The sequence below is a fragment of the Pan troglodytes genome, chromosome 1, assembly GCF_028858775.2.
Source record: "Pan troglodytes isolate AG18354 chromosome 1, NHGRI_mPanTro3-v2.0_pri, whole genome shotgun sequence".
NCBI lineage: Eukaryota > Metazoa > Chordata > Mammalia > Primates > Hominidae > Pan > Pan troglodytes.
The window spans coordinates 194,541,456-194,603,210 of NC_072398.2; the positions used below are offsets into that span (position 1 = coordinate 194,541,456).

General features: G+C 47.0%; 2 protein-coding genes, 1 long non-coding RNA gene and 2 other non-coding genes across 9 annotated transcripts; all 5 read left to right on the plus strand.

Moving 5' to 3' along the window:
• The first annotated feature begins 1,884 nt into the window (after positions 1-1,884).
• OSCP1 (organic solute carrier partner 1) lies at positions 1,885-36,194 on the plus strand. Of its 4 annotated transcripts, XM_024357907.2 has the most exons (12): positions 2,593-2,786; positions 5,145-5,219; positions 9,003-9,032; positions 15,120-15,274; positions 21,458-21,625; positions 22,165-22,245; positions 30,624-30,727; positions 31,203-31,331; positions 31,880-31,949; positions 33,481-33,620; positions 35,047-35,110; positions 35,845-36,194. In XM_024357907.2, the coding sequence occupies exons 2-12, from the start codon at positions 5,192-5,194 to the stop codon at positions 35,959-35,961; spliced, it is 1,086 nt and encodes a 361-aa protein (XP_024213675.1). In that variant the 5' UTR covers positions 2,593-2,786; positions 5,145-5,191; the 3' UTR covers positions 35,962-36,194. The 4 variants fall into 4 exon arrangements, with proteins under 4 accessions (XP_024213674.1, XP_024213680.1, XP_024213673.1 ...); XM_024357912.2 differs by lacking the exon at positions 9,003-9,032 and having other exon boundaries at positions 1,904-2,786; XM_024357905.3 differs by lacking the exon at positions 5,145-5,219 and having other exon boundaries at positions 2,575-2,786.
• LOC112207260 (small nucleolar RNA SNORA63) lies at positions 35,522-35,650 on the plus strand. Its single transcript, XR_002941706.1, has one exon. It is a non-coding gene; the product is annotated as a small nucleolar RNA SNORA63 (small nucleolar RNA).
• Positions 36,195-47,561: 11,367 nt separating the features above from the next.
• Positions 47,562-47,700, plus strand: LOC129138480 (U4 spliceosomal RNA). The gene has a single exon (XR_008541770.1). It is a non-coding gene; the product is annotated as a U4 spliceosomal RNA (small nuclear RNA).
• Positions 47,701-52,488: 4,788 nt separating this feature from the next.
• LSM10 (LSM10, U7 small nuclear RNA associated) lies at positions 52,489-57,027 on the plus strand. 2 transcript variants are annotated; one of them, XM_054665851.2, is made up of 3 exons: positions 52,559-52,684; positions 54,703-54,800; positions 56,294-57,027. In XM_054665851.2, exon 3 carries the CDS (start codon positions 56,318-56,320, stop codon positions 56,687-56,689), a length of 372 nt encoding a protein of 123 aa, XP_054521826.1. In that variant the 5' UTR covers positions 52,559-52,684; positions 54,703-54,800; positions 56,294-56,317; the 3' UTR covers positions 56,690-57,027. The 2 variants fall into 2 exon arrangements, with proteins under 2 accessions (XP_513319.2, XP_054521826.1); XM_513319.7 differs by lacking the exon at positions 54,703-54,800 and having other exon boundaries at positions 52,489-52,684.
• Positions 57,028-57,043: 16 nt separating this feature from the next.
• LOC134807227 (uncharacterized) lies at positions 57,044-60,327 on the plus strand. Its single transcript, XR_010147114.1, has 3 exons — positions 57,044-57,212; positions 57,961-58,090; positions 58,842-60,327. It is a non-coding gene; the product is annotated as an uncharacterized LOC134807227 (long non-coding RNA).
• Positions 60,328-61,755: the final 1,428 nt, after the last annotated feature.

Here is a 61,755-nt window from a genome sequence, read left to right on the forward strand (position 1 = left end):
CACACCCAGCGAAGTAGAGACGGGGTTTCACCATGTTGGCCAGGCTGGTGTTGAACTCCTGTCTTGAACTCCTGACCTCAAGTGATCTGCTGGCCTTGGCCTCCCAAAGTGCAGGGATCACAGGTGTGAGCCACTGCGCCTGGCCTGTATTCCCTTTTAAAACAGAGCACAGAGCAGGAAAAATAACCAAATTAAACAAAGCCTTGGGCTGCCAGCAATGGGATTCTGTATAGTCCTGATGCTGAGATATCAGTTAAGGGAAGGACCAAAAAGTATTCATGGTGAAGCAGTTTCAGTGGGGTTCAGGGAACATAACACCAGTTGCAGTGAGGTGGGGAGTGAGGATGTTAAGGAAGTTCCAGTTGTGAGTGTTGTCGACTCGTTCAAAACACTTCACTGGGAAGGAAAACAGACTAGCAGGGATGGAAGGAGAATGTTAATATGGGAAGGACTTGGGCTCAGTTATGGCAGGACAAGACTTTTCACTGGTGTGGTTATGAGGAAGAGGCAGCCTGCTGACGAGTTCAACTGGACTGGGGGAGAGGAGGTGGCCAGGTGCAGGAGATGGCTTTAAAAAGGTAGTTGGCCAGGTATGGTGGCTCTCACCTGAAATCCCAACAACTAAGGAGTCTGAGGTGGGAGAATCACTTGAGGCTAGGAGTTCTAGGCTGCAGTGAGCCACCAGGGTGCCACTGCATTCCAACCTTGGGCAACAAAGTAAGACCCCCATCTCTTTAAAAAAAAAAAAAAAAAAGAAGGTAGCTGGAGCCTGTGGAGAGCCTGGAATGCCATGCCAAGGCATCTAGACTGAGATCTGGCAAAGAGTAGGAAACCACTGAAGAGATGTGTCATGTTGAAAGTGATGCTGTCCGGGCGCAGTGGCTCATGCCTGTAATCCCAACACTTTGGGAGGCCGAGGCGGGCAGATCACCTGGGGTCAAGAGTTCGAGACCAGCCTGGCCAACATGGTGAAACCCCATCTCTACTAAAAATACAAAATTAGCCGGGCATGGTGCCCTGGTCCATGCCTGTAATCCCAGCTTACTCAGGAGGCTGAGGCGGAAGAATCGCTTGAAACCAGGAGGTGGAGGTTACAGTAAGCCGAGATCGTGCCATTGCACACCAGCCTGGGCGACAAGAGTGAAACTCCATCTCAAAAAAAAAAGTGATGTCTTCTGACATTTAGCTTAGCAGCCAGTGCAAGGTAGAAGAGAGAAAAGAACAGTGATACAGAGGAACATAGCAATGCAGACAGAAAAACAAATGAAGGAATGAATGTAAGAAACGTGTTGGAGGAAAAAGCATAATATGATGACTGATAAAGACCCTGGGAAACAGATTTGGAAGCCAAGGCCCAAGTTTCAAGTTTGAGTAGCTGGAGGGAAAGATAATTAGTAGGTTTTGGAAGTACTGAAATTTACAGAAATGGTTGTTCATCAGAGTAAAAATACGCAGCAGATGGCAAAAAGTAATCCTGGAGCTTAAGATGGAGGTGAAGAAGGGAGTCGCTGCCCTCAAAGAAAAATGGTTGGGGCCGGGCGTGATAGCTCACGCCTGTAATCTCAGCACTTTGGGAGGCCCAGGCGGGCAGATCACCTGAGGTCAGGAGTTCCAGACCAGCCTGGCCAACATGGTGAAACCCCGTCTCTACTAAAAATACAAAAATCAGCCGGGCATGGTGGCGGGCGCCTGTAATCCCAGCTACTCGGGAGGCTGAGGCAGGAGAATCGCTTGAACCCTGAAGGCGGAAGTTGCAATGAGCCGAGATCGCGCCACTGCACTCCAGCCTGGGCGACAAGGGCAAAATCCGTCTCAAAAAAAAAAAAAAAGAAAAAAAGAAATGGTTGGGAGGCCTTCGGAACAGCGTCGAGGAGGGAACTTCCCAGAGCCCCCAGCGCGCATCCTCTGGGAACTGGACACACGGGGACGGACGGGACTGGTTTGCTTCATGGAGTATGAAACCAGGAGGGGCTTCACTTCAAGTAAACTTTTGGGAGGCGATGCAAACGACTCAGGACTTCTGATCCTTCCCTCGTCTAAAAGAAAAGTCAGTTACCATTTTTATTGAGTGCTTTCGGGGCCTTTCCATGATCTGACTGATTCCTCTCAGCCGCCCTGTGATGTGAGTGCCAGCTCCATGTTACCTAAGAGGAAGCCAAGGCTCAAACCCTGCCCGAAGTCACACAGCAAGAAATCACAAGCCGTGATTCCAACCCAGGTCCGTCTGACCCGAGCCTGCTCTAATGCCGTTCTGCCTGGGCTTTCCTCTGTTATAGCAACCTGAGGCCCCGCGCCAGCGGCCGGGGTCCCAAGCGCCGGGCTGGCTGTGTCGAGACCACCCCCAGCCCTGGCCCGGCTGTGTCGAGACCACCCCCAGCCCTGGCCCGGCCCTCGCCCTTTGGAGGGAAACCTAGTCTCAAAAGCACAGCTCCCCAGCCGGGGCCAACGCCGCGCCGGCCTCTGGCTCGGACCAATCCCCTCGGGACGGTCCACCACCAGACCAATTAGCTCCCGTCCTCTGGGCACCTCTCACCAAACCGCCTTCTGATTGGCTCGCTCTTCCCGTCACGGTGTTGCCCCAGCAACCAGACTATTGGGACGCTGCGGCCTGGCCTTCAGGCCACTGGCTACCGAACTCCGGGGCTCTTCACCAGTCCAGCTCGTTTCCAGCACCATGTCGGTGCGGACGCTACCGCTGCTCTTCTTGAACTTGGGCGGGGAGATGCTTTACATCCTCGACCAACGGCTGCGGGCCCAGAACATCCCGGGAGACAAGGCCCGCAAAGGTGAGAGGCCCCCGGCCCGCTCAGCCAGACCCGCAGCCAGCAGCCCGGCCCTCTCATCATCGCCCTAACACCCACAGCCAGACCCGCACCCCTACACACTTCACTCTTATAACCAGGGACCTTTCTTACAAGCCACATCCATTTGGAGCCCCTCGGGAATCAAATCCCCCAAAAGCTTTTTTCACAGCAGAGGAACTTAATACTCCCAGTGGACACTAGGGTGCCTGACCTCCCTAATTTCCCCATCTCTTCAAATGGGAGAGGTGATTTCCCAGTGTCTCTTGTCAATCAGTGCCTTCCAAATGTAGGAGTCCCAGCTGCCCACCATCTAGTATCATACCCCTTGCTAGTCCAAGCATCCTCTTTACCCCCAAGGAACAGGTTCCGATTTTTTTTTTTTTTTTTTTTTTTTTTTGAGACAGAGTCTCGCTCTGTCGCCCAGGCTGGAGTGTGTGGCACGATCTCGGCTCACTGCAACCTCTGCCACCTGGGTTCCAGCGATTCTCGTGCCTCAGCCTCCCAAGTAGCTGGGATTACAGGCATGCACCACCACGCCCAGCTAATTTTTGTATTTTTAGTAGAGATGGGATTTCACCATGTTTCCCAGGCTGGTCTTCAATTCCTGGACTCAAACGATCTGCCCCCCTCGGCCTCCCAAAGTGCTGGGATTACAGGCGTGAGCCACCGCATCCAGCCCAGGTTCTGATTCTTAATTCCTTTATGGTAGTATCTTACCACATAAGCTGGAGATTGGTCTTACTCATCTCAGAAGTATTTCTAGAAATTTGGTGTTCTAAAATAATATAGATAAATATGAAAAAATAAAGTTATAAATCTCCTCATAAGTGTTGGAGGGGAATACAATTGTGAAAATAATTATATGAGAGCTTCGAAAATGCAAAATCTGGCTCCCATGGACACCACACTAATCCCCAGAAAAATGACGACTCAGAACACTCTCCACTCTGTTCCTTTTCCTCTTTTCCTCCCTTCTCGGCAAACAACTTGCTTATACCAAATTTCCTAGGATTAAGTATGAAGGAAATATTATATTTCAAAGTAGAGGAGGAAAAGTGGAAAAGGCAATTGACATGGCCACCAATTAAAACATTCTCTCCATTAATCTTTGTATGCTCAATTGATGTTCAACATACATATTCAGATGCTAAGCATACATATTCAGATATTAACTATTGTGTGTGTGTGACTGAGTGCAAGTCCATGCATAAAGAGCTAAAAATAACTCCCTATAACATACCCCCTCCATTCATTCTGCACATTGCCGCCAATGAGCTTTCTAAAATGTGTATCTGTCCATACTTGCCCCTGCCTAAAACCCTTTGTCAGCTTTCCACTGCCATCTGGGTTAAGACCAAGTCCTTGCACAGGCCATTTCAGGGCCCTTCCTGATCTGATCTCTGTCTTCCTCTGCAGTCCCTTCTTCCACCACTGCCTGCCTCCTGTTTCCCAATAATACCAAACTGCTCATAGATCTCCGCTTAAACCATGTTTGTTCGTATTTCTGTGCTAGTAATTCCCATCCCTACATTCATCCCCTTCAATCCTGCATTATTCGGCTTAAGAATCATCTCCTTCAGGAATCCTCCCCATATGCAGAAAGGGCCTGTGCATGCTCTCATAGCAGCCTGTGCTCCCATAGCACCCCATGCCTGCTCCTCACTACCTTATCACTGGCCATGCTATACTGAAATGATCTGTGTATATGTCTGTCTCCCGCTTGATTGTCTTATTCATCTTTGTACTCCAGCACCTACCATAATTCCTAGACCAGAATAAATTAGTGATCACAAAATGTTTTTTGAACTGATTATCTAAATTGGCAGTTTTATATAGCATTGTCATTTTTCCTTTGAGAGGGTTCTGTTTTCCTTGGTGCCTGTGTGATCTGATTTCATTCAGGCTAGTGGCACCAATGAGGTGACATGCTGGAGTCCTCAGACTGGTAGGTAGTCTGCATCTTGGAAGATAATGTAAATTAGCAATTAAGAACATACTCTCTAGAGTCTTACAGACCTGGGTCCCAATTCCAGCTTTACCGTTTAACTAATTGCATGACCTTTGGGTGTAACCTCTATAAACCTGTTTCTCCATAAAATGGTAATAATACATATATGTTAAAGCAAAGTTGTAAGGATTGAATGAAATAATGTATTTATTATGTTTAACACAATGAGTAAGAGGTATCTTTCAAGAGGAGGTCTGGACAAGGCCCTTGGAATACTAGGGGACAGCTTTACCTTTAGGAGTTATAGCCTTTTTTCTGCTTTTGCTAAATATGGTTTTGGGAGTTTCGGCCATCTTTAGTAATTTACATTCGCACACTCATTCATTCCACAGATTTTGACTGAGTGTCAAACACTATGTGAGATACTGTATGGAGCCTGATGCAGCCCTTCTGGACATTCACTGGAGGTAGGGCTATTGATCAGTCCACTCCAGTAACTGATTCTAGTGACAGCAATCAACAATAAAACAATGAAAAATCAAGCACTTACTTTGTACCAAGGGCTCCTCTTAAACACCTTAATCCTCCCAACTATTGTAACACATAGGTAATATTACTATCCCCATTTTACAGATGGAGAAACTAAGACTAATTTGCCCAGAGCTACATGGCTGGTAAGAGGAAAAGTAAAGGATTTGAGCCCAAGGCATCAGGCTCCAAAGCTCATACTCAGCCAATGTCCCCTTACTATAACCAATGTCCCCTCATATAACCAATGTCCTCATACTCAGCCAATGTCCCCTTACTATAACCACTTAGTCCCCTTACTATAACCACTATACTCTGCTGCCATACCTTGGGGACTATATCAGAATCTTAGTGGGGGTTGGTAGGTCAGGATGAGAGGGAGGAGTTTGAAAAATATATATCCAATATACCCACTGATTTTATCAAATAAATGACAAAATAGTTGGCTGTTGGAGATCTGTAGAAGATAGAGTGAGAAAACAGGGTAGAGAGCATAGGATTCAACGGGCTGAGAAACACTCATGTCTTCCACCTATTCCACCATTTAAAGTTGTTGTGGCCGCAGGAGCGAGAGCCCCTGTAACAGATCCCTGTACACAGGAACCTATAAAACACTAGACTTGGTAAACTAGTCCTCTTCGAAGCTTTGAGTGGAAATCATATTTCTTCTAGATGTTTTCATTATCTTATACGACTAACTGGTCTCCTGGAGGCCATCCCTGTTCCCACAAGGCCAAGGCAGATGTTGCAGCTTCCCCCACAACGCAGCCTCTAGTTTAGCATTCAACAGAAAGGAAGTGCTCTCTCTATGAGGCAACTATCGAGTGTTGCATATTGAATGTCGTCTCCTGTTTTAAGCAATGGCGAGAATAATAAAAGCTACCTTTGCCTCTTAAAAATATTTATAAATAAGACCTTATTATTTTTTGCTTACATTCCTCATTTTACAGGAGAGGAAACTGAGGCATGTGGCCACAAAGTGATTTTTCCAAGACATGCCAAGCACAGTGTAGCACGAGCAACCAAAGGGCAGTGAGACTTTGGTTTTATTTTTCTAGTTCCAGTTTAACGACTAGCTCTGAATAGCCTTGGGCCTGCCCCCACTCAAAACAGAACTAAAGTGGAGTTGTCACAAATAAGTCATCTGGAGAAATAATAGAAAAACAGGGTGTTTCTCTTCCCTGTATTCTCAGGAGGAAAGGAGTAGGGGAGCACACAGCACTACAGAGACCCCTGCTGGCGTTCAGCCTGCCTGCCTTCGGGAGCATCTGCCAGTTCCATTTTATCAGCAAGAGTCACTGTCCTTCAGAGATGACCCCCTTGCAGCACCACTATTCCCCAAACACATCTGCAAGGGGATTAAAACTCCACCTCCTTGAATTCCCACAAGTCTATCACACTATACCACCAGTTAAATAAATGCTGCAGGGGCCGGGCGCGGTGGCTCACGCCTATATTCCCAGCATTTTGGGACGCCAAGGTGGGTGGATCACCTGAGGTCAGGAGTTCGAGACCAGCCTGGCCAACATGGTGAAAACCCATCTCTACAAAAAATACAAAAATTACCCTGTTGTGGTGGCAGGCGCCTGTAATCCCAGCGACTCAGGAGGCTGAGGCAGGAGAATCGCTTGAACCCGGGAGGCAGAGGTTGCAGTGAGCTGAGATCGCGCCACTGCACTCTAGCCTGGGCGACAAAGCAAGTCTCCCTCTCAGAATAAACAAATAAAAAATAAATGCCAGGCCGGGTGTGGTGGCTCACACCTGTAATCCCAGCACTTTGGGAGGCCAAGGTGGGCGGATCACCTGAGGTCAGGAGTTCAAGACCAGCCTGGCCAACATGGAGAAACCCCATCTCTACTAAAAATAAAAAATTAGCCGGCATGATGGCAGGTGCCTGTAATCCCAGCCACTCGGGAGGCTGAGGCGGAAGAATCGCTTGAACCCGGGAGGTGGAGGTTGCAGTGAGCCGAGATCGCGCCATTGCACTCCAGTCTGGGCGACACAGTAAGACCCTGTCTCAAAAATAAATAAATAAATAAATAAATGCCACAGAAAGATAGATGTGGACATTGTGCCAAAGAAAACAGTATCTGCCAAACTTTTGGTGCTGCTCTCCCAGTATTTTCTTTTCAAGAGCCCATGACTCTTGGTGGGGGAAGATGGTGAATTTTCCCAGAGGAGTGTGATCTTGCAATGGAAACCCTTTGCAGCCGGTTAGGACATGGCACTGGGCATGCTTTCAGACTGCTCTCTTGGGAGCTTTTGGTATTATGTATTGAAGCCATGTGTATACTTTGATTATAACTTCAGAAATCACCCCTAATACCACAATCTAGTGGCAAATGTTTCCAAAAGAAACTATTAATTACAAAATGGTTTTGGGGTTTTTGTTTGTTTGTTTTTGTTTTTTGAGACGGAGTGTTGCTCTGTCGCCCAGGCTGGAGTACAGTGGCATAGTCTCCACTCACTGCAACCTTCACCTCCTGGGTTCAAGCAATCCTCCTGCTTCAGCCTCCCAAGTAGCTGGGACTATAGGTGTGCACCACCACACCCAGCTAATTTTTGTATTTTTTGTAGAGATGAGGTTTCACCATGTTGGCCAGGCTGGTCTCGAACTCCTGACCTCAGGTGATCCGCCCACCTTGGCCTCCCAAAGTTCTGGGATTACAGGCATGAGCCACTGTGCCTCGCCAAAATGTTTTTGAAATACAGATGTGTATAGAACTTTTTTATCTAGGGGTGGTTCTTCTAGATTGAAATCTCCATCAAAAATTAAGGAAAGGAAAAAAGTCATCTTCCATCCTTTATGGGTGGTGTCTAATACCCCTCAGTAGAGGAAACAGAACTCAAAGGGAAGCCAGCTAAGTATTTGATGTGTGTTATGCTTTATCCCCACAATAGGCCTGTGAGATAGGTGCTATTATGATCCCTATTTTACGAATGAAACTGAGGTTAAACAAGTTGCTTGAAGTTTATATAGCCAGTAAGTAGAGCCAGGTTTCAACCCATAGAGTCTTGATTCTCACCGATTTCTCTAGCCAGCTGCATTTTTCCTTATTTGGTCTCCTCTTGGGATCTCCCCAACTGCCTTTGCCTCAGAAGCTTTCTTCATAGTGGTCCCATCATTATTCGCTTCTTTTTACATGGAAATCATGCATCTATATATATATAAAGTAAAACAGAAACAAATGCTGACATTTTCCTTTTAATTCACATTTCAAGTTTTCTAATTTGAGCAGTTCCATCTGTCCTCTAGAAAGGGAAATCTTACATTAATAAAAAAAGAAAAGAAAAGAAAACTCAGATTGTATACAAAGAAACTCTTTCCTCTGCCTGTTCTTGGAATTATTCTTCCTCATGGAGGCTAGCGTCTTTAAAAGCCTACTACTGAATGATATGTATTCTTGTAGCATTAGAGAGCGGGGCTTCTTGGGCCTTTCAAGATGAACCACAGGATAGCTAATCCTCCTCAGTTTACTCTCTTCTTAGGCCAGTCTCTGTAAGACATAGCCTTTCTTGAGCTTTTTTGAAATATGTTGTTTATCCATCATCCTTTTAAAGGTTTCAAATAGAAGGCAGTGTGCTCACATTAGACATTAAATGCCAACGTGAAAAGTAAAGTTTCATAGATAAGATCATTGGAATTGGTATGTTTAAAGCCTCCTTGAAAATAATGTTCTTGCTTCATGAACTGGTGTTTTCTTTTTGTATGCTTCATGTAGATGAATGGACAGAGGTGGACAGAAAACGAGGTATGCTATCTCCGGGCTGCATGTGTTCAGTGTGCATCCACAGGTTCACTCAGGCCTTTATCAGCAGGGCTTAAAATGGGACCGCTCGAAACATTTCAAAGTCAAAGTAAGAAAATAGGCATGAGTTTGTCTTTAGCTGAGATATTGGTTATACATTTGAATCTTTTACTTAAGAGGAAGAAATACAGCATGTTAAGATGAAAACTAAGCAAACTCTGACCAAAAAGCCACACTGTACTTGAGGGATATGTCTCCTTTTCTCAGTTCCAAGCTTTGCTGGGACAGCTGGGGCAATAGCCATACTTTGGGGTGTGTCATCCTATTTGGTAGTCCTTAAAACAACTTTGTTTTGTCATGTAACCAAAGAATTGTGCTTCAACATGAGTGACCCTCCCTGAGCCATTCTCCTGAGCTCACAGAGCAACCGAGAAAAATCGAAGCATGTAACTGCATGGCTGCCAGGACTGTGGGCAGAAGGCATGACATCATGCATGCAGTGTGGCCTCATCATGCAAAAGCTTCAGTTTCCCCTTACCTACTGCAAGCAGGAAACCTGAAAAAGTTGTCGACTCCTCAGAATAAAGCCTTAGACTTTCTCAGCCTTTAAATAAATCTCAGGTACCTTCTGTCATTTGACATTTGGGTGTGGTGTGTGCCTATCATCAGCCATCCTCCTCAATATTTTAAATGCTCTCACCACACCAAGTATGCTGGGAAGACAACCTGTATAATATTTAAGAGGCCAGGTGCAGTGGCTCACACCTGTAATCCCAGCACTTTGGGAATCTGAGGCAGGAGGATCACTTGAGGTCAGGAGTTTGAGGCCAGCCTGGCCAACATGGTGAAACCCTGTCTCTACTAAAAATACAAAAATTAGCTGGGCATGGTGGTGGGCGCTTATAATCCCAGCTACTTGGGAGACTGAGGCAGGAGAATCACTTGAACCTGGGAGGCAGAGGTTGCAGTGAGCCGAGATCATGCCACTGCACTCCAGCCTGGGCGACAGAGCGAGACTCCACTTCAAAAATAATAATAATAATAATATTTAAAAGCACAGGCATTAAATCAAACAGACCTAATTCTAATTTCAGCTCCATCACCAGCTGTGTGACCTTGGACTTTAAACTCTCTGATTCAGTTTTCCTCCTTAATAGAATGAGGATAATATAAAACGATAAGTGGTCCGGCAGGAAAAAAAAAATGAGGATAATAATTCAGAGTTGTCTTGGAGTTTAAATGAGATAATGCATATAAAGTTCTAAGCCCAGTGCCTGGGACATAGAGAGGATTGAAACATGGTAACTATTCAGGAGGGTTTCCTAGCCTCTCTCTAAATTCTTGGCTCCAAATTTCATATTCCCATAAACAAGTCAATTTAGAGCAGAGGTAATTGGTAAAAACTTGATTGCTTTCATCAAGATAATTATTTCATCAGACCAGGCTCGAAGAAAAGCCCAATTGAAGTACTTGGTACACTTTATTACATTTCACAACCATCCTTTGACACTTCTTGAGCAATTTTTGACCCGTCCCTCCCTTGATGCATAGCAGAATTTCAGGTATGAAGTGTGGATTTTGAGAGCTTTTCATATACATAATTGAATCATTGAAATTTATTTTAACATAAATGTTCAAAAGTAATGAACAGAAACTGGCTTCATAATCTGAACCCAAGACTAGAAGCTTGCTATGTTGAGAACCCAATTACCAACTTTCTGAGGCTCCTGTGAAAAATCCCTTCCCTCCCCTGCCTTAGCCTCCTTTTTTTTTTTTTTTTTTCTTTTTTGTGACGGAGTTTCGCTCTTGTTGCCCAGGCTGGAGTGCAATGGAGCGATCCCAGCTCACTACAACCTCCGCTCCCAGGTTCAAGCAAGTCTCCTGCCTCAGCCTCCTGAGTAGCTGAGATTACAGGCATTTACAGGCATGAGCCACCATGCCTGGCTCATTTTGTATTTTTAGTAGAGATGAGGTTTCTCCATGTTGGTCATGGCTGGTCTTGAACTCCCAGCCTCAGGTGATCCACCCACCTCGGCCTCCCAAAGTGCTGGGATTACAGGAGTGAGCCAAGGCGCCCGGCCCCCCTTAGCCTCTTCCTATTGAAATCCGGCTCCTAGTATATTCCGGCCTCGTGAAAAGTATGCAGAACTCATTTGCATGCCAAAAACCAACACTTAGACTAATGGGCGGGTCTGATTAAAACTATTTCTTCAGGGATGTTAGGATGAAGGGAAAAAAATAAAAAACAAATTACTTTTTTGTTGTTGTTGTTTTTTTTTTTTTTGAGCTGGAGTCTCGCTCTGTCACCCAGGCTGGAGTTCAGTGGCGCGATCTCGGTTCACTGCAAGCTCCGCCTCCCGGGTTCATGCCATTCTCCTGCCTCAGCCTCCCGGTAGCTGGGACTGCAGGCGCCCACCATCACGCCCGGCTAATTTTTTGTATTTTTTTTTAGTGGAGACGGGGTTTCACAGCGTTAGCCAGGATGGTCTCGATCTCCTGACTTCGTGATCCGCCCGCCTCGGCCTCCCAAAGTGCTGGGATTACAGGGGTGAGCCACCGCGCCCGTACACTAATTAATTTTTTTTTTCTTTTTTCTTTTTTTTTTTTTTTTATTGATCATTCTTGGGTGTTTCTTGCAGAGGGGGATCTGGCAGGGTCACAGGACAATAGTGGAGGGAAGGTCAGCAGATAAACAAGTGAACAAAGGTCTCTGGTTTTCCTAGGCAGAGGACCCTGCGGCCCTCCGCAGTGTTTGTGTTCCTGGGTACTTGAGATTAGGGAGTGGTGATGACTCTTAACGAGCATGCTGCCTTCAAGCATCTGTTTAACAAAGCACATCTTGCACCACCCTTAATCCATTCAACCCTGAGTGGACACAGCACATGTTTCAGAGAGCACAGGGTTGGGGGCAAGGTCACAGATCAACATGATCCCAAGGCAGAAGAATTTTTCTTAGCACAGAACAAAATGAAAAGTCTCCCATGTCTACCTCTTTCTACACAGACACGGCAACCATCAGATTTCTCAATCTTTTCGCCACCTTTCCCCCTTCTTTCTATTCCACAAAACCGCCATTGTCATCATGGCCCGTTCTCAATGAGCTGTTGGGTACACCTCCCAGACGGGGTGGTGGCCGGGCAGAGGGGCTCCTCACTTCCCAGTAGGGGCGGCCGGGCAGAGGCGCCCCTCACCTCCCGGACAAGGCGGCTGGCCGGGTGGGGGGCTGACCCCCCCACCTCCCTCCCGGACGGGGCGGCTGGCCGGGCGGGGGGCTGACCCCCCCACCTCCCTCCCGGATGGGGCGGCTGGCTGGGCGGGGGGCTGACCCCCCCACCTCCCTCCCGGACGGGGCGGCTGGCCGGGCAGAGGGGCTCCTCACTTCCCAGTAGGGGCGGCCAGGCAGAGGCGCCCCTCACCACCCGGACGGGGTTTCACAGCGTTAGCCAGGATGGTCTCAATCTCCTGACTTCGTGATCCGCCCGCCTCGGCCTCCCAAAGTGCTGGGATTACAGGCGTGAGCCACCGCGCCCGTACACTAATTAAATTTTTTAAAAAAACTATTTCTCAGGTTTAACCTAAAGATGATGTGCTGCTTCTCTAGGGCCAGGATAACATCTCCTTCCTCTTTGTGCCTGTGGTGTTTATTTCACTGTCTGGTACCTAATAGGTCTGCCTCAACCAAGGGCTGGGTGAAGCAAATTGTAAGACAAAAACATGTTAACGTGTGCCTCCATCTTATTTCCAAAGAGTGAAACGAGAAGAGGGAGCCCTAGGTGTCGTGGCCCAACCATTAAACTGCCATTTCCTCTTTGGGGGCATTTGTACTCACTGCTCTGCCCACAAGGACAGACCCTGCCATCCTCTTCCCAGCAGGTGAATTGTCTGGATGCTGGCGCCAGGAGCCGTGGTGCTCCAGAGCTTCTTCACTTCCCACAGGGAAAGACTTCATTTTGCTTTTCACTTTGCCCGAGTAGCTAACAATCACCTTGGGGTATTCTTTCGTCCAGAACTGATTTATCTGGGTGTAAGCTATTTCCCTAGCTCCTAATAAGGGCTCAAAGACCCCAGAGAAATGACTCAGCACCTAGGTGAATAGCAGCCCTTTGTAAGCATTAACCTAACCAGAGTTGATGTGATGCTTCAACTTGAATTCTTCTTTGGCACTCCTCCTCCCTGGCTTACGTAAGTCTGTGGAAAATTCTTCATATTCTCTCTTTTGAGGACTTATGTGTGGCTTTTCAGTTGTGCCTGTTTCCTTGCAAATGCTACATTTTATGTAGGCTATGGTAAGAAAAAGGTTAGAAAACCCAGTTCATTGCAGGTTCTTTCTTGTTTCAGTCCAATGGAGGTGGTCAGGCATGAGGCAAACCTGACAGAGTTCTATGTCTCTCCGAGCTGTCCACGGTGGGGAAATGTTAGGGCACATCAAGGGCAAGCTGGGATGGTTTGAAATTGTCAGATGTCAGGGACACCCTGTGTTGGTAATGGATTTGGTTCTCCCTCACTGAGTAATAGGATCAAGTCTAGAGTAAAATCTAAAGGTCAAGTGTGAGTTTAGCATTTCTGTATGGAGCCACAGTCAGTTCATTTGTGTCACTGGGGGTGTGTGTGTTGGGGATGTATCCCCTCTCCCCTCCCCCTGTAGCTCTTCCATTTAAGATTTAAGTACAACCAGCCCTCAGCTCCCCCTTCCCCCATAAAATGTGTTGAAATGCTTTAAAATGCGGGCCTGAGCCCTCCGGGTACTTCTGTCAATTACTTACAGGTTGAGAGTGCCTAAAATAATCACTTCACTGCTCTACCTTGCCTCTGCTCTAAAGAGACATGGCCACAGGCAGTCATCTGGAGTGTCCTTTGTGTTCAGCAAAAGAAGGAGGAATTTCTATATTTCAATAATAACCACTCATGTTTAATAAGTGATTTTGTATAATTATTTTAAGTAACCCAGTTTTCTTTCAAATTTGAATTTCTATAAGTGTATGTTCTCAGTATCCACATATGCTCACATTTAGGCCAGGATAACTGGTTTAATTAAGGATAATCTATGTTCAACCATACCTCTTCCTATTTCTCATACCTGAGGGTTTTCTTGGCCCTTAACTAGTGATATTTCATTTCAGTAGTGCAAAATATCTAGATGAACGAAGATCTAAAACTATAGACACTTTAGTTTGTACACTTCTTTCTCACCAGAGGGAAATTTTCCATTTGAACAGCAGTGTGAGATATAGCACTACACTGTAGTATCAAGATTATAGATCAAATGTGGAAATTAAGGCATTCAAAAATGGTGCTATTCAAAGTACATGTCTTATAGCAACATTACAAGTGTTTTAATCTCTAACCAGTGGGTAGACTTGTCTATTTTCAGGAGGTGTTATTAAGAGTCAATTACCATTGTTGGTCCCATTTTTATAATATTTAATTTTAAGTAAAAATGTTTAGATTTGCTTTTAAAAATTATAGGAATTTTTATTTTTATTTTATTTTATTTTTTTAGACAGGATCTCCTTCTGTTGCCTAGGCTGCAGTACAGTAGCACAATCAGAGCTCACTGCAGCATTGAATTCCTGGGCTCAAGTGATCCTCCTGCCTCAGCTTCCAGGCCCGCCACCACACCCAGCTAATTGCTTTCAATTTTTTGTAGAGACAGGGTCTAACTATGTTGCCCAGGCTGGTCTCAAACTCCTGGCATCAAGTGATCCTCCAGCCTTGGCCTCCCAGAGCGCTGGGATTATAGGCGTGAGCCACCACACCCAGCCAGTAATCTTTTTTAAAGAAAGAAGAAATATTCCCGTTATCATCAAGTGAGATAATATTTATATAAGGAGTTTATAATCTCTGAAGCACAACACATTAGTGCCTTGTCTTCATTTATATCTTCCCTGAAATGGTGTCATAAAGCACTCTCAGAGCCCTGCTTTCTACCGGGACACCTGTGTGGTCCCCTCAGGGAGCTGATCTCACCAAGCATACAGCATCCCAATTCTGTACTGTACACGCTCAGCTCCTGTACCTGTACACAAAGAGCATTTCAGGATAGGCTTGCTTCAGTACTTTGCTCAGCTGTGTTCTCTCTTGTCTCTGCAGTTCTGAATGACATCATCTCCACCATGTTCAATAGAAAGTTTATGGAGGAATTATTCAAGCCTCAAGAGCTCTACTCCAAGAAGGCCCTGAGGACTGTCTATGAGCGCCTGGCTCATGCCTCCATTATGAAACTGAACCAGGCCAGCATGGATAAGGTGAGCAGACAGCTGCCTTTGTCATCTTGGTTGCATTTTTTTGTACCTTTTGTGGATGATCATAGACTGGGGTCACATGAGATGATGTATGCAATGGTTCCTTGCAAGAAACAGGCATGTGTAAATACTAGTAGTTGTTGAGTTTCAGAGTGGGAAAGACCTCAGAAATCATCCACAACAACCCCTCTGTTGTTTATGTCATTCCACCTGCCCAAAGAGAGTGCTGGGTTTTATTTGTTTGATTTGTTTGGGTGTTTTTTTGTTTTTGAGATGGGGTCTCACTCTGTTGTCCAGGCTGGAGTGCAGTGGTACAATCATAGCTCACTGCAGCCTTGATCTCCCAGGCTCGAGCAATTCTTCTGCCTCAGACTCCCAAGTAGCTGGGACTACAGGCACATGCCATCACACTGGCTAATTTTTTTTTTTTTTTTTTTTTTTTTGAGATGGAGTTTCGCTCTTGTTGCCCAGGCTGGAGTGCAATGGCGTGATCTTGGCTCACCACAACCTCCGCCTCCCGGGTTCAAGCGATTCTCCTGCCTCAGCCTCTCAGGTAGCTGGGATTACAGGCATGCGCCACCACGCCAGGCTAATTTTGTATTTTTAGTAAAGACAGGTTTTCTCCATGTTGGTCAGGCTGGTTGCGAACCCCCAACCTCAGGTGATCCACCCGCCTTGGCCTCCCAAAGTGCTGGGATTACTGGCATGAGCCACCGTGCCTGGCCACACTAGCTAATTTTTAAATTTTTGTAGAAATGGGGTCTCACTTTGTTGCCGAGGCTGGTCTGGAACTCCTGGGCTCAAGTGATCCTCCTGCCTCAGTCTCCCAAAGTGCTAGGATTACAGGTGTGGGCCACTGTACCCAGACAAGAGTGCTGGCTTTCATGCCCATATTTATGAACCCCAGGAATACATGCCTTAACACAATAAAAGCACTCAACCCTGACTGGGCATGGTGGTTCACACCTGTAATCCTAGCACTGGGAGGCCGAGACAGGCGGATCACTTGATGTCAGGAGTTCGAGACCAGTCTGGCCAACATGGTGAAACCTCATCTCTACTAAAATTACAAAAATTAGCTGGGTGTGGTGGCATGCACCTGTAATCCCAGCTACTCAGGAGGCTGAGGCAGGAGAATCACTTGAACCCAGGAGGCGGAGGTTGCAGTGAGATGAGATCACACCACTACACCCCAGCCTGGGCGACAGAGTAGGACTTCATCTCAAAAATAAATAAGTAAAATAAATAAACAATTTTTTAAAAGCACTCAACCCCAAAACTTTAATTCTGCCTCATTCTTCACAAATCTCAGCTCTGCAATGTAGAAACCAGATATTTTTTAGAGCAAGTTCAAAAACAGTCTTTACTCATAATGTGAACATATCTATTTCTTTGGGAAACAAAGTATTGGGATGCTGTGATTTTTTAAATAATAATTCCTTCAAGAATATATCTGCCTCTGAATAATAATGATAATAATAATAATAATAATAATTCCACATAAATAAATGGCAGAGGACAGACAAGTCTGTTTAGAAGAATTCCAAATGATTTATGTAGATACTCTGCCCTCAGGGAGGGAGAGTGTAACTCCCCCTCCTTAGGTGGGGGCTGCACTTTAAAGAGTACAGTATGGAAAGGAGGAAAGAAATAATTAGCTTTACAGTAGAGAAACTTGATAAACTACCCCAGCCGGATGGTCAAGGTAACATCAACAGTGATGAGTCATGTTGCCAATATGTACCCTGACATGATGTGATGAAAATGGAACTTCACCTCTGTGGTCTTCCTCCCCGAAACTCCAAACCCCAGACTAACCATAAGAAAAACATCACACAAATACTGTTGGTTGGTCATGCTTACAAAATACCTGACCAGTACTCAAAACTATCAAGGTCACCAAAGTCAAGGAGAGTCAGAGAATCTGTCCAGCCAAGAGGAGCCCAAGGACACAGGACAGCGGAATAGAATGTGGTGTCCTGGATGGGATTTCAGAACAGAAATAGGATGTCAGGGGGAAACTAATGAAATCTTTAAAGTTTGGTCTTTAGTTAATGTAAAATATAATAATAATTCCTTTACAACTTCTCCCACCATGTGAAAGAGGACTACCAGGCACAGTGTCTTGCAGCTCTAATATCAGTGCTTTGGGATTGAGGCCAGGAGTTCAATACCAGCTTGGGCAACACAGCAAGACCAAATCTCTACAAAAAAATTTTAAAAGACCAGGTGTAATGGCGTATGCCTGTAATCCCAGCACTTTGGGAGGCCAAGGCAGGAGGATCGCTTGAGCCCAGGAGTTCAAGACCAGCCTTGGCAACATAGCAAGACCCTGTCTCTAAAAAAATAGAGAGAGGGCCGGGCGCGGTGGCTCACGCCTGTAATCCCAGCACTTTGGGAGGCTGAGGCGGGTGGATCACGAGGTCAAGAGATCGAGACCATCCTGGCTAACATGGTGAAATCCCGTCTCTACTAAAAATACAAAAAAAAAAAAAAATTAGCCCGGTGTGGTGGTGGGCGCCTGTAGTCCCAGCTACTCGGGAGGCTGAGGCAGGAGAATGGCGTGAACCTGGGAGGTGGAGCTTGCAGTGAGCTGAGATCACGCCACTGCACTCCAGCCTGGGGGACAGAGCAAGACTCCATCTCAAAAAAAAAAAAAAAAAAAATAGAGAGAGAGAGAGAAAGAAAAATTTTTTAAATCATGATGACTGATGGTGGGAGTTAGATTTGCAGAGTCAGCACTCACTTATTACTGGTACTTAGAAGACTCAGGGAGACAGACTGCCTTTAACTGGGCCCTCTTACCTCTTGCCACTTACCTTTGGAAAGTCACTTTAACTCGGCCAGACGCGGTGGCTCATGCCTGTAATCCCAGGACTTTGGGAGGCCGAGGCAGGTGGATCACGAGGTCAAGAGATCGAGACCATCCTGGCCAACATGGTGAAACCCCGTCTCTACTAAAAATACAAAAAATTAGCTGGGCATGGTGGCAAGTGCCTGTAATCCCAGCTACTTGGGAGGCTGAGGCAGGAGAATTGCTTGAACCCGGGAGGCAGATGTTGCAGTGAGCCAAGATCGCGCCATTGCTCTCCAGCCTGGACAAAAAGAGCAAAACTCTGTCTCAAAACAAAAAAAAAAGTTCCTTTAACTCTCTGAGCCTTCATTTTCTCATCTGTAAAATGAGGATAATAAATGCTACTTCATCAATTATTAGGAGAATTAAGTGAGAAACATACATAGGCCTGGCATATAGCTGTTCAATAAATATTAATTATATTTTCAGTTCTGCTTGCTCTTCTCTCTCTGCCTTTAAAAAAGTTTAGAGACTGAGCACAGTAGCTCACACCTGTAATCCCAGCACTTTGAGAGGCCCAGGTGGAAGAATCACTTGAGCCTGGGAGTTCAAGACCAGCCTGGGCAACATAGCAAAAACCCATCTCTAATATTTTTTAACATATTAAAAAAAAACCATAGTGAGACCTCATCTCTACTAAAAATTAGAAGAACTAGCTGGGCACAGTGGCACACAACTGTAGTCCCAGCTACTCAGGAGGCTGAGACAGGAGGATAGCTTGAGCAGGGGAGGTTGAGGCTTCAGTGAGCTGTGTTCACGCCACTGTACTCCAGCCTGGGTAACAGAGTGAGACCCCCATGTCAAAAAAAAAAAAAAAAAGAAAAGAAAAAGAAAAGAAAAGAAGAGGAAGTTTAAATTTCCATAGAGGAAGGACACAGAACTTAGAATTAAAAAAACTGAGTTTAAGCCTTAGCTCTACCAGTTACTAGCTGTGAGACCCAATTTACTGAATTACTCTGAACTGGCATTCCTTCATCTTATACCTGTTTTTATTCTTTATTTCTAGCATGGTTTCCTATATACGAGCATTTAATGTTCAACAATGATGGCAGAGTCTCAAATCTGTATCTCCAGTATTGTACTTTCCCAATCCCCATGCACACACACCAGCCTATTCCTGTTTTCTGGGGCTTGTTTTAATTTTTTTTTTTTTTTTTTTTTTTTTTTTTTTGAGACAAAGTCTCACTCTGTCACCCAGGCTAGAGTGCAGTGGCACTAACTCGGCTCACTGCAACCTCTGCCTCCCAGGTTCAAGCAATTCTCCTGTCTCAGCCTCCTGAGTAGCTGAGATTACAGGCACGCACCACCACACCTGGCTAATTTTTGTATTTTTAGTAGAGATGGGGTTTCACCATGTTGGCCAGGCTGGTCTCGAACTCCTGACCTCAGGTGATCCACCCACCTCGGCCTCCCAAAGTGCTGGGATAACAGGTGTGAGCCACTGCACCTGGCTAGCTATTCTGGTTGTATGCCACCTTCTAAGTGGAAATGTTTGGCTGCAGGTAGGAGAAATGGGATTGTGTAGCAGGGTCCTGGCAAGTGCCTTAGAATCTGATAGTCTTGAGGTCAAATATCATTCTGCATTTACCAGCAATGTGAAATTAGGCAAGTTTCCTCATTATTAAACTGGGCTAATACCTACCTCATAGAGTTCTTGTGAAGAATAAATGGGATCAAATGAGGTAATATATATACACGTGCTTGGCATGACACTCAGATGGTAGTTGTTTATCGTTTCAATCCTGCCCCAGACATGTCCTTAAGTTAACCGTCCATCTTCTCTCCTGGCTCCTCCGCTCCCACATCCCTCAGACGTCCTTTCCTCCATCAATAGCATCATCCCTCCCCACCTGCACTAGGCTGAAAAGGCTGCAGTCCTTCTGGATAACCCTGATCATCATCCCCCAAATCTAGGCAGTCACCACCTACTGACAGCTTTTCCTTCTAAATATCGCGTGATCTTCCTTTCCCTGACTTCTCCGTTCCCACTATCTTTTTTCCAGGCCTTAAGTCTGGATTGCTCCAACAACATTTCTTTCATTCATGCAATCAGTAGATATTTATTGTAATCTTTTTAGGAACCAGGTGCTAGCTACTCCCCCTAACTAGTCTCTCCTTTCTGTCACAGCTCATCATTGCCAGATCTCGTTCCGTCACCACTTTGATCATGTCAGCTCAGAAAACTTTAACCCCCTAACTTCTACTACATCTAGTCTAAATTATATTGTGTATCTCCCCAAAAACTTTATTCTATTTTTAATAATTCAGCTTTTATTTTATATTCAGGAGGTACATGCACAGGTTTGTTACATGGGTATATTGCGTGATCCTGAGGTCTGGGGTACAATTGAGCCCATCAGTCAGGTAGTCAGCATAGTACCCAATAGTTAGTTTTTCAGCCCTTGACCCCTACCTCCCTCCCTCCCTCCCCATTCTTGCAGTCCCCAGTTTCTATTGTTGCCATCTTTATTTGCCATACTTACCCAACTTTATTACCTGCCATCCCCAACACAAACTGTCCTCAGGCCATTCTCCTCTTTCTCCCAGAAAAATAACATACTCATTGCTGCCTCCAGGCCCTCACATGTACTGTTTCCCTCAACTGGAATGTCTTTCCTCTGCCCTCAGCCAATTTAAATCCTGCAGCTGCCTCGAGGGCTATATAAGGCCACTTGTGCCACAAAGCCTGCCTTCACCACTTTGGTCCCCACCAGTTCCTCCCTTCTGATCTTTCATGTATGGTCATACCACACCTATGTGGAGATGGCTTGTTGATATCCACATAGTTCATCATTTAAAATGATTCTTATAAAGTTGTAGAACTCTATACTTGCCACTTGCACACATATTGCCTCATTTATTGCTCTCAGCACCTCTGCAACATTGGGAAATTAGAGAGTATTTTTTTACAGATGAGAAAACTCAGGCCCAAAGAGGTTAAGAAACTTGGCCAAGGTTATACAATAAGTTAGGAGGAAAGGAGTACTTAAATTTGCATTTTCTTTCTCCAGATCCAGTGCTCACTTTGGGACTCCGCTGCTGCCAATATTATTTCAGACGTATCCCATTAACAATACACATCAGGTGACCAGAAATCCTGGTTTGCCCAGGAATGTGCTGGCTTACTCCTGTTTTCCTGGCTTAATTATTAAAAGCACCCGCTTTGACTCTCAGAAGTGTCTTGGTTTGGGTGATAAGTGATATGGTCCCCCGAGCTGTATGGCAAGCCCAGAGTTGGTTTTCAGTAAATGCTTGACTGAATCACTGTTTGGAGATTCTCACACCTGATTTTGATATGATCCCATTTCTTTTGCTTGTGTGTGGGTTGGCAGCTCTATGACCTGATGACCATGGCTTTCAAATATCAAGTATTGCTGTGTCCCCGACCCAAGGATGTGCTGCTGGTCACTTTCAATCACTTGGATACCATCAGGGGATTCATCCGAGACTCCCCAACCATCCTGCAGCAAGTGGATGAGACTTTCCGGCAGCTGACAGAAGTAAGAGTGCCATCAGTGTCTCGCCTCTCAGCCCCAGTACTTTTTCTCATCCCTCTGTTAAGAACAGGTAGATCTATGACAGAGACAACAGAATGAGGAATGGCAAAGCCTGCCACTCTCCCAGAACATTCTGAAAAGCAATCCGTGTCCATTTTGGTAATATAACAGGGATCATCATCTTATGTCCTCTTACTGACGCCTTCACAATTGGAAAAGCAATATACAGAGCATAGCCATTTTCTCCTCACTTTTCGGAAAGGGATTTGGTGGTGGATGTTCTGCTAAATCTTGGGGAACAGGCTCTCCAGGTGTGTGGAGAATGGGAGACAGGAAGTGTACCCCTGCTCAGGTGTGGGGTAACAGGCTTTGTCACTGTGGAGAGGGAGCACTGCTGGTCTCCCCGCTGCCCCTCCTGCCCAGCAGCCCAGTCCTCTCCTTACCTATCTGGCTCCCATCCCTGAGTACCCATCTGCCCTGCCGGTGCGTACTACTCATCCCTCTTGGAAAGTGAAGTGCTGCTTTCTGCTTGCCTTTGGCAGATATATGGTGGTCTCTCTGCAGGGGAGTTCCAGCTGATCCGGCAGACACTCCTCATCTTCTTCCAAGACCTGCACATCCGAGTAAGTCAATGGGCAGCCCCGGGAACACTCAGGAGCTGCTGTACCAGGGAAACAACCCTGGTAGTCATGAGGGCAAACAAGGACGGAGATTTTGCCCAGTTAGTGATGTCCTCAGGGTTTGCCTCTCTAATGATAAAGATATTGATAATACATCTCAGCAGTTTTTAAATGGACCAAGGAAGACAGTGATGCTGCCATTCTTTTTTGATTACCTTGTGAGTTTCTTGGAAATATAGTTTCTTCTGTTACTTCTCCAGAGGAAATATGCTGTCAAGTCAACAGCCTGATCTCAACTGCAAAACCTTTTGTTGAGCTTTATCCTCCTTGACCTCTCCAGTACTGACACTGTCAGAAGGCTGCCCCTACTCCATGGAACTCTCACCTTTCCAGGTCTTTCATGGCTCTGTACCATCCTGGGCTTCCCTTCCCTTCCCTCTCCCATCTCAATGCCTTTTACTCCTTCCTCTCCCGCCATCTGTCTCCAAACCTTCCTCCTGTCTGTACCCACCTCCTGCTAATTAGGCATCTCCTTCCTCACCCTTTTGTCTACCAACTCCTCTGCCTGTGACTCCTGAGTCTAACCTCTACTCTACCCTGGCCCCATCCCTGCCCTCCAGACTCACATCTCCACCACCTTGCTGAAACTTCCCACCAGGATGCCCACCAGTGCCTACAACTTGCTGTCTGTAGCTAAACTAATCTCCACAGTTCAGGTGCTGCCCTGACTTTCTCATTTCTTTTGAGGGCACCACCACCATTCTCCTACTCACTTGACTCAGAACCAGAATGTCACCTTTGATTCCCCTTCCCTGATCTTCATCCAATTGCTTCTAAGACCCATAGAGTCGGCGGAGCGCAGTGGCTCATGCCTGTAATCCCAGCACATTGGGAGGACAAGGTGGGCAGATCACCTGAGGTCAGGAGTTTGAGACCAGCCTGGCCAACATGGTAAAACCCCATCTCTACTAAAAATACAAAAATGAGCCGGGCATGGTGGCAAGCACCTGTAGTCCCAGCTACTCAGGAGGCTGAGGCAGGAGAATTGCTTGAACCCAGGAGGCGGAGGTTACGGTGAGCCGGGATCGCACCACTGCACTCCAGCTTGGGCGACAGAGGGAGACTCCGTCTCAAAAACAAACAAACAAACAAACAAACAAAAATAGAGTCGGCCTTGTCAATATCTACACCCTCTTTTCCTTTTTTTTTTGAGACAGTGTCTTACTATGTTTCCTAGGCTGGTCTCTAACTTTTGGGCTCAAGTGATCCTCCTCCCTCAGCCTCTCAAAGTGCTAGGATTATAGGTGTGAGCCACCATGCCCTGGCACACCTTCCTCTCCATCCCTGTTGCCACCATCCTGGCTCAGGCCCTCATACTCTTGGGGGCTATGCTTCCCAACTGGGCCCCTCTCCTCCTGCCTTGCCTACATAGCCAGGCAATTCTACATCCTAACTTTTAAAAACACATTTTCTAGCCAGGCACAGTGGCTTATGCCTGTAATCCTAGAACTTTGGGAGGCCAAGGTGGATGGATCACTTGAGCCCAGGAGTTTGAGACCAGCCTGGGCAACATGACAAACCCCATCTCTACCAAAAATACAAAATTAACTGGGCAAGGTGGTGCGTGTCTGTATTCCCAGATATTTGGGAGGCTGAGGTGGGAGGATCACTTGAGCCCAGGAGGTCAAGGCTGCAGTGAGCCAAGATCATGCTACTAGGCTGGGCGCAGTGGCTCACGCCTGTAATCCCAGCACTTTGGGAGGCCGAGGCGGGTGGATCACGTGGTCAGGAGTTTGAGACCAGCCTGGCCAACATGGTGAAACCCCGTTTCTACTAAAAATACAAAAATTAGCCAGGCGCCTTTAATCCCAGCTACTCGGGAGACTAAGGCAGGAGAATCGCGTGAACCTGAGAGGCAGAGGTTGCAGTGAGCCGAGTTAGTGCCACTGCACTCTAGCCTGGGCGACAGAGCAAGACTCCATCTCAAAAAAAAAAAAAAAAATCATGCTATTGTGCTCCAGCCTGGGCTGAGACCCTGTCTCAAAAAAATAAAAAAATAAATAAAAATAAAATAAAAACACATTTCTGAAGCCTGGGCAACATGGTAAAACCCCATCTCTACAAAAACAAAAATTAGCCAGGCATGGTGGCGCATGCCTATAGTCCCAGTTAGGAGGCTGAAATGGGAGGATGGCTGCAGTGAGCCATGATGGATCCATGATTCAGACCAGGTGTCAGAGCGAGACCATGTCTCAAAAAAAAAAAAAAAAAAATCTGAGCTTCTGAATTTTGAATCTGTCTCTCTTGGACAGGGCTTTGTTTCCTGCCACAATTTAACCAACTGATGTGGGAAAGATGGTATGATATGGTAAAACAAGCCCAGGCTCTGGAGCCAGACATGTTTCTCTTTTTTTTTTTTTTTTTTTTTTTTTTTTTTTTTTTTTGAGACAGGTTCTCATTTTGTTGCCCAGACTGGAGTATGGTGGCACAATCATGGCTCACTGCAGCCTCAATCTCCTGGGCTCAAGTGACCTTCCCCCTCAGCCTCTCAAGTAACTGGGACTACAGGAGCATGCCACCACGCCTGGCTAATTTTTTGTATTTTTTGTAGAGACAGAATCTTGTTTTGTTGCCCAGGTTGGTCTTGAACTCCTGAGCTCAAGCAATCTGCCTGCCTTGGCCTCTCAAAGTGCTGGGATTACAAGTGTGAGCCACTGTGCCCAGCTTCACCTTTCTCTTTGAATCTCAACTCCAGAGCTGGGCACAGTGGCGAGTGCCTGTAGTCTGAACTACTTGGGATATTGAGGCAGGAGGATTACTTGAGCCCAGGAGTTCAAGACCATCCTGGGCAACATAGTGAGACTCTGTCCTTAAAATAAAATGTTTTGTTTTTGAGACAGAGTCTCACTCTATCTGGAATGCAGTGGCACAATCTTGGCTTACTGCAACCTCCACCTCCCGGGTTCAAGCAATTCTCCTGCCTCAGCCTCCCAAACAGCTGAGATTACAGGCGCCTGCCACCACACCTGGCTAATTTTTGTATTTTTAGTAGAGATGGGGTTTCACCACGTTAGCCAGGCTGGTCTCAAATTCTTGACCTCAGGTGATCCGCCCGCCTTAGCCTCCCAAAGTGCTGGAATTACAGGCGTGAGCCACCATGCCCAGCCAAAATAAAACAATTTTTAATTAAGAAAATGAATCCCAACTATAGGACTAGCTCCATGACCTTGGGCAAAATAACTTCTCTTAAGTCTTAGTTTCTTCATCTGAAAAATGAAAATTATAATACCTAATTTTGTTGGATTAACTGAAACAGCATATGTAACATATATGTATTTGTTTGTGCATATACGGAGAGAGTGCTTCTGGAAGCATATGCAAGAAACTGTTCACAGTGCAGTGTTGCCTTCCAGGAGTGGGGAACTATATGGAGGACAGGAGAAGGAGACTGACTTTCCATTATGTATACCCTTTTGAGACCTTTGAGTTTTGTACCTAGGCAAAATAAAATTTTTAAAAGGGGAAGAAATGCAATGTATTTAGTGCCTTATTGTATTTCCCTTCCATGGACAAAGGAAGATAAATAGATTTCAATTCTGATGCCAAATTTTTTTCTTTTTTTTTTGAGATGCAGTCTGGCTCTGTCGCCCAGGCTGGAGTGCAGTGGCACCATCTCAGCTCACTGCAACCTCCACCTCCCCGGTTCAAGCAATTCCCCTGCCTCATCCTCCCGAGTAGCTGGGATTACAGGTGCACACCGCCACATCCAGCTAATTTTTTTGTATTTTTAGTAGAGACGGGGTTTAACCACGTTGGCCAGACTGGTCTTGAACTCCTGACCTCAGGCAATCCACCCGCCTCAGCCTCCCAAAGTGCTGGAATTATAGGCGCGAGCCACAGCGCCCGGCCTTATTTTTAACTCTCATGAAGAATTGTATTTGCTATGGATGAAGCAATAATAACATTAATATAAATTAAGATCTCTGTCATTGATTAAAATAAAAAATATGAAAGTACAAATAAGATTAAGTTTTTCATTAAATTTAAAATAACAATTTTGAAATATTAAAAATTCTGTATCATATTGTTATCAGGGCTGCATATTTGGGTATTATTTTATGGATTGGTAGTAACATAAACAGCCATATTGATTTCCCAGTTCCGACAAGATAAAATTCATTATAATGAAAAGGCTTTCAGCTGGGTGCAGTGGCTCACGCCTGTAATCCCAGCACTTTGGGAGGCCAAGGCGGGCGGATCACAAGGTCAAGAGATCGAGACCATCCTGGCCAACATGGTGAAACCCCGTCTCTACTAAAAATACAAAAATTAGCTGGGCGTGATAATATTCTGCCACTGGGAGTGATGGCTCATACCTGTAATCCAAGCACTTTGGGAGGCCAAGGCCGGAGGATTTGTTGAGCCTAGGATTTCAAGTCTGCAGTAAGCTATGATCATGTTCACTGTACTCCAGTCTATGCAACAGAGCAAGACTCTGTGTCAAAAAAAAAAAAAAAAAAAAAAAAAGGCCAGGCGCCATGGCTCACGCCTGTAATCCCAACACTTTGGGAGGCCAAGGCAGGTGGATCATGAGGTCAGGAGTTCGAGACCAGCCTGGCCAAGATGGTGAAACCCCATCTCTACTAAAAAATACAAAAATTAGCCAGGCGCGGTGGCGGGCGCCTGTAATCCCAGCTACTCGGGAGGCTGAGGCAGGAGAATCGCTTGAACCCAGGAAGCAGAGGTTGCAGTGCGCCGAGATCATGCCACTGTACTCTAGCCTGGGCGACAGAGCAAGACTCCATCTCAAAAAAAAAAAAAAAAGGCCAGGCACCGTGGCACACACCTGTAATCCCAGCACTTTGGGAGGCTGAGGCAGGCAGATCACTTGAGGTCAGGAGTTCGAGACCGGCCTGGCCAACATGGTGAAACCCCATCTCTACTAAGAATATAAAAATTAGCTGGGTGTGGTGGCACATGCCTGTAGTCCCGGCTATTCAGGAGGCTGAGGCAGGAGAATCACTTGAACCCGGGAGGCAGAGGTTGCAGTGAGCCGAGATCGCACCACTGCACTACAGCCTGGGCTACAGAGCAAGACGCTGCCTTAAAAAATTAAAATAAAAAAATACAGCAGGCGAGAAGGAAGGCAGGGAGACCAGACAGGAGGCTTCTTCAGTGGGGCAGGCAGAAAACAGTGAAGGCCTGCATGGGGAGCAATAGTTGGGGTGGAGAGGAAAGGCTTGGCAACTGAATAGATATGGGAAGGGTTGAGGAAGAGACAAAGATGGGCCCTGTTCTGAGCAGGGGGAATTTGAGATACATCCTAGGGGACCCGTAGATGGAAATGTGTGACAGGCAATGGGATGGATGGGTCAGTGCCAGGGAAGGAGCTGGAGTGGGACCTTGAGATCTGGGAGCCATGAGCTCAGAGGTGAGCCCTGGAGTACGGGAGGAGATGAGATCACCTGGGAAAGGAAAGGGTGGAGGGAGAAGAAAAGGCCAGCAGAGGGGCTGAGCAAGCAGACAGACCTAACAGTCCTCTCCAGCCACTGGCAGAGTCTCAGGCCAAACACAGACACACACATGACCTAAATTTGTACATTTCAGATCTACCATGCCATAGTCAACCTCATAAGATTAAACTAACAGAGGTTCTAGCACATATAAATATTCCCAATTCTCCCTCTAAATTTTCTTTCTCCTTTCTTGTACTCACATCCCTTGGTCACAGAATCTTGAGGTTAAAAATGTCTTAAACGTCATCCAGCAAACCCTCTGACCAAACCAGTTTATACGTTCCCCTGAAAACGTGACTCACACCTGCTCATCTCCATCTCTGAAGTGTCTCTACACCTACCTTCTTCCTCCAGGCTCAGCTCCAGACCCACAGTCACGCCTGCCTCCCCCCAGACTCCTGGCATGCCAGCAGTCATTCTCCTCAGCAAGCTTCTATGCATCTGCTATGTAGCATGTCCTGCTTTAAAGTGTTATTTTTCTCCATTTTATGCTTGTGTCCTGTGTCCAAATAGACTTGTAATAATAGGAGTATTGGCTACCATTTATTGAGCACATAGTCTATGTGTCAGCCTTTGCTTTTTTTTTTTTTTTTTTTTTTTTTTGCAGATAGAGTCTTGCTCTGTTGGCCAGGCTGGAATACAGTGACAAGGTCTCAGCTCAATGCAACCTCCACCTCCTGGGTTCAAGCGATTCTCCTGCCTCAGCCTCCCGAGTAGCCAGATTACAGGCACATGCCACCACACCCAGCTAATTTTTTGTATTTTTAGTAGAGACAGGGTTTCACCATGTTGGCCAGGCTGGTCTTGAACTCCTGACCTCATGATCCTCCCGCCTCAGCCTCCCAAAGTGCTGGGATTACTGGCATGAGCCACTGCACCCAGCCGGCTTTACTTTTTATACATTGTCTGATTTAGTTGTCACAGTAACCCACTGAGTTATCTATTATTATTACTATTATTACCCCCAGGTTACCAAAGGGAAAACTGATGCACAGAAAGGTTGTGTAATTTCCCAAAAACCCAGAAGTGGCCCGTCCAGTATTTAAGCCTTCAGAGTCTAACATCAGTATGCCAAGCTGCCAGCTCACACATTCTTATCGCTTTGCATTTTCACTGCCTTGCACACAACAAATGCTTATTCTTTCCTTTTTTTTTTTGAGACAGAGTCTTGCTCTGTTGCCCAGGCTGGAGTGCAGTGGCATGATCTCGGCTCACTGCAACCTCCACCTCTCTGGGGTTCAAGCGATTCTCGTGCCTTGTCCTCGTGAGTAGCTGGGATTACAGGCATGAGCCACCACACCCTGGTAATTTTTTTATTTTTAGTAAACACAGGGTTTCACCATGTTGGCCAGGCTGGTCTTGAACTCCTGACCTCAGGTGATCCACCCGCCTCAGCCTCCTAAAGTGCTAGGATTACAGGCGTGAGCCACCACACCCAGCCTGAGATACTTATTCTTGATTATATTACTAATATAACCTTATAGAATATTAGAGTTGAAGAGATCTTCAAGCTCATCTCTTATTTTACAGATAAGGAAGCCAAGACCCAGTAAAACTGATTAACTGCTACAATCTTTATGAGATTTAATCTGTGAGTGACCAAAACCTCTATACAGAGTACACGAACCCAGGAGAAGGAATAAATGTAATGTGTTTTCAGTCATCTAAAAGATCCTCAAACTTAAATGCCAGCTGGATCCCCCTGCCCCAGCCCCATCCTTCTTTCTAGTCCAGCATGTGGATAAGGCTCGGGCTCCAAAGTCAGAATCACAGGAGTTTGAATCCTCAGCTCTGCCCCTTACCAGCTGGCTGACCTTGAGGAGGCGTCTTAACCTCTGAGCTGCCTCATGTAGAAAGTGGCCATATGAGGTTCTTACAGCTCAAGGCCTGCAGCTGCATGGAAAGTAGGCAGGGAACCAAGGAATACGGGTGGAATTTGGAGTCACCTTTGGTTTTGAATCCTGGCCCTGCCTCTTACTGCTCTCTTTGGGCAAGTCACTTCACTCTCTACTTTAGCTTTCTCGTCTTTAAAATGGGGGTAATAGGACTCACCTGGAAGGTTTGCTGCGCTGCTCAAAAGTAGTTCTGTTTGTAGCCGAGCACGGTGGCTCACGCCTGTAATCCCAGCACTTTGGGAGGCCGAGGCAGGCAGATCACTTGGGCTTAGGATTTTGAGCCTGGCCAACATGGCGAAACCCCATCTCTACAAAAAAATATAAAAATTAGCTGGGCACGGTGGCTCACACCTGTGGTCCCAGCTACTTGGGGGCTATGACAGGAGAATCACGTGAGCTGGCGGGGCTGAGGTGGCAGTGAGGCAAGATCGTGCCACTGCACTCCAGCCTGGGTGACAAAGTGAGTCCCTATCTCAAAAAAAAAATAGTTCTGTTTGTTAAAATACAGTTAACTCTGCAAGTGTAATTTTTTCTCCCTTCTTTTTTTTTTTTTTTTTTTTTTTGAGATGAAGTCTTGCTCTGTCGCCCGGGCTGGAGTGCAATGGCACGATCTTGGCTCACTGCAACCTCTGCCTTCCAGGTTCAAGCACTTCTCCTGCCTCAGCCTCCTGAGTAGCTGAGACTACAGGTGCCCACCACCACGCCCGGCTAATTTTTTGTATTTTTAGTAGAGACAGGGTTTCACCGTGTTAGCCAGGATGGTCTCGATCTCCTGACCTCATGATCCGCCCGCCTCAGCCTCTCAAAGTGCTGGGATTACAGGCATGATCCACTGCGCCCGGCCTCTCCCTTCTTATTGTTATAAACTCATAGGTCATGTTCCCAAACCATTACGCACTTTCCACCCTCAGAATATTGATGTCTATGAAAATACACCAAGAAAAATGACAATAAATGTATTTTTTTCCAGGTATCCATGTTTCTAAAGGACAAAGTTCAGAATAATAACGGTCGCTTTGTGTTGCCGGTGTCCGGGCCTGTTCCTTGGGGAACTGAAGTTCCAGGACTCATCAGGTGAATTCCCAACAATGATCAGAGCTATGTTTGGGGTGCTAGGAAATCAGCACATGGGCCGCACACGGAATGCCGCACTGCCAAGCCACTCACAGTCTGCCCAGCCCTTCTCTTTCTTCAGTAAAACAGCTATTGAAAAAGTCAGGTTCTAATCCCCACCTTGTCACTTAGTAGAGGGACTTGAGGCAAGTTACCCAGTTCCCCAGGACTAATTTCCTCATCTGTTAAATGGTTACTGTGTGGATGAATAAGATAATAGTGCTCTAACGTGCTTACAAAGCAATTGGCACATACATATGCTCAATAAATATTATTATTGTATTATTATTATTATTATTATTATTATTACAACCAGCACCTTTATCTTGAAGGAGAGCATGTATTCCTTTTTTGTTCTGTAGTACAAAGAATAAAGAAGCCTCCAGGACTACCTAAGCTTGGAGAACATTCCATCATGTCATACTTTGTATTGTAGAATGTTCAACAACAAAGGTGAAGAAGTGAAGAGGATAGAATTCAAGCATGGTGGAAACTATGTCCCTGCACCCAAAGAAGGTTCTTTTGAACTTTATGGAGACCGAGTCCTGAAACTGGGAACTAACATGTAAGCAAATTCTTCTCTGAGTGAATTCAAGTCCAAGGGAGGTCACTTCATTTAAAAAAAAAAAAAGAAAAACAGCCAGACTTCTGCTATGAAAATCCCTGCCGACAATAGGAGTAATTTCCCCTTAGGTACACTGCATACAGAGGCCTGACATTTCAAAGGGCACCCAGGAACGCCAAACATAAGGCAACTCAACAGAATGAAAAGATACATGATGTTCAATAGCCATGCAAGAGAACTAGCCAAAATCTGTGTTGCAGTGGAAATCCAGAAAGACTTATCCATTCTGTAAAGCTGCATATCTTTTCAGTGATGCGTGTTACTCTTCACAAGAGGAGGCATTGCCACCCAGCCTCCCCAGGTGTTTTTCTTTAGGAAGAAGTGAAATGTGAGTGGTTAACACGCACTCAGTTGCATTCTGTACCCACAGCACCTTTCTGGATGCTATTTAATGTCTCAGAATAAAAACTACAAACTATGCTTACGAGTTAGAGAGAAGTCCGTGGAAAGGGGCTGGATAATGTCACCATTTTCTGTTGACACACCAGGTACAGCGTGAATCAGCCTGTGGAAACTCATATGTCTGGATCATCAAAGAACTTAGCCTCATGGACCCAGGTGAGCTGCTGCCTTCCTTGCCTACCCTCACAGCTTCTCTCTAGATACAGAAGTCTACATAAAGAGAGGTGAGAACGCTTTAGATTTCGGATCTAGCCAACATTTCCCCTGTTGTGTGCAATCTTCTCCATTCCACCTTATGAGTACACAGGTTTTAATTGTAGCTTTTCATGGAGGCTTCCAGTGATCTCACTAATTAGGTAATTTTAGGCTTGGCTCAGCCACCATAATTAAGAGGAACCACACACCAGGACATATGCAGTAGCGTAGTACCAGTGCCATTAGGTCCGTGATTGCTGGCATCAGCACTCGTGTGTATTCTGATCATTAAAACATTTCTTTTTAATGTTTCCCTCTATAGCACCGTGGTAGCTAAGTCAGAGTGGGGGGTTTTAGTTTCTCTGAATTCCATCCTTACAAGTTTTCGCTGCACTAGCTCCCAGCTAGCTGTAGGAGAGATCACAGAATATTAAATTATTCAGCAAACATTTATTAAACTGCTTCTATGGGCTGGGGACCCAGGGACACGAAGCTGACGTAGATGTGGTCCCATCTTGAAGGGGCCTGTGGTACACTGGGAAAGACGGCGAAAGAAACAACTCAAATGAGGTGGAGGAAGGGCTGGCTGGGGATCCTCAACAAAGTGCTGTGCCAGAGGAATTCATGTCTGTCCAGTGGACAGGGATCACAGGGATCAAGAAGGCATTTCAGAGGCGGGGATATTGAAGTGGGGCTCTAGAGTAGGTAAACTATGAAACAGCAGAGAGGGAGAAATGGGCACACGGACCAAGGTGACAGAGGGGCAAGAGTGTTCCCGGGAGGAGGATGGCAGTGTCTCCCACGAGGCTTACGTAATGGATCACAGTATCATGGAGGCTTGCTGGCAGAGACTCGCCTGAACAGGGACACTGGGGCCTGACCAGGAAGGGTGGTAAACAATTTGGGCTTTGTTCTTTCGACAGGAGGCAGAGGGGTTTGTTTCAAGCCAGGGAGAAATGAGACAAAAACTGCATTTAGGTAACTGGTGGTGGAGTGAGCGGAGAGGCAGAACAGGGGAGGCCAGGCTACAAGGAAGAGGGGTGCAGGATGAGGCAGGATGAGGACTGTGAGAGGAGGGAATGGACTCGAGGGTGTGTTCCCGGCCGTCACCACCTGAGAGCAGTGTGGCAGCGCCTCTGGAAGGAGACTGGACTGAGGCGACTTGTAAATGCTGAGGGAACCTGATTGACAGGAAAGGAAGCCATACACTTCTTCAAGGAGGAAGGTAGTGAAAGGAGAAACGTGGATCCCTGGGGCTTCCACTCTTGCGGACAGTATGAAAATCTCTGGTTTGCAAAGTTGCTACATTCCCTCTGCTACTGACGTGATTTTCTTTTGGTTAAGCCTGCTTTCTACACTTTATTTGGACCCAGAAATAATTTAAATAGCAATTGTTCCACCTTATTTTATAATACCTACCTGTGTCTCTGAGGTTTTAGCAGGAAATGTGATTGCCTTCATGTGGCTAAAAATCATGCAACTGTTTCTGCAGGAAAGCATTGCTCCAAACCCTCTTGCTAAAGAAGAGCTGAATTTCTTGGCCAGGCTGATGGGAGGGATGGAGATTAAGAAACCCAGTGGCCCTGAGCCCGGATTCCGGTTGAATCTCTTTACCACCGATGAAGAAGAGGAGTATGTTTTAAACCTGTTTCATTAAAGACATATAAAAATCCCAAGCATGACAAGAACACAAAATGACTATTACAAACCAGTGGCACTTATAAATATTTGTGCAAATATCACAAAAAAATACCAACAAATTTAATAATCTAAATAGCCCACCAGGATGAAATGGCCTGAAACTTCCACAGTCATTCAAAAAAAGAGATGGGGCCGGGTGCAGTGGCTCACGCCTGTAGTCCCAGCACTTTGGGAGGCCAAGGCAGGCGGATCACAAGGTCAGGAGGTCGAGACCATCCTGGCTAACATGGTGAAACCCCGTCTCTACAAAAAAAAAAAAAAAAAAAAATTAGCTGGGTGTGGTGGCATGCACCTGTAGTCCCAGCTACTCGGGAGGCTGAGGCAGGAAAATCACTTGAACCCAGGAGGCAGAGGTTGCAGTGAGCCAAGACTGTGCCATTGCACTCCAGTCTGGGAGACACAGCAAGACTCTGTCTCAAAAAAAAAAAAAAAAAAAAGAGACAGTGTGATGGTGCGCACCTGTAGTCCCAGCTACCCACGAGGTTGAGGCAGAAGGATCGTCTGAGCCCAGGAGTTTAAGGTTAAGCAAGCTGTGATCATGCCACTGCATTCCAGCCTAGGAGAGAGCAACACCCTGTCTCTAAAAAATGATAATAAACAAAACAAAAAAAGAGTTATAATGTTTTACTTATCAGAGAACAGCTGAATAAGCAGTGTTAGAAGCCAGGATGACCAGATTAAGACAGTGTGTTAAGAAACCAGAGTGAGGTTGGAGCTTGATTTCCCTGTATTAGACAGTATAACCCAAAACCAACAGCAATAGTAAATCACCCACGGTGATTTATACTACTTTACAGTTTACAGAGCACTTTTGCATGCATTATCTCATGTGATCCTCCTCAAAACCAAGTATTTGGCGTGAGTGTCACCTTTCATTGAACTATTAATAACTTCTTTTGTTTAATTCTGTGTGACAGGTACTATGTAAAGTCCTGGGAATGCAAAGATGTAAGACCTAGAGCCTGTCCTCAGGAAGCTCTCAGCTTAGTGGGAGAGTAAACATGTACAGATATAAGTTATTTCAGTGCTGTGTCATGAATGCGCTAATTGAGGACAGTGACTGACTTTGCACTGGCAGATTGAAGGAGCTGGCATTTGATCTAGGTCTTGGAGTTTGCCAAGCAGAGGAAGGGAAGAAACATTCTTGGCAGAGCTTATAATGTACAAAGTCACAGATAAAAGAACTTGACTTTCTAGGTCGTAGGGTACATTGGTGGGAGATGGGGTAGAAAGTTTAAGAGAAATGGCAGATGAGGAGGCAGAAAAAATAGGTTGCAAACTGATCAAGAGCCAGTTTGCCATGCTGGCAGGGAAAGAACCCTAATGTTGCACCCATTTTCTTTACCATCTCATCCAGACAAGCAGCGCTAACCAGGCCAGAAGAGTTATCCTATGAAGTTATCAACATACAAGCCACCCAGGTAAGTACAGGGGATTACACAGGGTCCAATCGTATTCCCTTCCTCATCTTTTTTTTTTTTTTTTTTTTTGAGACAGGGTCTCGCTCTGTCACCCAGGTGAAGTGCAGTGGCTCGATCTCAGCTCACTGCAACTTCCACCTCCCAGGTTTAAGCAATTCTCATGCCTCAGCCTGCCGAGTAGTTGGGATTACAGGTGCCCGCCACTATGCCCAGCTTTTTTTTTTTTTTGTATTTTTAGTAGAGGTGGGGTTTCACCAAGTTGGCCAGGCTGGTCTTAAACTCCTGACCTCAAGTGATCCACCCGCCTTGGCCTCCCAAAGTGCTGGGATTACAAAGGTGAGCCACCGTACCCAGCCTCCCTTCCTCCTTTCCTCATCTTATATAACGTTGAACTTCAGAGACCCTCTTTTCAAGCAGGATTCAGACTACAATATAGCTGTTAAGTGCTGTGTTGTCATTCCCCCTGCTCAAATTAAAGTTGCTTCTTAACTATACCCATCTGCTATTCTGTAGCAGCCAGGGATGCTTGGTCACATACATGTTGATTAAGAAAAAAATATATAGACCCTCTTCTTCTCTCTGATCAGCCTGTAACTACAATCCCTTTTCTGACAAACAGGTGCACAACTGAAACATATCAGTCGTGGGACAAAAAAACTAAGTGCCTAGTGCACAAAGAGGCGGCCTGCCAGCACAGCCTCTTCATGCCCTTTTACCTCTCATTTCCCTCATAGGACCAGCAACGGAGCGAGGAGCTGGCTCGAATCATGGGGGAGTTTGAGATCATGGAGCAGCCAAGGCTGAGCACCAGCAAAGGGGACGATTTGCTCGCCATGATGGATGAGTTATAGCTGTTCTGACCAGGCGTCCTCTGCCCCCAGGGAGAGGCTGCTGGATGGTGACCCCTGGGGAATGCCCCATGGCCCAGAATGATGCTGCTAGTTTTCTACTGAGTGAAGCCATTACGTCTATTTCTTGTTTATGTTGTAAGGAACTGTGTGAGTCTCCCTTGAGGAGCACTCACTCTTGAAGGCACACACATACACATATTTTCAGTGAAATACATTCTGACTTTTAAACTTGACCTTTCCCATTTTATTCTTAATTCTGTGGCAACCACCAAAAGCCTCCTGAGCCATAGGTTTGAGCCCCAGAGTGGGTAAGGGGTCACCCCTACTGTCATTTTCAGGATTACTATTTCAGCTTTCCTGTGGGGATCTACAAAGGCCTGTAAACATTAACAAAATCCTTGGCTTTCTGGGATACATTCTGCCTGTAGGCAAGTTTGAAATCAATGACTGTTCGAGGCAGTTGCCATAAACAGTGAGGGCTCAGTGTAAAAGACCCTCTTCTCCATGGCTCACTAGGAACTGTAACCTCAGAGGAAGAGTAAGCAAGGCCGCGACGGGGAACACTTAGCTGGCCCCAGGCAGGACATGCCAGCATCTGTACTTCCCGCACGTCCGTCTATCCATGCGGTGTCAGTTTATCCCATACTGACATGTATACCAAGAGAATATTTTCTTCTTTTCAGCATGACATGTACTCCTTACCCCCAGGGTCTTCCTCTACCCCTGAGTGTGCTTTGCCTTCTAAAGACACCCAGCATAGACCGGGCACAGTGGCTCAGGCCTATAATCCCAGCACTTTGGGAGGCTGAGGTGGGCGGATCATGAGATCAGAAGATCGAGACCATCCTGGCTAACACAGTGAAACCCCATCTCTACTAAAAATACAAAAAAAATCAGCTGGGTATGGTGGCAGATGCCTGTAGTCTCAGCTACTCTGGAGGCTGAGGCAGGAGAATAGCATGAACCTGGTAGGCAGAGCTTCCAGTGAGCCTAGATCATGCCACTGCACTCCAGCCTGGGCGACAGAGTGAGATTATGTCTCAAAAAAAAAAAAAAAAAGATACCCGGCAGGATGCACTGTGACATCGGTCTCCTCTGCGTCACCGTGAGTCACCAAACAGCACCCTAGATTGGGTGCATGGGAGGCACGTGTGGTATGCCCCTTTCCCTTCCGCATTCTAGCTGAGCCGCTTCCCTGGGCGGGAACAGACTTTGCAGGATGCAGCAGGAGGCCAAGTCTCACTGGAATCCATGTAAAATGTCTCCAGCCAAGGCTGCCCTTACTGCTTCAGAAAGGCGCAGCAGCCCTCTGCCATAGGATCCTTCCCAGGACTGAGTAACTGGCAGGTTCAGACCCATTCAATCCTATGGAAGGAATATCCAGAATGGCAGAGGGCTGGAGAGAAACTAAGTTGAGCTGGACATTGCCTGAGATTGGGCCAACTACAGGAACCTCTCCATCCCCTCACACCTGGGACGGATCAAGGTGAACATAATTCTAGAATGTAATGGAAGCTGCCCTTTGGCTTTTCCAAAGGCAAAGGGTTTAGATACAGAATGTAAATCACCAAGGGCTGGGCATGGTGGCTCATGCCTGTAATCCCAGCACTTTGGGAGGCCGAGGCGGGCAGATCACTTGAGGTCAGGAGTTCGAGACCAGCCTGACCAACATAGAGAAACCCTGTCTCTACTAAAAATACAAAATTAGCCAGGCCTGGTAGCGCATGCCTGTAATCCCAGCTACTCAGGAGGCTGAGGCAGGAGAATCACTTGAACCCGGGAGGCAGAGTTTGCAGTGAGCTGAGATGGTGCCACTACACTCCAGCCTGGGGGACAGAGCAAGACTCTGTCTCAAAAAAAAAAAAAAACCTCAATTGCATTAGGCCCGATGGAGCCACACACCACCAGCAGTGCCAGCAGTGCCAGCAGTGCCAGCAGTGCCAGCAGTGCAAGAGGCAGGCCGCAGGGCCTAGATGTGCACAATCACCTCAGATCACTGTGTCCTTCATTTTCTTTATAGAGCTCCCTCACTTCCTTTTGAAACACTGAGGCCAGCAGGTTTCCCAGCAGGGGGCCCCATATCAGCAAAGGACATTTGACCCCAGTTTTCTAGATATCCTCAAGACCTCTCAGCTTAGGTTACAACTGACAGGAAGCTAATATTTGTTTTATATTGATTAATATTGCATGTGTCCCTCATCTTTCCTCCCTACCTCAAGTATATTCTGCTTCAGGTGTTTATCTGAGTGGCTGCTAAGGCTCTCCTCCTCCTATACAAACGTGCCCAGTTGAGGCAGGAGGCAGGAGACAAGAACCTAAGGCCAATTTGCGCTGCCTTCCTAGAACTGAATCAAAACGAAAACCCCACCTCTCCACGCCCAAGTAAGGAAAGGATCAGAAGCTACTCCTTTTGCAACCTCCCCTTTCCACTGCCTCACAGATGAAAAATGGAAAGTACCTCTGATTGATCCCCTCCCACAACCAATCTGACTGGTCGTGGGGCAGGTTTCATTTACATAGGGTGTAACCAAGTAACCAATGGGAAACCTCTAGAGCATATTTAAACCCCAGAAAATTCTGTAACCAGGGCTCTTGAGCTGCTTGCTCGAGCCTACTCCCACTCTGTGGAGTGTACTTTTGTTTCAATAAATCTGTACTTCTGTTTTGCTTCTTCTCTCGTTGCTTTCTTTGTGCATTTTGTCCAATTCTTTGTTCAAAATGCCAAGAACCTGGACAATTCAGTCAAGACCCTCAACCAGTAACACAGGTACTCCTTCGGCCCCTACTTCTCCAGGCGCTGCTTCTCTCCATCTTCATTGTTCTAGCCATTATCCTCTGTTCCTCACCACGTATTCAACAGCTTCTCGGCTATGGGGCCAGCACTGCACTGCACAGATCTCAACTCTCAGGTCTCCAGGTGCCAACATTGCTATTAATAGATCCAATAGCCTTTTCTCATCACCATGCTCCTTGGCTTTTTGGTTTTCTGTTTTGTTTTTGAAACAGGGTCTCACTCTGTTGCTCAGGCTGGAGTGCAATGGCACAATCATAGCTCACTGAGCCTCCAAACTCCTGGGCTCAAGTGATCCTCCCGCCTAGGCCTCCCAAAGTGCTGGGATTATAGGCATAAGTCACCACGCTTGGCTTCTTGGCTTTTTGAAAGCTCTTGGCCCTGCTAGACACCCTTTTCTTCCTAAAACTCTCTCAACTGTTCACCTCTGTGGCTCTAATCACATCACTTTCTTTTTTTTTTTTTTTTTTTTTGAGAAGGAGTCTCACTCTGTCGCCCAGGCTGGAGTGCAGTGGCACGATCTCGGCTCACTGCAAGCTCCGCCTCCCAGGTTCACGCCATTCTCCTGCCTCAGCCTCCCAAGTAGCTGGGACTACAGGCGCCCGCCACCACACCCAGCTGATTTTTTGTATTTTTAGTAGAGAGGGGGTTTCACCGTGTTAATCTGGATGGTCTCGATCTCCTGACCTCGTGATCCACCTGCCTCGGCCTCCCAAAGTGCTGGGATTACAGGCGTGAGCCACCGCGCCCAGCCTAATCACATCACTTTCTGACCATACATCCTCTCTCTCCCTCAGTGCCTTCTGATTGAGGACTGCTCTGTATGATACAGAGTTCAACACAGCCATTTTATAAAGTCTGTCAAAATAGCCAAGTCAATGGCAGAAGATCATTATTTCATCCTTGGCTGTCTTTCCCATTCCTTTCCCACTCCTTTGCCTTACCTCTCACTCTCACTCAATTTCTCATCCTCAGCCTATTCCTTATTCTCATCCCATTGCTGATCCCAATGTCTGATGTGCCCGGCAGGGTTTACACCCCTTCTGAAAGTTATTCTGCATCACTTATTTTTCAAAAATGTCACTACCTTCAACCCTTACCTCTGTGTTGTCATCCCATGCCCACCTGTGCTGCAGGCTCTCTTTCCATGGATGGTCCACATCACCTCACACTCCGGTGTCTGAAAATGCAGTCATTTTCATTGATTTAGTACATTTACTTCACTTTCAAAAGGCATGAAGAGGTCAGGCATGGTGGTTCATGCCTGTAATCCCAGCACTTTGGGAGGCTGAAGTAGGCGGATCACCTGAGGTCAGGAGTTCAAGACCAGCCTGGCCAACATGATGAAACCCCATCTCTACTAAAAACACAAAAATTAGCCAAGTGTGGTGGCATACACCTGTAATCCCAGCTACTGGGGAGGCTGAGGCAGGAGGATTGCTTGAACCCAGGAAGTGGAGGTTGCAGTAAGCCAAGATTGTGCCACTGTACTGTAGCCTGGGTGACAGAATGAGACTCCATCTCAAAAAAAAAAAAAAAAAAAAAAAAAAAAAAACTTGAAAATTTCTTAATTAAATATAATACAAAATAGGACAGTTTTCCATAGAAAAGAACTAGAAGCAGCTGCCAGAATAAGTGTCTTTCTCCCTTCTTAGAACAAAAAAAAAATGAGAATGCTCACATTTGACATTTGTGCATTGGATTCCCTTCTGAATGAATAAAAAGGAAAGGGTTTGATATAATTCCTGATGGGTGTGTGTTGTTTTTCATGCCACCGTTTGTCATTGTGGTTTCCCATTTTACTGTCATAACTGGACAGACATTTTTGTAAATTCAATAAAAATACAAAAAAAAAAAAGGTTTTAAAAAACTGGAAGCACATGGGTAGAAGTTACCAAAAGCTTCCTGACCGTGAAGTAGATCAGCTGGCAAAGAAGCAAGTTGCTGTCACTGGAGTGGTTCAGATAGAGGTTAGGGGGGAGCATCACAGAATGTCATAAAGGGTATGTTGGTACTGGGTGGTAAATTGGAGCAGGTGACCTGGGAGTTGACCCTAACTCTCAGGATTTTGTGATCCTCTGACAATTGGAAACAGAACCACAACAGAGCTCACCTAAAGAGAACAGAGAGGCTGGGCACAGTTGTTCACGCCTGTAATCCCAGCACTTTGGGAGGCTGAGGCGGGTGGATCACGAGTTCAGGAGTTCAAGACCAGTCTGGCCAAGATGGTGAAACTCCATCTCTACTAAAAATACAAAATTAGCCAGGCACAGTGGCGGGTGCTTGTAATGCCAGCTACTCGGGAGGCTGAGGCAGGAGAATTGCTTAAACCCAGAAGGCAGAGGTTTCAGTGAGCCGAGATCGTGCCACTACACTCCAGCCTGGGCGACAGAGTGAGACTCTGTCTCAAAAAAAAAAGAGAGAGAATAGACAGGCCGGGTGTGGTGGCTCACGCCTGTAATCCCAGCACTTTAAGAGGCAAAGGCAGGCAGATCACCTGAGGTCAGGAGGTTGAGAGCAGCCTGGTCAACATGACAAAACCCTGTCTCTACTAAAAATATAAAAATTAGCTGGGCATGATGGTCTACTCCTGTAATGCCAGGTACGTTGGAGGCTGAGGCAGGAGAACTGCTTGAACGTGGGAGGTGGAGGTTACACTGAGCCAAGATCGCGCCACTGCACTGCAGCCTGGGCGACAGAGAGAGACTCTGTCTCAGGAAAAACAAAAACAAAAAAACAGAAATTCAAGGCTCCTGGAATGAACTCATTTCAAGTGCACCTTGTACTAGTTAGGGTTTTGGCTACAAAAAAATGAAACCAGTTCTAGCTATTTCAATAGAAAAGGAATTTACTGAAAGGACATCAGGCAACTCAAGAGTTGTCAGGAAGATGGGAGAACCATCAGAAAATGTCCAGGAACCAAGGAAGTGTGGGCAGTGGAGGGAATAATTCCAGCACTGGAACCACCATCAGGAATGCAGCTCTGGATGACGCATACACTAGGACAGAGCCTGAACAGTTCCTGCTGGTTTGTGTCACTTGCTCCGGATGTAAACTCCGATAATACTTGAATTTATGTCACAAGCCCACATCATAGCAGACAAGAATCAAAGACAATATCTGGCCTTTAAATCATCTGTTGTGATGAGATTCTCCCACTGAAGTCCATAGAATGTCAGATTTCCCCAAACATAGGGAAGGAGTTCAGTTGCTGAGTAGCCAAACAGTGAGATCTCCTCCACAGGCAGCAACCCCAACTCCGCCCCTCTTATTACTAACGATCTCTCTGGATACCCAGTGTTAATTTTTTTTTCTTTTTTTGAGATGGTGTCTCTCTCTGTCACCCAGGCTGGAGTGCAGTGGCGTGATCTTGGCTCACTGCAACCTCTGCCTCCCAAGTTCAAAGATTCTCCTGCCTCAGTCTCCTGAGTAGCTGGGACTACACCACCACCACACCTGGTTAATTTTTGTATTTTTAGCAGAGACAGGGTTTCACCATATTGGTCAGGCTGGTCTCAAACCCCTGACCTTGTGATCCGCCCGCCTCGGCCTCCCAAACTGCTGGGATTATAGGCATGAGCCACCAGGCCCGGCAATTTTTTTTTTGAGACAGAGTCTCACTATGTTGCCCAGGCTGTAGTGCAGTGGCGCAATCTCGGCTCACTGCAGCCTCGACCTCCTGGGCTCCACCGAGTGATCCTCCCACCTCAGCCTCCTGAGTAGCAGGGACACCCAGCTAATTGGCTAATTTTTAAAACTTTTGTAGAGATGGGGTTTTGCCATGTTGTCCAGGCTGGTCTCAGCCCCCTGGGCTCAAGCAATCCGCCCATGTCATCCTCCCAAAGTGCTAGAATTACAGGCATGAGCCACCGTGCTCAGCCTCAGTGTTAAAATTGATTCCTCCTCCTTCCACCCACATTCCAGATGTGATCAGCCTCCAAGGATTCTGACCGGCTCTTTTCATGGGTCTTTAACATTCATCCTTCCTTTCCATTCCCACTGCAACTGACCATCTTCATTTAGATCCTGATCACTTTTTCATCACATTCATAAAACTAGTGTTCCTCATACCACTGCAGTTTACAGTGTGAAGCATCTGGGCCTCCTAAGGTCTTCTCCCTGACCCAACATTCAGGAGACTAGCAGAGGAGGTATGATTTATGTATTAGCTGGGCATAGTGTTGCGTGCCTGTAGTCCCAGCTACGCAGGAGGTGGAGGTGGAAGTATCGCTTGAGCCCGAGAGGTTGGAGAGGTTGAGGCTGCCATGAGCTGTGATCATGCCACTGCACTTCAGCCTGGGCGACAGTGAGACCCTGTCTCAAAAAAAGAAAAAAAAAAAAAGATTTACGTAAACAACTATGGTGAATCTGCATGCAACAAGCAAACTAGGAAAGGTGTGAGCAATATGCTATAGGGGTCAGAAGAGAGACATCGCTCCCAGCTGAGGTAGCAAAGGCAGAGGCGAGAGTGTCGGGTTCCTCTGTGGATTGCTGAGTGGCTGAGTCTGACTAGAGAGTAGGCCAGTGGGTTTCAAATTTTAGTGCACATTGTTAGATGTGCAAATGCATAGGCCCTACTTCCGATTCCATAGGTCTGGGATTGGGTTAACAAGCATTCCAGATAGTGTTGAGGCAACCCATTCTCCTACCACACTTTAAGAAACACTGAATCCCAGCATTTTGGGAGGCCGAGGCAGACAATCACGAGGTCAGGAGTTCGAAACCAGCCTAGCCCAGATGGTGAAACCCCGTCTCTACTAAGAATACAAAAATTAGCCAGCCATGGTGGTGGGTGCCTGTAATCCCAGCTACTTGGGAGGCTGAGGCAGGGAATCGCTTGAACCCAGGAGGTGGAGGTTGCAGTGAGCTGAGATCACACCACTGCACTCCAAGTTGGGCGACAGAGCAAGACTCTGTCTCAGAAGAAAGAAAGAGAGAGAGAGAGAGAAGGAAGGAAGGAAGGAAAGAAGGAAGGAAGGAAGGAAGGAAGGAAGGAAGGAAGGAAGGAAAGAAAGAAAGAAAGAGGAAGGAAGGAAGGAAGGAAGGGGAAGGGAAGGGAAGGAAGGCAGGAAGGGGAAGGGAAGGGAAGGAAGGCAGGAAGGAAGGGAGGGAAAGAAGGAAGGAAGGAAGGCAGGAAGGAAGGAAGGGAAGGAAGGAAGGCAGGCAGGCAGGAAGGAAGGAAGGGAGGGAGGGAAAGAAGGAAGGAAGGGAAAGAAGGAAGGAAGGCAGGCAGGCAGGAAGGAAGGAAGGAAGGAAGGGAGGAAGACTGGGGAGTTTGGGCAGAGAACCTAACAGAGATCCAGCTAGAAGATAAAATCAAATTATGGAGGGCTTACTTAAATGTCAGCATTAGAATCTATTCTGCTAGTAAATTGAAAGTGTTCTTAGCAGGTAAATGATAGAATCAGAACTGCGTTTTGAATCTGTTGGCAAAAAATTGTAAGCAACACAAAGACCAGTGAGATGGTTTTGATAATAAATTAAGGCCAGGCGTGGTGGCTCATGCCTGTCATCCCAGCACTTCGGGAGGCCAAGGCAGGTGGATCACCTGAGGTCGGGTGTTCAAGACCAGCCTGACCAGCATGGAGAAACCCCATCTCTACTAAAAAATACAAAATTAGCTGGGTGTGGTGGCTCATACCTGTAATCCCGGCTACTCGGGAGGTGGAGGCTTAGGCAGGAGAATTGCTTGAACCCAGGAGGCAGAGGTTGCACTGAGCCGAGATTGCGCCATTGCACTCCAGCCCGAGTGACAAAAGCAAAACCCCCATCTCAAAATTAGCCAGGCATGATGGTGCGCACTTACAGTACCAGCTACTCAGGAGTCTGAGAAGGGAGGATCATTTAAGTCCAGGAGTTGGAGACGGCAGTGAGCTATGATCACTCCACTGTACTCTGGGCTGTGCAGCCGAGCAAGACCCTGTCTCTATTAAAAAAAAAAAAAAAAGTAAGTAAATGATGGCAGAGTTACTTCGAAGAATTTGCAGGGCTAGTGACTGAGTGATTGTGACAGGTGTGGGGGAATCAAGAAATTATAGAAGTTATCAGCTGGGTGAGGTGGCTCACGCCTGTAATCCCAACACTTTGGGAGGCTGAGGCAGGAGGACCTCTTGAGCTCAGGAGTTTGAGACCAACCTGGGCAACGTGGTGAAACCCTGTCTCTACTAAAAATACAAAAAAAATTAGCCAGGTGTGGTGGTGCATGCCTGTAGTCCCAGCTACTCTGGAGGCTGAGGTGGGAGGATCACCTGAGCCTGGGAGGTGGAGGTTGCAGTGAGCCAAGATCATGCCCCTGCACTCCAGCCTGGGTGACAGAACAATAACTTGTCTCAAAAAAAAAAAAAAAAAAGGCAAGGAAGAAAAAATTATAGAAGTTATCAAGGTTACTCAAGGTGCCCAACTTAGGTAGCTGAAAAATGGTGGTAGCAACTGCAGAAATGGAAAAATTCAGAGCAGGAACTGATTTGGAAGGGACTTGATGAATTTTTCTCATAGACCTACTGGGTTTTGAGTAGCAGTAAGACATCTGGGGAATAAGCAGTGTAAGACATGGGAAAATGGAGATCCAGAGAGCAGTGTGGGCTGGGGCACAGACCCGGACTCAACAGCATGGGAGGAGACAGCTCAAGACAGCTACCCTCAGGTAGAGGAAATACAGCCCCAGAGGAAACACGCACGTTAGGGGACAGGAGAATGAAGTGGGCTTAAAAAGAGAGAAAGAGAGAAATGGAAAAGAAGCAATCAGAGAAATGGGTGAAGATAAGTGACACAATGCCCAGAAAAAACAAAATACCAAGGAGGAGGGTGATCAGAATGCTCGAGCACTGAGGGGGATGCCAGAAGTGAGGACTACAAGAGGGGATATGGGTTTTAGGAACAGGGATATCATTAGCAACCTTTGCTGAAAAAGTTATTGGGGTCTTGGGAGTAGAAACCAGGTTCCAGTAAGCAGAGCCATTGGTGTGAGAAAGTGGAAGCCTCGGCCGGGCGCAGTGGCTCACGCCTGTAATCCCAGCACTTTGGAAGGCCGAGGCGGACCTGATTACGAAGTCAGGAGATGGAGACCATCCTGGCTAACACGGTGAAACCCTGTCTCTACTAAAAATACAAAAAATTAGCTGGGTGTAGCGGCAGGCGCCTGTAGTCCCAACTACTCGGAGGCTGAGGCAGAAGAATGGCGTGAACCCGGGAGGTGGAGCTTGCAGTGAGCCGAGATCCCGCCACTGCACTCCAGCCTGGGCGACAGAGCCAGACTCCGTCTCAAAAAAAAAAAAAAAAAGAAAAGAAAGTGGAAGCCTCACTGTACAGCAGCAGTTCTCAAGCTTCTTCTTGGTCTTGGAACCTCTACATACTTTCAAAATGATTGACAGATTATGTGGGTTATATGTATTTTCTGTCATATTGGAAATTAAAATAAAAATGTAATATTAATTCATTCAGAAATTAACTCATGAACATAAATTTATATTATATATAAAATATATAAACTCACTAACATATTTTATATATAAAATATATAATAAACTCACTTACAAATTTATATATATACATATATAAAATATATAAACTCACCAGCATTAGTTTATATGTATATAAAATGTATAAACTCACCAACATAAATTTATATATATATATATAAAATATGTAGGCCTGGCGCGGTGGCTCACGCCTGTAATCCCAGCACTTTGGGAGGCCGAGGCGGGTGGATCACGAGGTCAGGAGGTCGAGACCATCCTGATTAACGCGGTGAAACCCCGTCTCTACTAAAAATAAAAAAAAATTAGCCGGCCCTGGTGGCCGGCGCCTGCAGTCCCAGCTACTCGGGAGGCTGAGGCAGGAAACGGCGTGAACCCAGGAGGCGGAGCTTGCAGTGAGCCGAGATGGCGCCACAGCACTCCATCCAGCCTGGGCGACAGAGCGAGACTCCGTCTCAAAAAAATAAATAAATAAATAAACAAATAAATAAATAAAATAAAATATGTAAACTCACTAGCATAAATTTATATATATAAATTATATAAACTCACTAACAAACTCGCTAACATAAATTTCTTTATATATAAAATATATAAACTCACTAACATAAATTTGTATATATATAATATATAAACTTACTAACAAATTTATATATATAAATTATATAAACTCACTAACATTAACTCACTAACATAAATATGTATGTATATAAGTTACATAAACTCACTAACATAAATTTATATATATAATATATTAACTTACTAACATAAATTTATATATAAAAATATAAACTCATTAACATAAATTTGTATATATAAAATATATAAACTCACTAACACATTTATATATAAAATATATAAACGCACTAACATACATTTGTATATATATAAAATATATAAACTCACTAACATACATTTGTATATACATAAAATATATAAGCTCACTAACATACATTTACATATATATATATATATATATAAAATATAGGCTGGGTACAGTGGCTCATGCCTGTAATCCTAGTGCTTTGGGAGGCCGAGGCAGGTGGATCACCTGAAGTCAGGAGTTCGAGACCAGCCTGGCCAACATGGTAAAACCCTGTCTCTACTAAAAATACAAAAATTAGCCAGGCATAGTGGTATGCACCTGTAATCCCTGCTACTTAGGGAGCTGAGGCAGAAGAATCACTTGAACCTGGGAGATGGAGATTGCAGTGAGCCAAGATCACACCACTGCACTAGCCTGGGCAACAGAGCAAGACTCTGTCTCAAAAAAAAAAAAGTGTGTATACATATATATACATATATATAAATATAAACTCACTAACATAAGTTTAAAACTTATGTAAGTAGCAGTATTATCAACAATGAGGTTTATCTGAGGCACAATTCTCGCTCACTGAAAAATCCCAACACCCAGCCATGAAAACTTGCAATATAGTCGGCATTGGCAACTTTTGACAGTCTCTATGGAGACTGAATATTTAAAAGAAGAGAAGCAAATCCAGTCTCACATAGATAGCTGGAAAAGTGATCATACTTGAGGAAAGGCTGGCATAAGGGCCTTTTGAGAAGTTTGACTGTGGAAAGTAAGAAAACAGTAGATTGCATGGAGGAGAAAGACAATTTTATTTTTAGAATAAGAAGAGCCCAACTGTGATTGCTGATAAAAAGGGAAGCCTCCTAGGAGAGATGGAAATCAATGAATGAGAGAGTGAAGGAATGAAAGAAGCCTCTTTTTTTTGTTTGTTTTTTGTTTTTTTTTTGAGACAGGGTCATTGTCACCCAGGCTGGAGTGCAGTGTGCAGTGGCACAATCATAGCTCACTGCAGCCTCAACCTCCAGGGCTCAAGAGATCCTCCAGCCACAGCCTCCCACGTAGCTGTGATGGCAGCAGCGGCCCATCTGGAGCAGCCAGCTTCAACCACTTCATGCCAGGCAGAGGTGCAGCTGGGGCTGCATGCTCTGTGGAGCCAGCAGGGGCCAGAAACAGATGATACCAGCAGGAGCCCCACACCCTACCAAGTTGACGGGGCATGGAGCCCTCACTCCTGGGCACAGCTGCAGCAACCCAGCCATGGCTCCAGACCCGGGCATCCCTGTGCTCTTGAGGGCCCAGAAAGCCCCTGCTCCCGCAGGCTCAGAAGTGCTTGCTCCCACTCCCTGGCGTCTCCCCACTCTTGGTGCCCACTCCAGTGCAGAGCAAAGTTGTGGCTAAGCCCGGGCACTGTTGTGACCCAGCTTGATGTGCATGCACTGTGGGCGACACTAACACACCAACCCCCGCTGCCTCAGCACCCCCTCAGACTTTGGGTGCCAATAAGCATGGGATGGAGGCCAGGGGACTGAGGGTGGCTTGGTGCAGGCCTGCAGGCTCCCATCAGCACAGGCAATCTGGGCACCAGCAGACAGCATGTTAATAGTGCCAGGAGGCAGTCAGGTTCCTAGGCAGAAGGGGCAGATGCCCAATGAAGCCCCACCTTCAAGCCAGGGGTGGCCTGAAGCCTGGGGGTGGGGCTGCCAGTTCCAGGTGGAATCCAGGACAGGAGTAAGAACTTCATTGATGCCTTCCAGCCAATTGGATGGTACTTTTTCCAGGCCCACCCATGGCCACCCATGGGCCAACCAGCATGCACTTCCTCCATTCTTCGCACATGAAAACCCCAGACTCAGCCAGTCTCAGACACTCCACAGGACCTGCTTGCGGAAAGGAGCCACCCACTTCAGGTCTCCCGAGAGCTGTTCTGTCACTCAATAAAGCTCCCTCCAGCTTGCTTACCCTCCAGTTATCCACATAACCTCATTCTTCCTGGATGCGAAACAAGAACTTGGGACCTGCCAAACAGCGGGAGTAAAAGGAGTATAACATATTCCTGGCCAGCTCGCTGAGCTGTGGGTGGTGACACACTCCCAGACTGCAGGAGTGAAGAGTGGTGACCCTTCCGGGGGCCCACCCTCCACCAGCGGGTAGCTGTGCCACATGACAGGAAGCGGTGGCTGGGCCTAGCCAGCCCAGGAACCACGGGCCAGAGCAGGGCAGCACTCAGCGGTAGGACTGAAAGAGCTGTAACACATATGGACTGAAACACGCCCCCGCCCCCCAAGATGCCCCGCCCCTGCTCCTCGTGTGGTGAAGAGCTGCAGCCCTTCTTGGGGCCCAGACCTCCGGGCTCCACAAGCCAGGGCTGTGACACACTGTAACACCCTCTTTGTGGCTCTGTGGTTCCTGGTGTCTCTGAGCTTTCGGCCACCACTGTGTTCCCCTTGTCCAGATGCTGGTGCCCACAGCAGAAGCCACTTACCGTATGTCTGGTCCAGCCGCAGCCTTGCACAGAGCCAAAGCCTGTGCCGGCGCCTGGAGCTGCCAGTGCTGGCCCTTGGAGCTGCCCACCCGCTGCAGCAGCCGGCCTATCTGGCTGTGTGCAGTGGTCGGACCCTGTGCTCACTCGCTCACACATCCCTCACTGCTCCACACCTGGCACGCCTTTGGCAGGCGTGGGATCCGAGCCCGCAGTGCAAGCTGAGCCCAGCCTGCCAGACTGAGCGGGCAGAACGAGCCCAGCAGGCACAAGCAAAAGTCAAGCACAGGCGCTGCTAGCCACAGAGGTTTCCGGATGGCAGAGTGACACCCTAAGGTTCTTGTGACAGCTGGGACTATAGGCGCACCCATTACACCCAGCTAATTTTTTTGTTTGTTTGTTTGTTTGTTTGTTTTGAGACGGAGTCTCACTCTGTCGCCCAGGCTGGAGTGCAGTGGCGCGATCTCAGCTCACTGCAAGCTCCGCCTCCCGGGTTCACGCCATTCTCCTGCCTCAACCTCCCGAGTAGCTGGGACTACAGACGCCCGCCGCCATGTCCGGCTAATTTTTTGTATTTTTAGTAGAGACAGGGTTTCACCGTGTTAGCCAGGATGGTCTCCATCTCCTGACCTCGTGATCCGCCCACCTCGGCCTCCCAAAGTGCTGGGATTATAGGCGTGAGCCACCGCGCCCGGCCACACCCAGCTAATTTCTTAAAACATTTTTGGCCGGGCTCAGTGGCTCACGCCTGTAATCCCAGCACTTTGGGAGGCCGAGGCGGGCAGATCACCTGAGGTCGGGAGTTCGACACCAGCCTGACCGAGATGGAGAAACCCCGTCACTACTAAAAATACAAAAATTAGCCGGATGTGGTGGTGCACACCTGTAATCCCAGCTACTTGGGAGGCTGAGGCAGGAGAATTGCTTCAACCTGGGAGGCGGAGGTTGTAAGCCGAGATCAGGCCATTGCACTCCAGCCTGGGCAACAAGAGCGAAACTCCATCTCAAAAACAAAAAAAAATTTAGAGATGGGGTCTCACTATGTTGCCCAGGCTGGTCTCAAACTCCTGAGCTTAAACAGTCCTCTTGCCTTGGCCTCCCAAAGTGTTGGGATTACAGGTGTGAGCCACCACCCCCAGCCAAGAAGCCTAATTTACTGAGCTTCTTCTCTGTGCCAGATGCTTTCACACATTAATGAAGGTCACTTAAATCTTACAGTTCTCTGAGAAAGGCCTAATTTTTTGTTTTCATAACAAGCAAATTGAGGCTGAGGAAGAAAGTAATTTTTCCAAGGCTATACAGGGTGACTTTTAAAAAATGTAAATCAGGTGGGGCACAGTGGCGTGTGCCTGTAGTCCCAGCTATTCTTGAGGCTTGGGTAGGAGGATCACTTGAGCCCAGGTAGTTGAGGCTGCAGTGAGCTATGATCACATCACTGCACTCCAGCCTGGATGACAGGGTGAGAACCTGTTTCTACAAGTAAATCAAATCACGTCGCTCCCTTTCAATAGCCTGTCATAGCACTTCTAGTACTAGATGAGAAGACTGAGGCACAGAGAAGATACTAACTTGCCCAAAGTCACAATTAGCCAGGAGTAGATTTGAACCTAGGCACTGTATCCGGAGGCTGCACTCCTAACCATGAAATCTAAACTCCTTACCTTGGCTCACAAAGCCCTATATGCTCTGGCTCCTGCTTCCTCTCTGGCCTCTTGTTATACCACTCTCCCCAGCTTCCCTGGCCTTTCCTGTGTTCCTAAATTGTCAAGGTCAATTCCCCCAGGTTCTTTGCATGAACTGTGAAAAGAAAAAATTTAACTTTTAATTGGTGATTTGACTTTTTTTTGCCAAATTTGTTAAATTTGACTTTTATTTGCAACTCTAGAATCGGGCAACACTTCATTCTATAAAATGGAATGAGTGTTCAAATGAGCTGAGCAGAGGAGATTGGTTTTACAGACAGAAAAGGGCTGAGGAAAGCAGAAACAGAAAACAAAAAGATTGGTTGTTTCAAAGTTACTTTCCTTGTAACTCTGAAGGCTAAAGCAGAGGGGACTTCCTTATCCTGCCAGCTAAAACGGGATGGTTTGTAGATCTAGCTATCTCTCACTCTTCTGATTTATCGGAATATCAGATAAACAACTTAGTTTCCACCTGGTGATGTAGAACTTTAGCATGAGTGCCTCCATTTTGGTTCTGTCTGTTGGGCTTGGTGCAGGAGCCCTGTTCAAACCAATGGCCTCCAATTTTTTTTTTTTTTTTTTTTTTTTTTGAGACGGAGTCTTGCTCTGTTGCCCAGGCTGGAATGAAGTGGTACTTTCTGAGCTCACTGCAGCCTCCACTTCCTGGATTCAAGCAATTCTCCTGCCTCAGCCTCCCAAGTAGGTGGGACCAGAGGTGTACGCCACCACGGTGGGCTAATTTTTTCTATTTTTTGTAGAGACAGGGTCTCCCCATTTTGCCCAGACTGGTCTCGAACTCCTGGGCTCCAGTGATCCTTCCGCCTTGTCCTCCAAAATGCTGGGATTACAGGTGTGGGCCTCTGCACCCGGCCCTGCCTCCTATAAATTTTACTTAACAAACTGTTCCCTCTAATTGCAATGCTCCTACCAGAGTTTTCACAAGCTTGGCTTCATGTCACTAATCTCAACTCAAATGTCACCTTCTCAGGGCACCCCTGACAATCCAATAAAAGACCACCTTGTCACCATCACATCACACTTTTAATCTTCTGAAGAAATTTTTCCCGATTTTTCTTCTTTGTTTTCTTAAGACTCTCTCCCCTGCAGCGCCATCAGCTCAGGGAGCCACTTGATCTTGGTCACCGCTCTATGCCGGAGCCTGGGAAGGAGCCTGGCCCAGGTCGCCGGTTCAATGAATGCGTGCGGAATCAATGAACGACTCTAGTGAAAGAGACTCCAATGACGCAGGCCGGGATTTGCGGAGCACGAGCCCCGCGCCGCGAAGCATTCTGGGGATTGTAGTTTCTCCGTGCCGCGGTGACTCGCAGAGCACTGACGCACTCTGCGCCCGGAGGACAGAGCGGCCCGGTCGCCGGCATGGTTTCTCCGTCCTGCTGCAGCCGGCGGGAGGCAGCCAGTCCAGGCGCCCGCTAGCTTCGGCGGCGACCCAGACGCGGAAAGCGGAAGGAATGTCGCGTGGTGGGTCCGGGTCGGCGGTGCAGGGAGCCCCGGGGCGGAATGCGGGGGATGCCAGGACCTCCGGAAGGAGGTGCCGGAGCCCAGGAAGCGTTTTCTTCCCCATTTACCGAGTATAGCTCCTTTCCCCAGACCCGCTCCCGCTGCTCTGAGTAAGCAGTGCTCATCCCGTTTTACCGGTAGCTTAGCTAGCTTGGAGAAGCTAAGTGGTTTGCTAAGTGATCGCCCTCCTAGGAGGTGGCAAAGCCTGTTCTAGAACCCGGGCCTGACTCGAGGTCCGGTGACTGCTCTTTGCAGTCGCAGCAGCAGCCCCATACCTTTGCTTGATCGCAGATTCATCAGGCTGCAGCCGGGTGGCTGGTCGTTAGGCCATGCCCAGGGACCTAGCTCCCAGGCCCCCTCATCACTGGCCTAGTCTGGCTTGCCACGCTCAGTGCCACACTGCACAGCCCTGGACGGGATGCTGAGTGAGGTCGTAAAGAGAGAGCGTTCCACCCCCTTTAACTCAGGGTCTGAAAATAAGGGATAGGTAAGACATAGTGCACTAATACAGTATCAGGGCATGTTGAAATCAAAGGAGAGTACCTTCAGTGGAGTGTGATTCTGGTAGCTTTGTTTCGCCTGTAGTTTAAGAAATGTGGAAACAGGTTCAGAGACATTAACTTTTCTAGGTTTTCATAATTAGGGGTGGAGTGGGGATTCCAACCTAGGTTTCTCTACCTTCAAAACCTATGTACCTTATATAATACCGGTTGGGGGTTTTTTCCCCCAGTTCATTATCCAGATTTATTTTCTTTTTTTTTTTTCTGAGAGTCTCGCTCTGTCACCCAGGCTGGTGTGCAGTGGCACAATCTTGGCTCACTGTAACCTCTGCCTCCTGGGTTCAAGCGATTCTCCTGCTTCAGCCTCCCAAGTAGCTGAGATTACAGGTGCGCCCATGCCCAGGTAATTTTTGTATTTTTGGTAGATACTGGGTTTCACCATGTTGGCCAGGCGGGTCTTGAACTCCTGACCTCAGGTGATCCACTCGCCTTGGCCTCCCAAAATCCTGGGATTACAGGCGTGAGCCCTTGCACCCGGCCTCATTACCTTAATTTCTACTTACATAACAGCTGCATGGTGTAGACCAATAGTTCCCAGAGTGTGGGCCCCTGACCAGCAGCATCAGCATCACCTGGGAACATGTTCAAAATGACTTTATCTCTGGGCCTCACCTCAGACCTGAGTCAAACTGGGAGTGGGGCCCAGCAAGCTGAGTTAACAAGCCCCTCAGATGATTCTGATACACACTAATGTTTGAGAACTACTGGTGTCAACCAATGATTCTCAAACCTTAACGTGTATCTAATTCATGTAGGGGGTCATGTTAAAATGCAGTCTGTTTCCAGCCAGTGTGGAAGATGGCAGTGAGCCACTCAGTGAAGGAGTGGATTTTATCTCAGAACAGGCCTGGGGAGAGACCTGAGATTGCACATTTCTAACCAGTACCCCTCAGCACTTTGGAGTTATCTGGGGAGCTTTCTTTTTTCTTTTTTCTTTTTTTTTTTTTTTTGAGATGGAGTCACTCTGCTGCCCAGGCTGGAGTGCAGTGGCACGATCTCAGCTCACTGCAAGCTCTGTCTCCCAGGTTCACACCATTCTCCTGCCTCAGCCCCCCGAGTAGCTGGGACTACAGGCGCCCGCCACGCCTGGCTAATTTTTTTGTATTTTTAGTAGAGACGGGGGTTTCACCATGTTAGCCAGGATGGTCTTGATCTCCTGACCTCATGATCCGCCCGCCTCGGTCTCCCAAAGTGCTGGGATTACAGGCGTGAGCCACCGCGCCCAGCCGGGAGCTTTTACAAAATAGGATACCTGGGCCCACCCCTCTAACCAAACGAATCAGAATCTCTGGGTTGGGGAGGTTGGGTTAAAAACTCACCAGATGATTCTAATGCACACCTGGTGTGAGGTTCGGAGCCAGACGGCTATGGATTTTCTTTTTTTTTTTTTTTTTGAGACAGAGTCTCTCTGTTACTCAGGCTGGAGTGCAATGGCGTGATCTTGGCTCACTGCAGCCTCCACCTCCCGGATTCAAGCGATTCTCCTGCCTCAACCTCCAGAGCAGCTGTGATTATAGGTGCTCACCACCATGCCCGACTAATTTTTGTATTTTTAGTAGAGATGGGGTTTCACCATATTGGCCAGGCTGGTCTTGAATTCCTAGCCCCAGCGATCCACCCACCTTGGCCTCCCAAAATGCTGGGATTACAGGGGGGAGCCACCATGCCCGGCCTGTGGCTACGGATTTGAATTCCAGCAATTCCACTTATTTACTGTGACCTTGGGCAAGTTACCTCTCCTAGCCATATTTTTCTTTTTTTAAAATTATTGATTTTTTAAAATTAATGTATTATTAGGAATGATACAGACTTTTGTTGTTAGTCCTAATAATTTGTCTTGCATTCTCAATGTAGATAATCATATAATTGATAAACAAGGACAGTGATCTTCCTTTATAATTATTGTTTCTCTAAATTCTTTCCCTTCTTTCTGTAATCATTTTTTGAACATTGCATTGACCATTACCTACATTTTACTGTTGATTAGAAGTCATAAAAGGCATCCTTTTCTTGTCTCTGACTCAATAGAAATGCTCACCATTTTCTTTATTTTTTGAGACAGAGTCTTGCTCTTGTTGCCCAGGCTGGAGTGCAATGGCGCAATCTTGGCTCATTGCAACCTCTGCCTCCTGGGTTCAAGCAATTCTCCTGCCTCACCCTCCCGAGTAGCTGAGATTACAGGCGTGTGCCACCACGCTTGGCTAATTTTTTGTATTTTTAGTAGAAACAGGGTTTCACCGTGTTAGCCAGGCTGGTCTCGAACTCCTGACCTCAGGTGATCCACCCGCCTCAGTCTCCCAAAGTGCTGGGATTGTAGGCGTGAGCCACCGCGCCCGGCCAATGCTCACCATTTTCTTACAGGTTTTTTTTTTTTTTTGAGACGGAGTCACTCTGCCGCAATCTTGGCTCACTGCAAGCTCCGCCTCTCAGGTTCACGCCATTCTCCTGCCTCAGCCTCCCAAGTAGCTGGGACTACAGGCGCCCGCTGCCACCACACTCGGCTAATTTTTTTTGCATTTTTAGTAGAGACGGGGTTTCACCATGTTAGCCAGGATGGTCTCAGTCTCCTGACCTCGTGATCTGCCCGCCTCAGCCTCTCAAAGTGCTGGGATTACAGGCGTGAGCCACCACGCCCAGCCTTCTTGTAAGTTTTTTTAAAAAATTAGAGTTGGGGTCTTGCTATGTTGCCCAAGCAGGTCAGCAGAGCTCTTGGGCTCAAGTGAAGCTCCTGCCTCAGTCTCCTGAGTAGCTAGTACCACAGGTGTATCCCACTGCGCCTGGCCATCCTAGCCATATTTTTCCCATTCATAAAATGAGCATAAGTAATCCTTGGCTTGCAAGTTGGTGTGAGGATTCTACGAGACATGTGCGGGAAGCATCTGTGTCCACAGATACAAAAATTGCAGAGGTGGTCTGTGCTGGGAATTTTGTTTGAGAACCTGGTGGAGGTGAGTTGGCAACTGTACCCCCTACCCTGCTATAGCTGCCATCTGTGTGCTCCTGTCCACAGCAAGCAGGCAGCTGGTGTGGAAGAATGGCGGTGAGCCATTCAGTGAAGGAGCGGACCATCTCTGAGAACAGCCTCATCATCCTACTGCAGGGCCTCCAGGGCCGGGTAACCACTGTGGACCTGCGGGATGAGAGCGTGGCCCACGGACGCATAGACAATGTCGATGCTTTCATGAACATCCGCCTGGCCAAAGTCACCTACACGGACCGTTGGGGGCATCAGGTCAAGCTGGATGACCTCTTTGTGACAGGCCGCAATGTCCGCTACGTCCACATCCCAGATGACGTGAACATCACCTCGACCATTGAGCAGCAGCTGCAGATTATCCATCGGGTGCGAAACTTTGGTGGCAAGGGCCAAGGCCGGTGGGAATTTCCCCCAAAAAACTGTAAGTGAGGCCCTCAGCAAGCCCTGGCCCCAACTCGGAGTCCTCCAGTGATCTCCGGAGCCAGCTCCCTGCCCTCACACCCTGTCTGGAACCCGAGAAGAAAGCAGGGCCAGGCCAGAAGCTGGTGTCCAACAGACACCACCTGTCAAAGCTGCCTTTCACAGGGTTCCACCTCCCAGACTCACTCTGGGACCCAGAATCCTATCTGTGGCCTTGGGGTAGGTGACAATCCCCCTTTTTGATGATCTGAATCTCTGACTTATTGATTATGGAACCTGTCAAGTAGTTTTCAACTCTCCCAGTGAGGATAATTAAACATGCTCAGCCTGAGCCACCTCTAAGTGTCTCCATTTCTCTTGCAGTTGTGTTCATTTTCTCACGAAACCCAACTTGGATACAAACAGGTCCGTGCCCCAGGCTTTCTCTTCTGTGTGCTGCGCTCCCAGACCGTCCTGTGTAGTCGGGGGCAGACTCAAGCTTGGCTGCACATTGGAATCACCTGTCCCACCCTCAGAGATTCATATTTCATTGGTATGGGGTATGGTCTGAGGGCTATGAGTTTTTTTAATTTCCCAGGCAATTCTAATATGTAGCAGTTTTAGAATGGTAGGAGAGTACTTCAGTCTGGTCAGGTGGAAAATGGCTTTTCTATTCAGAGTCCTTGTTGAAGAGGCTGTTAGTCTCGTTGCTGTTTCCTGAAGCAGAGAGGTTGGAGTATCCTGGGCCCTCCTCCCCTGGGGTGTGGGAGCTCGGCACACACATTCCTGCACCTGTGGGAGCAGGAATTCCATCTCTAATCTGAGAGTTATTGGGTTCTCAGGGTTAGAACCCACATCCTTGTAGTAGCTGCCTTGTTGTCATTCTAGGCCTGCCACAGGCAAACAACCGTCTTAGTGAAAGTGGCTCACTTGAGGTCAGGAGTTCGAGACCAGCCTGGCCAACATGGTGAAACCCCGTCTCTACTAAAAATACAAAAAAAATTAGCCAGGCGTGGTGGTACACACCTGTAATCACAGCTCCTCAGGAGGCTGAGGTGGGAGAATCGCTTGAATTGAACCAGGAGGTGGAGGTTGCAGTGAGCCGAGATCGCACCACTGCACTCCAGCCTGGGCAACAGACGGAGACGCCATCTCAGGAAAAAAAAAAAAAAAAAAGAAAGTGACTTTCTTCTGTGGAACCAGAGAGTTTGAACTCATCAGATATCCACACCACACCTGCCATGTGCCAAGGCCTTCTGCTAAGCACACATCATCTTTTTGTTTTGTTTTGTTTTCAACAGAGACGAGGTCTCACTATGTTGCCCATGCTGTCTTGAATTCCTGGGCTCAAGCCATCCTCCTGCCTCAGCCTCCCTGAGTGGTAGGATTACAGGCATGAGCCACCGGGTCTGGCCAAGCACACATTATCAGGTGAGATTTGAACCTTTTTGCATAGGAGCTTATATCCTAGTGGGGGAGGTGATCAAAGAAAACAAAGATGAGGCTGAACACAGTGGTTCACGCCTGTAATCTCAGTATTTTGAGAGGCTGAGGCTGATGGATCACTTGAGGCCAGGAGTTTGTGACCAGCCTGGCCAACATGGTGAAACCCCATCTCTACTGAAAATAGAACAATTAGCCGGGCGTGGTGGCATGCGCCTGTAGTCCCAGCTACCCAGGAGGCTGAGGCACAAGAATTGCTTGAACCCAGGAGGCAGAGGTTGCAGTGAGCCAAGATCACGCCATGGCACTCTAGCCTGGGCAACAGAGTGAGACTGTCTCAAAAAAAAAAAAAAAAAAAAAAAAAACAAAGATGAAATCCAGCTTGAGAACTGCTGTGGCAGAGTTTTGAATAAAGCAGGGCCCCTGACCTTAAGATGATGTCATTCTTGAGGGAGATTTGAGAGGAATGTTCATGTGGACGTTAGCAGCCCAAGGGCACTGCATTCACATTCGAGTTCAGTCTGTGTCAGGTGTTGTCTGCAGACCACCTCATCAGGACCAACTGGGATGTGTATAGGAAATGCACTTACCTGGCTCCTCCTTACCCAAGCTTGAATTGGAGTCTAGCACCCAGGAATCTGCATTCACATCCACCCATCCACCGTGATTCTTTTGCATACTGTATTTATTTTATTGCCTACAGGTCTAGAAGCCCCTTAACTCTGCCCTTTGCCTTCAGGGAGAACGGAGGGTCCTAGCAGAGAAAACTTCTGAATTTTCCGGCCCCTCTGACAACTGGAGTTAAGAGGACTGACTGACACCACAAAGTGACTGCTGGAAAGAGAAACCAGAGGGCAGGTGCAGAGGGAAGGCCTTCGCTGTGGGAACGTCACCATACCCTCGCAAGTGGGGAGAGAGATGAGGAACTGGTGGGAGTCCCACAGCAGCTTCCCTTGCAGACCTCTCCCACATGTGTGCCCGTGTGTGAGAAATGGAAGAGGGCTTAGCTGGGGGTTCGGCTTAGGGATGCAGGAAAGGTCGAGCTCTGAGGCTGTGATGGCACACCAAGGGCTTCTCCGTCCTCAGCAGAGCAGCAAGGGAAGCAGTAAGGCTAGTGTGGGTTGCTGAGAAGACAGGCTCAAGACATGTTCCTTAAGTGTCGTGTGCCAGACCCCAGTGGCCCTCTGTCATTCCTAGGCAAGGTCTTGGGAAGACAGATGATAATGAGGGGAACCAGGCCCTGCAGAGACACATTTTTGCCAAGCCCCTCGGTTAGAGCACAGCTGAGACTTTAAACCCCAAAGGTGGGTCTTTTGTAATCTGGTCTTGGCTTGCTGGAAAAGGCTATCAGGGGCCCAGGAAGGGGTTGAGGGAGCCCAGTGCCCACCAGCCTGTGGGAAGCCAGGAACTCCCCAACTGCCACTGGTCAGCCATTCCACAGGTCATTCTTGAGCACCAGCTATGTACCAGGCACAGTGGTAGCAACTGGGGAACATCAAGATGAACAAGGGTCTTGCCTCAGGAAGTGAACATTCTAGTGAGGGAAACAGATAAACTAAAAAAGTAAAAATATTTACAGGTGCCCTGAAGGAAATAAACAGGGCCTTTTGAGAGACAATAACAGGTAGTTTTATTTTGGAAAATGTAGTCTGAGGAAGTGAAATCTTTTTTTTTTTTTAGACAGGGAGTCTTGCTCTGTTGCCCAGGCAAGAGAGCAGTGGTGCGATCATGGCTCACTGCAGCTTTGAACTCCTGGGCTCAAGCCTCAGCCTTCCAAGTAGCTGGAACTACAGGTGCATGCCACCACACACCTGTGGTGTCTTAATTTCGTAACTTTTTTTTTTCCCCCTAAGAGACAGGGTATCACTATGTTGTCCAGGCTGGTCTCAAACTTCTGGCCTCAAGCAATCCTCCTGCCTTGGCCCCAGTCACTGGGATTAAGGGCTTGAGCCACCCCACCCAGCAGGAAAGTAGTTAAACTGAGAAGAAGCCTGTCATTTAAAAAGCCAGGACAAGGCAGAGGAAACTGCCTGTGCAAAGGTCCTGGGATGGGAAAGCTTGGGGATTTGGGACAATAATAGTAACACTGTGGCTATTGGGGGAGAGGGAGGCAGATGAGAGTGGAGAAATGGGAGGGGGTGGGGCATATGACACAAGGCCTGTGGACAGAGTGTAGCTGGTTCCAGTTTCTGGTGTGCAAGAAACAGAACTTGAATTTTCTTTAACTCACTTGAATTCCTGTATTTTGCCCTACTCAGCCAGAGTGGCAGAAAGTTAATTGCAGTCAATTCACAGTTCCCCCATTTTCCTTGGCATTATGTTGGAATTCTAGGGCTCTTCCTTTCAAGGTGCCAAAGCATGGGAAGCATAGTCTGATTTGGTCATCCAGTCACACTAGCATCCACTGAGATGTTCTCATTTGGTTGTGACCTTTTGTCATCAGCCCATGAAGGTTGCTGCTGAGTTGCTCCCCATCCCCCCACCAAAAGACCCCTCCAAGTGTAACCCATACCCCTCTCAGGTGTGCAGAATTTTGTTTTGTTTTGTTTTTCTGCTTTCCCCAGGCCATGTTAGGCCTAGGAAATTCTTGAGTCTTAGGTGAGTTAGGCCCTGTTTGTCCAAAATGCAGCATGCAGCCATTTCTCCAGAGGGTTTTGTGACTTCCCTGGTGCCCCACCCAGGAAAAGGAGCACAGCTCCTCTCTGCTTCTCAATCCCTTGGACCCAGATGATATTCCCAGTTACAAGACTGAGGAGAAGCTTCTCTCTTCTTAGGGACCCCCCTCCTCAATCTCAGACTCCCAGATCCCCGTTATAGTTTTCTAAATGTGTGTCTGCACAGAAATTCTGTCCATTCCTCCCTGAAAGCTAAGCTTTTGGAATTCAGAAGCTAAAAATAGGCTCTGCATTCTGTTGTATCATTTGTTTCCCGAAGTAATGAATACAGAGTAACTTATCTGTGTAAGAGAAGGAGGGAGAACACCAAGGAAAAGATGAAAAACAATGCAAAGTGTTACTGTCCCACCAGATTCTGGATAGTGTGGAGGCAGAGGGAAAAAGACTAAAAAAGGCTTTGAAGGTGGGAAAGTTGGGAACTGCTGCTACTGACCCAGTCCAACTCTGTCATTTTACAGCTGAGGAAACTGAGGCTCAGAGAGGGAAAGGGGCTCTCCCCAGGTCCCATGGCTAAGTTAGAGGCAGAGTGCCAAGATGGGCACCATAATGGTCATGAAAAATAGCTACTGGCCAGGTGCAGTGGTTCACACCTATAATCCCAGCACTTTGGGAGGCTGAGGTGGGAGGATCACTTGAGCCCAGGAGTTCAAGACCAGCCCTGGCAACACAGTGAGACCCTGTCTCTATAAAATTTTTTTTAAAAATTAGCAGGATATGGTGGGACACACCTGTAAGTCCCAGCTACTCAGGAGGCTGAGGTGGGAGGATCTCTTGAGCCTGGGAGTTTGAGGGTACAGTGAGCTGTGATTGTGCCACTGCACTCCAGCCTAGGCAACAGAGCAAGACCCCGTCTCTAAAATAAAATAAATGAAAAATAGCTACTCTTTGTTGAATTTTACTACTTGCCCTGTGCTGGGTGCTCTGATGCTCCACAAGGGCAGAGCTGTTGTCTGGTTATGCCGAATCTCCAGCATCTAG

Excerpts from the sequence above, each read along its gene's own strand:
- OSCP1 (XM_024357905.3), top strand. The coding sequence starts at position 2,675 with ATGTCGGTGCGGACGCTACCGCTGCTCTTCTTGAACTTGGGCGGGGAG. Across the intron at positions 31,332-31,879 it reads CTGAAACTGGGAACTAACAT|GTACAGCGTGAATCAGCCTG; the intron begins GTAAGCAAATTC and ends TTGACACACCAG. Across the intron at positions 31,950-33,480 it reads ACTTAGCCTCATGGACCCAG|GAAAGCATTGCTCCAAACCC; the intron begins GTGAGCTGCTGC and ends CTGTTTCTGCAG.
- LSM10 (XM_513319.7), top strand. The coding sequence starts at position 56,318 with ATGGCGGTGAGCCATTCAGTGAAGGAGCGGACCATCTCTGAGAACAGC.